At 39.8% G+C, this 72089-nt stretch overlaps 1 protein-coding gene across 3 annotated transcripts; it reads right to left on the bottom strand.

Annotated features, from left to right (window-relative positions):
* Nucleotides 1-28879: 28879 nt before the first annotated feature.
* On the bottom strand, nt 28880-71393 carry SS18 (SS18 subunit of BAF chromatin remodeling complex). Of its 3 annotated transcripts, XM_056331680.1 has the most exons (11): nt 71215-71393; nt 68074-68150; nt 66679-66763; nt 53495-53648; nt 47917-48138; nt 39149-39316; nt 38328-38432; nt 36114-36206; nt 35282-35404; nt 32717-32850; nt 28880-30570 (listed from the first exon to the last, which is right to left on the bottom strand). In XM_056331680.1, exons 1-11 carry the CDS (start codon nt 71281-71283, stop codon nt 30544-30546), a joined length of 1257 nt encoding a protein of 418 aa, XP_056187655.1. In that variant the 5' UTR covers nt 71284-71393; the 3' UTR covers nt 28880-30543. The 3 variants fall into 3 exon arrangements, with proteins under 3 accessions (XP_056187655.1, XP_056187656.1, XP_056187659.1); XM_056331681.1 differs by lacking the exon at nt 36114-36206 and having other exon boundaries at nt 71215-71390; XM_056331684.1 differs by lacking the exons at nt 36114-36206; nt 38328-38432 and having other exon boundaries at nt 71215-71391.
* Nucleotides 71394-72089: the final 696 nt, after the last annotated feature.

Genomic DNA, 72089 nt, shown 5'->3' with positions numbered 1-72089 from the left:
CAATGAGCCGTTTGCTTGAGTAATGAGCATAAAATTGGAGCTGAGGTCAGTAAAAATTATTGCAGGAGAAAGGCTGCAATAACTGAGTCTGTGCAGCACTCCTGTTAGCTCCCTGTCAAAAGACTAAACCTTTCATTCTATAGGTCTCTTTATAACCCCCCCTAGCTTACAATTTTCTCTATAAAACAACCATGGATTTAATTTGGCTTTTAAAGAACAGAAGGAAAGGAAACACCCCGTACCTGATCTGCGTCTGAAAGGTAAAGAGGGAATTTTATATAAAACAGACCAAGTCAGAACTTTTTTATTTTGGTTTTTATTGAGACTCTGATTTTAAATCAGGGAGCATTTCAGAGAATCTCATATTCTGCTGGGTTTTCTTCCCAATGATACGTTTCTAATCCTCAACTTCGCCAGTAGTCAATTGCTTCTTCTGTCCCTTGCTGCCCACCTCTGACTTACTGTCAGTATTTCTGGCTGACTCTATTCACAGCCCTCCCTTGCTAAGCTCGATGTCTGCGCTGAGATTTCTCCCTACAGCCATGAAGCCAAAAGCCTTAATAAAACCTGGAAGCCAAGCAAAGTCAGCTGCGAGAGACTGAATGGGAGAGGCAAAAATACACTGTGTTTACTGAGCACTTATTATGTATTTATAGTGGGAGGCAGCAATAGGCAGAGTGAAAAAACTGACCTGAAAACAGAAGGGAACAACATGAGGGTTGGTTTTCGTTTTGCTTTTTTTTTATGATGCAAAATCTTTTATTCCCGTAAACCGTTATTACGGTGGGCTAGGCAAATGGTTCTTGCTCTTTGTTCTAAAGATTAAACCTTGCCTGTCTTGACTTTTCAGGAGTGTTTGTAACTGACTGCAGAGCCAGTATTATTGTCAAAAGCATGACAGAAACTAAATCTAAAAAAATAAGAGTAACGTACTTCTGGTCAGAAGATTCTAAGCTATTTGTTCTTTTTTCATAATGTCTCTTTACCATACCCAAAATTGATTAGGAGAAAAGAGCTCTGTTATTCGGCATCTAAATTAAAGGCTGATAGATCTGATTGTTCTGAAGTGTTCTCCTTCAGTCAGCCAAGGTGATCTCCAGCAAAAATTAGGGAGATACTTATTCGTGTCCTTACGAATCAAGTGGAATGGAAGAAAAATGTGAAAAACTAGAAATTCATTTTTGTTACTTCATTATGCCTATACTTTACCAACCCCTTTTTTTCCTATATTCCAGGGCATATTCTAGGATGCCACTTGCAGTGTTTTTAGGAAAGGGCACATAAAAACTAGTCAGACCACTTCTGCAAAAATCCTAGAGGGAAATAACACACCCTTCCCCTCATTTTAAGAGTATTAATAATTATAATAATTATTATTTAATAATAATAATAATAATAATAAACAACAACAACAATAATTTGGAACAACCCTACAGCAGAAACACCCAGTGTAAGAAACAGAGGATGCCATGCTCACTTTAAGGATTCATGAAAGAATTCTGCTAAACGCTGGTAGAAATTTGATTTACGCGTCTTTAAAAAAATACACTTTTTATCAGTGATAATGTTTTCCCAGAAGCTGGATGACAAGCCGAATAGGTGGCAGATTTATGTACAGCTAATCTAGCTGTGTAATAAATGTCCGTGCTCAAAAGGTGTATATTAAATAGGGCAGGGATCCAAATGACATACGAAAAAGAGTCTGTATCAAAGAAGGTAGCACAAGCTTTCCCACCAGCCAGCTGCTTTCAGCCCGGTTTCAGGAGGAAATGAAGCTTCTGCAATCAGGCCGTCTGTCAGTCAGTCCTCCCCTAATAATTCTCCAACCAGTTAGCGACTTTCAGACAAATTTGAAAAGAGCGATAGAAGTCTCAAAGATATTAAGTTCCTACAAGTTTCATAAAAGGGAACAGCTGGAGAGAGAAGAAAAACCCTGATTAGTGCCTCGGCAGAGGGGAGGAGAGGCGGCCACCTGTGCTAGCTCTGCTGCCAGTCCCCGGCCTCCTGCCCCCGGCACCTTGGTCCAGCCTCAGCCCTGGCCCAGGGGGCTGGGACCCCCCCACAGCCAGAGTTAGCTGGGAAGTGGTGGGAAGGCAGGCTCTCCTTGCTGGGCTGCCCGTGGAGCTACTTGTTTGCCTCCCCTGTTCACCTGCTCATAAAAGTTGCTATTTCTGAAACTGCAGGGTTTGCTCTTCTTCCCTGGAAGAGCAGAAGGGAGATGAAGGAAAGCCAGTCTGCCTCCCTTTGGAAACACTCTGTGATACTTGTCCTTTTTCTTCCAGTCTTGTTTGGCTCGATTCATTCATCAAATCTCAGCTTCATTATGGAACAGAAATAGCATTGTTCAGTGAATAAAGCGGATTCAACCAAAAAAATCTCTCCTAGCTCTTCTTGCAGTTCTCATTATCCAACTGGAGGTCTATAAAACAAAGTTTACCCCTTGTCTTTTCAAAGCCTCCAGGAAAAACAGCCAAGATGTCTGAAGGAGACATGCAATATGGAGCTAGGGATATTCTGTTAAGGAGTTCATTAATAATTGGTATATAAATAAGAATATCTTCTTGTGGAGGCAGTTTAATCTTAAATTCCTTCCAGGAGGAGCACAGTCTTGAAGAATGCTGAGAACATTTAGGTGTCTTCAATAAAAAAAGCGAAGGGCAGTGTGTAACTTGCTCACTATAGTGGGTTTTATTAAGAAGAGAAAGGGAATTGAAACTGTTTTTTCAGAAGACAGTTATTCAATATGTCTTATGCTAACAGCTTGCTGTTCTAGAGGAAGTCTTTGGAGAGAAGAGTGGAGGCAAGACGACCAAGAGCAGAGGTACCAGCAGCAACAGGCTCTTTACATCTAGCTGACAGTTTTGGCAAAGCAGAATACCAGCTGGGGTTAGATGTCACCATCTATTTATGGGGATTTGCGTATTTATTTATTTCATTTTTGCATTTTGAAGGGGGAGAACCGTGCTGCTTCTCTATTGACTGCAGATGCACTTTTAAAAAAGTCTAGGCAAATTTTAGTACCCGCAACCCAAGCTAACAATTAATAGGAGCTGCGTGCATGAATTCTTATCCTCATTCTCCAGTCAGATTCCACTCCCTTCCCACAAGAAATATGATTGCTGAGTGGTAAGTATTTTCTTTCCGGGGAAAAGAAAAGAAATTGTTTGACCTCCCAGCTGACTGGCATTGCCTGACCTCTCATTGACCTCACTGCAATTGCGTACCCACTGCTCGGAGAAACAAAGCCACCTTTCAAAATAGGCCCACTTAAGCACCGTGCTTGGGGAAGATGATGGAGAAGGGAAGCACTACCTGCTTGGTTTAAGCATTTTAATAACTCGAAAAAACACATGGGCAGGAGAGAAAAAGTTCTGGGAATGCCTTGGGCTAGGTTTTCTCTCCATTGCCAACATCCTTTCTATTGTTCTTCCAGGAATTTCTCATGCTGGTGTTCCAAAAGTGAGATCAAGCCCAAGGAGACTTCTTTAACCGTTGTCCATTGGATCGTTTCCAGAAAGTACAGGGGAAGCTCTGAAGATCAGTACTTAATGTTTTTCATAATGAAGTTTCAAAAATTAGATGCCTTTAGAAAACATCTGGGCAGGTGGGTCACACCGACCAAGCTCTTCAGACAACAAAAGACAAATTCCTTTGGAGCTCCCTTGTTCACCGGAGCTCCGTTAGGATGAATTTAAATGTCTGGATCTTTATGCTTCTTTTCTTCTCTTCTATTAGCAATAAACCGATGCTCCCCAATTGTGTTTTTAAACACCTTTTCCACAGAAGATAATATGGAACAATATGGTCTCACAGTACCTCTGACGTGTTCCCCCACGTCCTCCGTTCACAGCCCCAGGGGCTCTCTTTCGGGTAGCCAGGGACCGAGTGAGACAAATACGCGGGGTGTACAGATGCCCAGGAAAGAGTTTCTATAGCAACAGCAACTACATTAAAGCATTTTGAACTTTCTTCCTACTCATCAGGCGTTAAGGATTCAAGTATCATACAGACTCTGGCAAACGCTATTTCCTTTATAGCAGTCTCTGCCCTGCTCTCATCAAAACCAGTTTTGTATTGAGGGGAATTCTGCTTGGGACGTATAAAAGAAGACATGGCACAACAGCAGTAAATAAGCAGCCGAGGACAATGCTCACCAGCTAGGGGAGGGATGGGCTGGGATGAGTCGGTATATATATATGCCACCTTTAGGAACTCTGGTCCACCTATATTTTGCTTTTAAAAAAACTCATATTACGTGCAAGTGCCTCCTACTGTAGCCTGAGTCTTTGAAGGAGAGCGAGTCTGTGTAACTTAATGTCTTATATTTCATTACCATTGGTTCTTATTTAAATGCTGCCTTGTTCCATCTGCTTAGTAGCTATGCTATGTGTGACGGACTAATAAACACAAAATAATACAAAAATGGGTATTTTATGTGGTATCTTCCTCCTTCAAAATCTTGCAGATGTTTGGGTCCCAGTGATATTTCTTAGAGCATGGAGTTTGCAACTGCTATAATTAAGCAATACAGTACCATTAAGTCACTCGAGAGGAAATTAGGAACTAAACTAGCGCTGTGTGCCCAGGAAGCCAAAATTGTGAGCTGAGATCTTTATTCAGTGCATGCAAGTCTGCCTTTCTCTAGTTTACTTTAAAAGAGGTGTTATTCCTATTATACACCATCAGAAGATGGAAAAAGCGAATTAAATCTGTATTCAATGTTTATTTTACATGTAAATTGGGATCTTAAATTGTGGGAAAAATATGTTTTTGTCAACAGTGCTTTCTGTTTTGGTAGTACTGTATTAGTTTTTAATGGGCAGGAGAAATGTGCCGATTTGGAGGATTTCCAGGGGTTTGGCAGTATTCCACTGCGTCAGTGCTGAGTAAAAAAGATGTTATTCCTTCTTGTTACAATAAGAACTGGGTAAAGGTAATGTCATTTCTCTGAGCCGTCCTGGCAGAGCTCCACCTATAGAGAGGCAGTTAAACCAAAACAACCACAGCGTGAGACAGGGAAATGCTACGTGGTAGGATATGAACTTGCAGTAACCTGTCTGGAACAGTGATACTAATGCTGCTTATACACATCAGCTTCCAACTCAAATAGCCCAGCGGGGTCAGGAGTGCTGTATCTCATGGAGAAGACAACTGTCTCCCAGACAACACCGAAGGATCAGGGCTTGGATAATCCACTGTCACGAGAGCCTCACATCAGAGGACCTGCTAGCTCATATGGAGATTTACAAAGCAGAGGAAAGCTCTTCTGATTGCTTTCTCTGATGTTGATTTTAGAACATGTAAGGTGGTCTATATTCATACAGCTCTGTTTGGGCGCTCGCCTCTGCTTCCTACAGCAGATCTGCATCTCTGCTAGATGACCTTCTTTTTGATTATCCACGATTTACAACCCCACAAGGGCTATTGCCTTGTCTTTGATAGCCTCCAGACAAGTTCTCGACTGGATCCTTGACTTTGAAGCTGTGACCGTCCCCCAAAGAACCACAACATTTGCCTGACTCCAAGAAGTCTTTGTAGACCCTGAACTTGTTCAAAAGTGTTGTCTTTCCTCTCCCCTTTTCTGGTGACATGCTTTTACTCAGCTAGATATAGATATATAGATGTAGAAAGACCAGCAAGATATTGATGTACATTTTCAAACTTACTTCTTGAAGTGATCTTTCTGCTTCTAAATTACCACTTCAACAAATTGTTCTTCTCACTGGTCTTGACATACGTCTCCCCTGATCTTGCACTAGGCTAGAGTTTGGCAGCTTTCACAGATGCAGTAATCCTTTCTTCCAGGCTCACAGACACTAGCCATTTCTTTCTACTTATCTACCTTGATTAAATGAGATTTACATAAAGGGAAGCTCTCTGCTTGCATACAAGCAAATAAATTATTCCACTGTAATCTAAGTGATCCCAGAGCCTCGCTGCACTCTCACAAGGCCACCCATGAATGTGCCAAAAGTAGCCATCAAGGTGCCACCTCCCTGTCACACCACTCCTGAGGTCAGATTTCAGGCTTGGTCTTTCTGGAGTGAGCTATTAATTGCATTGCAGCAGCAACTTCCAGACACCACAAACATCATGCTGTTATGTACACTGCTGTGCAAAAAAAAAAAAAAAAGAAAGAAGAGAGAGTCCTCTGCTGCAGGGCCTGGCAAAGAACTTTTATACACTGGTTGAACCCACAAACTTTTAGAGTAACCAGGTGAATTTTATTCTGCCCTGTTTTTCCTCAGTGGGAAGTGGCACTGCCATTTTGATGTGCTAAGCTGTCATAACGACACCTTCAGTCATATTAATCTTGTCGCTATCATGGTCAGAAAAGTAAGAAGGGGCTTCAGAGAGGGAGGATGAGGACCTGAACCTCTCTCCAAAAGGCAGTCCTACAGGCTCCCTCTGCAGTCATCCAGATGCCATTCACCTTACCCTAAAAGATGCAGATACCTCTGCCCCTGTGCAGGGGAGCACAGCTCTCTCCGTGGTCTTTGGAGGTTCCAGGGGGTGAGCTCAGCTCAGACCTGTGGCTCATCACTAGCTTTACAGAAAGACAAGTCGCACCCTGAACTACTTGACAGCAGGTCTATGGCAGTGCTGGGAATGGGGACACGTTCATTTCTCTAGAAGGAAATAAGTCTTTGTGGGTTATATATAGGGTATGGCAGGATACAAAATACCCCGTTATTTGGTGAAGTCAAATCAATCACACCAGTTACTGGAATGCCAGACACTGCTCAAACAGTTCTGAAAGGCAAGAATGGGCTTTGTCTCATACAAAGTCCCTGCATAATGGGGGGGTGGGGGGGTGAATCCTGTTTGTCAGCTGCTTCCTTGATTATGTTCAATAAGAGTACACAGGGCTGGTTTTATTTTCACTTGGCAATTTCTGTGTTGCTATGACTTCACTAATCTCCAGTCCATAAATCATTTGAGTAAACAACACACCAACAAGCTCAAATCCAGAGGAAATTTCTCCAAGGCAAGTTTTTTTCATCTTTCCGTTTTAAAGGGAGAACTCAGGAGATTCTTCCTACATGGGATGTCACCATGAGAAAAAAACTCCTGACATTCCTGAGGTTTAGCTTTAAAGCATATCATTAAGTGTAGGTATTAAAGTGAATAGAGAATAGCACAGTATGGTCAGATGATTTTTTTTCTATCTCTGAGTTCTGCTCCCTCTTGACCCTTACATGAGGATCCTTCTGTTGACTAGAGGGTCTCTGCTTCTCCTCCCACTTCAAAACCCTTCCTCCTAGCAACAGAAAAACTATCGATGTGTGGAGGCTTTCAAGGCAGCCCATAGCTGTGCTCCCTTGAATGTCAAAAGGGGTTGGTCTCGCAGCTATAAATCAAATGTCATTTTACTTAATAATGTATTTCGTAGCGGTCTGTATCTCGTCTGAGTTGTTTAGTTGCACATCTGTCCTTTGAGTTTTCTCTGTAGCTGCAATCCAGTGCAAATAACCCTGGAATAGGGGAAATGTGCATCAGCTTTATAACACAACTTAAAACGTAAACCCACAGGGAAAAATACTTTATAGGAATCAGAGGCAGAAAAAACAACATGCAGAGATGCACTTATGTGAACAGGTAGTCAGTTGGTCTAAGTCTCTATTGCCTTGTATCTTGCTATTAAGACAGTGCAGAATGAGCTCAAAACACATGGAAAACAATGAAAGATCCAGAAAGTAATATTCACACCATCACCCACTTCAGGCAAACATTAGTAGCCACACAATGTGGAAAGCAAAGACAAATCATGTACCCACAGTTTTGCTCATGAGCTGGGGCTGCATAACAACATACCTGTGGGATACTATCAGAATTCTAAAAGCCTCTTTTGCAGGCTACAAATGAAGATTTTATGTGTCGGGCTTTGGGAACTCCTTGCCTGGACAGAGTAAGGGTGCCATAGGCTGGTTAGACAAGGATGGCACGGGTGCCTTGCAATCATCTTCAGCTGGATGAATTGTACAGTCTGGCTTTATAATCAAAGTACTTTCTTAATAGCTGACCTGCAAATTGACCAGTGAATGACCTGATGTCTAGGGGAACCATGCCTAGGTACAAGTTAGATATCTTGTGCGACGACTGCAAGAGACTTGGTTCCCGTGGCAATTAGTTTACCCACCTGTAAAATGGTGATATTATTTTTCTTGTAGTCAGTAATGAAGAAGCCTAAGGAGTTCCTGGCACATAGTACATTTCCTTTCTGCTGACAGAGATTACATGACTAGACCAGAGTAGGTACATTGTCCTTTACTTTTTTTCTCAGTCCTTTCAGCAGAAAAATACCTTCACGTTACCATGATGTCAGGACAGGCTTTTTCTTTCTGACCACCAGCTTTCCTAATCCTCTTCCATTAAAGGATCTATCCTGAATCTTCCAGCGTGTCATGATTTTCCCTAGCTGTTTATTGCCTCTTCAGTGCCACAGGAGACAGACAGCGAAGCAGTATCTGAGGGGCTTTATTTTCTTCTCGTCTGCCTGCATGCGTGGCTCAGTTTCCTCCGTTCTCTGGCTCTCGGTTCTCTCCAGCGTTGCACAGGGCTCACCGCTCACAGGAGCCATAGGGGCTTTCTGGCCTGTCAGTTTTTGCGAGAGTTTGCTCAGAGATATCCTTGGGAGAGTCTTCACTCCAATAACAGTAAGAAATCCCCAGTACCGAGCAATTTAAAGGATGGCAAGAGTGTGGAGACCTGCAACACAGAAGTCCTGGAACAGAAAAGGAAGCCCCAAGACACAAATCTCTTTTCTGTTCCTGTTAGGCATATTTCCCCTTTGCTTCCACTTTCCTTCTCTCACATGAGATGATCTGCCAGAAAATATTTCTTCAACTATCTTCAAATGTTCATCTTCTTTTTGACTACCCCAAGGGCAAACTCAGTCCCTGTTTTATTATCACCTTTTTCTTTTTCTTTTTTTTTCTTTTGCCATAGAGCCAGCATAGAGCAGTCTCCAAACAAAAGCACTGCTTTTTCATCCAAAGTTGTCAAAGTGCTTTATAAAGGTGAGCAGGCAATGAGGGAACCATCTGCCCAGCGAGGCTAAGTGACCTGCCTGATGCCACACAATGCGATGTAGCAGAGCTCACACTCAGCTTGTGACTCCTCATCTCTGTCCCATCAGGTTATGCTATTAAATCTGTACATTAAGCAAGCACAGACGGGACAGCTAGGTAGGAAGGTGGAGCTGTCCTGGGCAGTTCAGTTCAGAAAGTCCCCTAGAAAAAAATCCAATGGTTCTTCAAGAAGAGAAGTTCTCTTTAACAAACGTAAAACTGTCCAGAATGAGCTGTACATTCTGATTTTTAGAAAGAGAGTACACTGATTTTTTCCCCGCCTTCATGCCATCATCCTGTTTCTCTGAAGACATCTCAGTAGCATCACCTGTTTTCCATACGGGGAGTCTTTATTTGTGAGTACTTCATGCAGCTACACTATGCTATGTGCAACGGTAAAGCAAAAGGAGAAATTAAGTTATCAATGAAAGCGTCAACTGTTATAATTGATTTCTGATGTTCTCTCCCCTTCTGTTTGAAGAGTTTCCCTGCACACTCCTAGTCCTTTTTTTATCTGCCTCCCTCAATCCTCTGTCTCCCTCCCACCAGAAAAACCACAATAAAACCCAGCTCAAATACAAATGAAAATTATTAAGTATCAAAAAAGGTCAGACATATAAATTTGTTTATTTTTTAAAAGTAAGTGGAATATAATTCTTTTTCCCAAAAGTTTTCTACTAGATGGAATTTTATTTCACTGAAAATTTCAGAGCATTACAAGAACTGTTAAAAAACATATATTGATCTGTCGAGGCAACATTTTAAAAAAAGGGAGGGGCGGTGTATATTAAAAAAACAAACAAAAACCAAACAAAAAAACTAAAATCAAAGACAGACCTTTATAATATTTACTTTTCAAGCAAACTACGGTAAATTAATTGTTCAAAGACGATTTTACAACAGAAGATCACAAAATTTGAAAAATATTTGTAGTGAAAATTCTTAATTAAAAAGTCATCCTTTTGATCAGTCAATTAACATGACCGATGACAATGTGTGTAAGTGAAAGGGTTAGTATATGTGTACAAATGAGTCTTAAACATATTGATGCTTACCATTTATACTGCCATTTGTAGTTCGTTTGTGTTTATCTTTTATCTACAGCTGCTTGGAGTGTGCAGGGATTTAATACAGTGAAATGTTCCCAGGACGAAGACGCCTGGTTGTAGTAGGTCACTCACTAGACCCAGAGCCCACTGCTACCAAATGAGTTGCAGCTACTACCCATTGCAGTTGCTCCTAAAATGATTACTGACCTTGAAATTCGTGGAGGCACCCAGAATAAAGAGCGTGGAAGGATGGTGGAGGTGGTGCTACCACCGCAGCGGCACCACCGCCTCCGCCATTCGCTGGGGCTGGGAGCTCCACCTGGGCTTGGGGACAAGGAGGGATGCCCAGGCAGCCAGAGTGGGGCCAAGGGAAGCTGGGACCCCATCCCAGCACCAGGGAGCAGGTCCCAGGGCAGTGAGGGGGAGGGACAACAGAGACTGAAACAGAAAGTGTTGCATTGGACGATTAATTACCAGGTTTTAAAGTAAACCAAGTGTTGTATAATCACCAGCTAATTTAGGTATTTGTGCAGTTGATTGAAAATATGCAAAGAAAGCAGCATTATTTAAAATTATTTTTAAATGTTTGGAATTTATTAGAGTTGACTATGGAAAAGAGATAATTAAGGATTCTAAATATAATTAATGTGCTGAGTTATAAAAAGAACTGTTAGGGGTTTTCCAGCAGTTAGCAAGGTTGACACTGTAATGACAACTTTACATTTATAGATGTTTGCAGTTCACATAAATATGTATTGAAAAACAATTTTACAGTGTGCATAAAGAATATAGCTCCATCTTCATTTTAGAACCCTTATTCATGAGCAAGTATAGCAGAGATGAAGCTATGGTAGAGAAGAAAGTCCAGACTGCTGCATGACATGGATTTCCCTTGTCTTCAGCACCTTCAGAACCTCTGCTTGACCAGGCAAGATAAGGTATTAATTTCTGGATGTGTTAAATGTTGAGTTTTCAAATAAAGTTGATGCACAAACAGTGCAAAGGAAAGAGAGAAGAGTTTGAAAAAATAAAGGCACAGAATTTGTTTAAAAAATGCTCTTTAGAATATTTCTTTTTATAGTCTAATGACTAGGGGTGCAGCCTCTTCACTCTGATTCTCCTGAGAGAATCTAGCTCGTGATTTTTGACCACTTGGGGTTTGCCACCCTAGAGGCAGGGAGGCATCCTCTAGCAAGAGAGGGGCCAGTTTAATGCAGGTCCAAGCGAGACGGCAAGAGTCTTCCTGCAAAGAGGCGAGTCCTGTTTGGTTCTGCGTATGCTCTGTCCCTGCCACTGTAAGAAATATTTGGGTTTCATACCCCTTGCCAAGTTTACCTGTGCATTCAAGCCCCAGCGTACCCTAAGTAGAAAGACAAAACCCTAGGATGTGGAAGAGGTGGTGCTCTGGGAAAGGCCAGTTCATGCTGCAGGGAGTTAATATCAGTCCCAAGGGATCTACAGCAGCCTGGCTGCAAAGTCCCTTTGCAGAGCCAATGCCAGGATATGCTGCACAGGAGCCCATGAAGCCTGGGTGCTGTGGGTGGCTCACACCCAGGGAATCAGCCTGAGGGGTAGTCCAGGCACTCAGACACAGAGGGGAAGGTCATCCAAACTGCATGACGGACTGTATCAAAGCATCATATCAGCCAGGCACCAGACATTATGGACGTTATGGGAAGCTGGGAAGCTCAGCTGAAGGACTGCTGCAGATTTAAACAGCTTTAGGCTGGGCTTCCACATCAGCTGCTGGCAAAACAAACACTTAAAAGATAATCTTAAAAATGCCCAAAGAATTACAAGCATGAAATTTGTATGGAAAGGCAAGACTTCTCTGGCTAGGAGCCTGAGATTTAGCATAAAAGACTTAGGCACTCACTGATTTCCAATAGGTTATAGATGCTTGAATCTCTGTGCCGCCTTTTAAACTGTCACTTAACATCTAAATCTATCAAAACATAGAGTTTGCCATCAGGTACAGCGAGACGTAATTCTTCACCCACCAGGAGGACGAGGCTTGCCAGATTTCTCCTGCACTGTGCCATTTGGTCTTTGTGCTCATCGGTCCTCAGGAAAAGTAAATTCAGACTGTGCAAGGGAAAGCGAAGTGCAGATGGTGAGCCAGAATCTGTAGAAGGAAATTTATTCTTCTCTGAAGGAAAAATGCTAGTATTGCAAATATTGTTTCTGCAAATCAGGTCAGGTAGGTAACAGAAAAATCTTATTTCTGAGCAGACTAGGACTGGATTTCTTTTGGTTTTGTTTGTTTGTGTTTTAAGATCCTTGCTGTTGCCTGATGGGCTGCTGCACCTGGAGAGACTCCCTCACATTTAAGATAACCACTTAGCCTCCCGGAGAACACGAGCAGTCAGGGCGAGACTTGTGTAACCTCAACGAACTGAAATCAATCCCTCCTGTAATGGCTTTCCCAACTCCTTGCTTTTGTTTTTCTTCAAGCCAAGGAGTATGTCTGAAACCAACAGAAGAGGTTACAACACACAGTTCCCCTCCATGGGCATTTCATTACTACCTTTAAAACTGGAACTTACAGTCACCTTTTGAAAGTCAGATTTCCTTTTCTTTGGTGCTTTAGATGTGAATTTGAGGCTGTAACTCTGCATAGGCTTGAAATGAACTTTAGAGTCCTCGGTGCTCTGTGTTCAGTTTGAATGAACACACTCTAATGAGGACAGAAAGTTCTTCAAATTGATGTGTTCCACAGACATCTGAGATTTAAATACTACTACAAGCCATTTATTGCATGAAGCTTCATTGATTATAGGAAATTCAGTGCCTACTGCCTGCTGCCAAGCACTTTTACTCAACTCCCTTCTGCAGGGTATCTTGACTTTGCAGGGGCAGAATGGCACATGAACATCTGACACCCCAGAATGAGTTGAATATTGTGGGCTTTTATTACTAAGCTATGCAAAGGACTCACACACTCCTCTCCAAGATCCTAGAAAAAAATATATGCTGGGTTGTGAGCAAATGTAGACCTGAACCTGGAGAGCTCAGTACTGTCTGCTTTCTCTAGATGTTATTTTCCCCTCAATGCAAACAGGCTCTTAGGTGAAGACCATGCTTACCTGCCGCTCTGCATAGTAGGATACTCACAAAATGAGAACACATCCCTAAAACTTAACTACTGCAAATGGAAGATAATACTGTGGAAAGGAGGAAGATAAAACTCCCAGATATATTTTGCCTGGGCTTAGGGCTTTAATGGGAAGAAGAGACCTTTGGAGTGGTTCGTGATACTCAACCTATTCTCCAGCTGCAGTCCTCATTCTTCTTTACAGTCCCAGTATTCAGCAGTGAAAACCATTTTTTCCAGAGAGTCTCCCCTACTAGAATCTAATGAGATTCTGTTTTGGGGAATAAACCACAGAGATCTAAGGGGTGGCCACCGATCTCAAGAGGCCGGCTCTGAGATTGCTTCTCAGCCACCCAGGGATGTGGCAGGCAGCGCCGCAGCCGCAGCCACAGCCACATGGCCAGGGTGTGAGGCCAGCACAGCAAGCAGCTGCCAGCCCCAGCTGGGACCTCCTTTCACCCTGCCAGCTCCCCGGGACACACGAGCAGCTTGAGGGCTCCACTTCCCTGTGTGCTATCCCATCAGCAGAAAACCAGTGCCCTGCTTTGCTCTCCAGGAGCGGATGGTGCAGGGGGGTTCTCCGGGTGCAGAGCGCTGCTGCCGGTGACATGCTGTGCTCAGCGGCTGCCACCACCCCGAGAGCAAGGCCAGCCGCCCTCCTCAGTGGAGGAGACAGGAGCTCAAAATGCAAACTTCAAACTTCAGGTTCTTCTTTCTCTCACAGGACTGAGGAGGAGCATCTGCACCGAGGGGAGAGCAAATGGGCACTGGCAAGACCCTGCCACCCACCTACATACACACACGGACACTCAACTGCTTTGCTTTCCCAGGTCATAAGCTGGTGGTTGTGCAGGCAGAGGGGGGTCTGAGCACAGGCAGGTCCTCTGTACTCCTCTGGCTTTGCTTTCCATCCTGATCTCAGCTATGGTGTTACCCATTTCCTCTCCTGTGTCTGATCAGACTATAAATAACCCATAAATATCACAGTGCCTCCAACTGGAAACAAAGTAAGCTATTGTACCTCCCTGGAGCAGCTGTTCTCCCCAACCTGCAAACCCCAGCCGGCAGCCCAGCCCCACGCAGCCGCTCGCTCGTTCCCCCCCGCTGGGATGGGGAAGAGAAGCAGAAGAGAAGTGAGAAAACTCATGGGTTGAGATAAAAACAGTCTAATAGGGAAAGCAAAAGCTGTGTGTGCAAGCAAAGCAAAGCAAAGCAAGGAATTCATTCACCACTTCCCACCAGCAGGCAGGCGGCCAGCCATCCCCAGGGAAGCAGGGCTCCAGCATGCGTAAGAGTCACTTGGGAAGACAAATGCCATCGCTCTGAATGTCCCCCCCTTCCTTCTTCTTCCCTCAGCTTTATACGCTGAGCATGGCGCTATATGGTCTGGGACATCCCTCTGGCCAGTTGGGGTCAGCTGTCCCGGCTGTGGTCCCTCCCAGCTCCTGGTGACCCCCAGGCTGCTCGCTGGGGTGGGGTGAGAGGCAGCACAGGCCCTGGCGCTGTGTAACCACCGCTCAGCAGTAACAAAAACATCCCTGTGTTATCGACGTCACTTCCAACACAAACCCAAACCACAGGCCCATACCAGCCACTACGAAGAAAATTAACTCTACCCCAGCCGCAACCAGCAGAGTGATTCACCAGACCGAAATGAAAACCTTGGGAGGTGGAGAGGGGAGCTGCCATGAAACCCAGTGCCACCGAGGAAAGGATGTGACAGCAGGTCACACAGACATCTCTGCACCTTGGATAGGGCCGGGGGTAGCTGAGCGTTGAAATGATAGATGTCCGGGGGCTTCTGAACCTGCCCAGCCCCATCCTAGGTAGGTTCCAGACACATGCCCCTGGCCTCCTAATTAAGGGGGAAGCCACAAGCGAGGCAGTGTCAGTCTCTTGGAAGAAGCTCCCCTCTTCTGCGGTTGTTTCTGTCAAAGGGAATGATTAAGATGACTATAAATGATATTAATGTTGTCCTTAAAAAGTCATAAGGAAATCTGCTGTGAGCCAGGCTGCCGTTCACCCTGGAATTCAGAAACGTGCCTGTTTGTTTCCCAAACACCCATTTGCCGCAGACAAATGGAGAGCAAACGGAAATACATGGTGCCGGATGGCAACTGGAAGAGTGGGAGAGCTGGGAAGCGCTACTGGATCAGCACAGCCAGGGCTCTCCTGTAGCTCCAGCTCCAGCATCGGCATGTGCTAGGCAGCAGCGTGTGACCCCTCAGATCTGTCTTTGTTATGGAGCTGGCGAGGTATGGGAGAGTCGCAACAAAATATTCAGTTTAGAAATGATTTTGTTCCCATATCATATTAGCTGTATTTCCCTTCTGTCATTGCCATTTACAGGGATATTGACATACAAACCAATGTTTGTTTTCTTGAGCTCATTTTCTCTTCCTACCTATTTCCCCTCTGAAATCATGAGGTGAACTATTTGCAGAAACAATATATTTGATAAATAGACTCCTTTTTCCTTTTCACAAATTATCTGGGAACAGACATTGATTTTTTATTACTTTGTTCATTATCTAAAGTATTTGTCAAATTGTTTACAATAATATTCCAAACCATGCATGGCTACCAAGCGGCCTGTCACAGCTATCGTTAACAATTTGACTTAGTCATTTACTTTCTGGAGCTGCATCTTGAATAATTCTTCACGTCATTCCCAAATCCCAAAGACACTGTTAATTTGCTTTGCAGTAGCATCTTCTAGTCCCTGCCATGCATCAAGACGACACTGTGCTAGGTGCTGCATAAACACAGATCAAAAAATTTCTTATTCCAATCCACAGTCTAACTCTAGAAACAGCTGGATATCACCAGAAAAGCCAGAACACAAAAAAAGGCAAGTGTGATGGACACTGGTTTAGCATGTGAGCAGTCAAACAGTTGTCATATATTTTGTAGGTATCACAGCAAAGAAGAGTCTCTCTAAGCAGAGACTGGAAAAACAATGAGGTATTTTACATAAACACCTAAATCATTTTGGTTTATTCATTGACCTGATAGTTATGGTCCCCTATATTACTTAATATTGCTTGAGTTCTTCCCAGACCTCGCAGGCTAGCTGCATGAGCAACTCTGGTATCAACACATCTAGAAAAGCAGTATTTGTAGATATATTTGTGATCTCCATTACCATTTCTTGTAATTGCATTTTCAGAGAGTAAAAGAGATCACAAACACAATCAGAGCAAACATAAGAAAATGTACTTTCTCAGCCTTTAGTTTAAATGACAATTTCCTAAGTTCAGTGAGGAAACATTCTCATTTTAACTGTAGTCTTCCTGCTTGAAAAGGAAAGAGTCTGCATAAAGAGACGAAGACTCCACATATGAAGAATCTTCCCCATAATTTTCCACAAGGAGCTTGCAGCTCTTTAAAACTAATAATCACCATTTCGATATATAAAATCGAGCTTCAGCTGAATCAGGCCAGAGCACATCGTATGTGACTGCTGGGATTATATAATGGGAAAGCTCTCATTGATTTTTATAAAGTGTTGGATCCCAGAGATTTTAAAATTAGGTATGGAGGCTGACCCAGTTTGGGTGGAAAAAGCTTACAGAATCCCAGGGAAGAGCACAGCCCAGGAGAAGTCTCAGGAGGGACAGTTATTTTTAACCTTTCAGACCTGTGCGACAAAGAATGAATTCTGAAAACTCTGTGCAGAAAAGAGGTATTTAGTTTCAAAATTTTAGAATCCTCTACCCCCTCTCCTAGATCTTGACCCTGGTGGAAAACTGGCACAGCAAACTTTTTTCGGATTAAGAAAAAATTTTAGAGTAGACCAAAGCTGCTATTTCACTCATCCCTCCACAAATATGGAAGACAAAAATAAAACATTTTCTAGGATGAGATTTGACTAAAGAATAAAATATGCAAGGCTAGAATACCAAGGCAGAAAGGCTTTTCATTTTAGCTGGAATCCAGAAAGTTAAATTTGTAACCAAACATGGCATACATAAACTGTTGAAACAAAAAGATGGATTTACCCTCAGAATTAATATTTGAAAACTGCTCTAAAATAGGCTGCACTTTTCCAGCGATTAAGTGTGCCTTGTTAGCTGATTCAAACAAAATTTGATCTGGACAAGTATTCTATTGAAACTGTAATTGAATTTTCTTTCAACCTACTGCAGGTTTCAGCCCTTATAAATGTGACGGGACCATCAGCTGAATAGATTTTATTATACGTGCTAGACAGCATTTTCAGATACAAATGTATTTATTTGTAGCGGAGTAATATTAAACGGGCATTTGTGTTTCAAATCAGGTGGGGATGAGATACTTGTTTTGGTACCTGATCTTATCATACCGGTGCATATATTTTTAGATGCTCTGAAACGGGAAGAGGACTGAGTAAACATTATTTTCACAATCTAGTTCTATAGTACCTGCCATTTACGGATTTAAATGCTCACTACTGGTTCGGTCTCATTACATTGTATAAAAGGGCTAGACTAGGGCTTGAACACACTCCCTTTCTGCGATCCCTAGGGAGGGAAAGGTAGGGAAAAGCAAACAACAGAAGAGGCAGAACAAAGACGGATACTTTGGGTCTCATTCCTAGAGACCATTCCAAAACCCTGGCCACAAATAGGATGGGGAGCCAGCCATCAGTGAGGCAGGAGAGTCCAAGCTGGCTAATGACTTGTTGGTCTATGACTTCTGTGGCATCTCCCACAGGCATTTCAAGGCTGCCTTTAATTAGCCAGCGTGGAAATTTTACAGCATGGGACTTTGGAGGAGCTCATGAATCTGGTGGTGTGGCCAGCAAGAGGCAAGAGAATATCTGGAAGTGGAGGTCAGCCCTCGCTAATGCTCTCCAGTCCTGGCCCAGGCTGGGATGCTCCCCCAGCAGCCCTTTGCCCTGCGAATGCTGCCGGCGCAGAGCAGAAGGTTACAGCCCCGGCGGTTTGCTGCTGGCACTCGGGGTGCGGCAGCAGCTCAGCAATAGGTAGCTTTGGGCAACCGTGTCTACGTTAGCTCCTGCTGTTGCTGTCCCTTATTCTCAATGTTCACTGTGTCTGTCAAGTGTCCCAGGACAACACTGCCTGGAACAGTGCTGGGAATTGCTCGGGGGATTTATCTTGTTCTTTTTTTTTTTAAAAAAAAAAAAAAAAAAGTTTCCTTATTTTTCTGCTCAAGCCAGACCAAATTCCAGCTCATGTCCAAGTCTTGGCGCAAATGCAAAGGCAATGCACCATGGTACTGGCAGAAGGTGGCAATGCCTTAAGCTGGTATTGCCAATGAGGACACGGGCAATTTCTCAGATGGAAATCACTGGCCTCACAGCCATATTTTGTTAACAGAGCTGAACGCTTCCCATTCATTGCAAGCTGGCTTTGTTTGAGTCCTCCTTCCCATTTTTACTGGAAGAAAAACAATTCTAAGCCAGTGCCTTAGAAATTAAGGTGTTTTTTTTACATAATCATCTTCCCTAGCTCTTACAAACTTTTCTTTTTTTACCCAAGAATTTTAGCATCGCTACTTTAGCGCAGAAGTCAGAAGTGCAACCCTGTCCTGTTGATCTTCAGCCATATGCTGTTAAGAGACACAACACAAAGCACACAACCACAGAAAGGAGATTGGACAGACTTAATTCTAAGGCAAGAAAGAGTCAGATTTCATTGATCTACAACTTGACATTCAGTTCCTGCAACTGAATAGAAAAAAAGGCATTTATAACCTATTAAAAACCGAAGGATTTTAGTATTTATTTTTTTTCTTGTTGGAGAAATCGGTCTTTCAGAATAGCCTGGGAGTTGAGAATAAAAAAGAACTTTGCTGTGTTTATTTAGAGAACCTAACCCCTTGGAGCCAGCATTTTCACTAATGCATTTTACATTAGTGGGCTGCATCAGGAAATCCTGACTTTTGGTGCCAGGGGTGTAATTAATATCAGATCATGTTTGCAAAATGTTTGTGTTTATGTGGGAATGAGGACTGAGCTCTAACTGGCAGGATTTGAAGTACTCAGCTTCGCTATGGAGATTCAACAGCTTGCTAGAGAGTGGGATGTTGGAATTAAAGTACTAGGTCTTGATGGCTTAGTAGACCTACAGCTGCTGAAGAGAGCTGCAGTCTTTAGAAGTGTGTTCAGAAACCTTTTAGGGAGAGTCTGAAGGGTTGTTCTTAAAAATATGAGGGGATTGGAGATAACATAGAAGTAGTTGTTTTGCTCCTGTGGTCTGAGATGTTCCATGAAGTGCAAAAACACGCATAACATGGTTGTTGTATATCACACACACACACAGTGCTCCCAATTCTCTGTGCTTACTAGCTAGGAAATACCCACAGATGGTACAAAAATATTTTTTCAGCACACCTCAGAAGAAGTACTTGCTTTTGCGTACGCACCAGCTAGCATGGTCTAAAGCAGTAGGTGTGCGTCAATTAAGGAACTCTGAAAAACAGTATCTGTTGAATCTGTGTCTTGCAAGGACTCTGCTGTGCCACCCCAGTGCCCCCCGCCCTAGGAAGGGCAGTTCCCCCTGTGCTTGGCCCCAGCTGCTCAGCAGGCCTGCTTCTTCCTCCAGAGAAAGAGTAACAGCTCTTTTCTCCTTTGTCTCTTCTTCCCCCTGGCTCAAGCAAGGGTGCCTAGGGAATGGGAACTCCCCTTGTGATGGTGATACAGCTTAGTTCCTTAACACAGGCCTGTGTGCAGCTCCAGCTGGGACACCTCCTGAACATCACTAGGTCCTCGGTATCAAAAGGAGAAAAAAACCCACTAAAGATTGGTGGTGCTTAAGAACAGCCTGTTTGGTAGGTAACTTGGCTTCCCACCTCCCTGAAAGCCACAGTTTCTCAGCACCGACTGGGAAACCTGTACTGATGCTTAATAAGGGGCTGAAAAATCACACGGGACCATGGGACCCACTAAATTGTAACATCATGAATTTGCGTAGGCAAAGTTTAAAATGGAAGGATGTTTTCTGAAGTTAAAAAGGAGTAACAGTACAACTGAATAGCAGCAGCAACTGATGTTCAGAATGAGAGTGTTACCTACTGGTTTCCCAGCATCCCTTTCCATGGGATGTGGCAGCTGGCAAGTTCTGCAAGGCCGTTTATTTACTCCCTTCTTGTCAGATCCTTTGCTGGAAGTTCATGACTCCCTCAGCGGTGGTGGGGATTAAAAGTAAAGGTGTAATCTATGTTAGAGCCGATACATGTTTTGTACTATAATGAGCCAATACACTATTACAGATCTTGTGGTCAGCTCACTGTGTTTCATAAATACAATCAATACATGTTATTCCCCTCTGAGATCCACCCATCATCCCTCCATACTCACCTCTTGCCAGTAGTCATTTGGGGATAATTATCTCCACCAAGAGCCTACCTCTAATGTGCCCACTGTCTTTCCTCATGCTATAAATTGGTCTGATACGGGCACTAAGATAACAAATCCAGACTGTATCATTATTATTGCTGTTATTTACTAGTTCCTTGATCCTGAAATAGGGGTAGCAATCTAATAATTTCCTGTAACTATGGTAAAGATATGTGTACCTAATTAATTGTTCCTCATCAGGTATTTTTATAACTGATTACTCCTACCCGAGTCTAGGAGCGATGTCCTAAGCTTGAGTACTCTTCAGCAACACTGTCTACAGCTTTTGTTCTCTGTGAAGTAATGGACCACCTCAGCCTTTTCTACCGTTATGTCTGAATAGTTTTTGTGGCTTGCCTTGATTTTATTTCAATGTGTTCTGCTATTCTTTTAAGATCAGCCCTAGCAATGGGAGAGAGCCTTCTGTGCACTCTTTTGTTTGAAGGCACTGATGAACTCTTGATCCTCTACAGTGGGATAATTTGTATACCTACCCACAGTGTAATTTCTTTAAGGACTTGCCAGCTCTCCTGCACTCCTTTGTAAAATTTTTTCCATTACATGTTTCCTCTTCATTCTCCGAGATTACAGACATGTTTGTTCTGGAAGTCTGTTCATTAGGTTTCCCGAGAAAAAGCGAAGTCCTTGACAAATTTCAACCAAATCTTGCCTAATTTCACTCAGCTCTAAGAGAAATATTCAAGACATTACACTCCTACAAGGGTCACAAAACAACCCAGCTACGAAAGAAATTTGATAAATATGTCAGTTCAGCAAAGGCTGTTGCTGGAGCTCAACTTGTCAAGCATCAGAGAATCCAACCATAGTTATTCTTGACACTACAATGCAAAACTGCGCAACACTGGTTCCGCCCCTCTCCTTCCTATTCTAAAAGTAAACTCTTACCACCTCATGATCTCTTACTTGAGCTGCCTTTAAGCTCTGCATTGAGAGGCGATTCCTCTTCATTGGTGAGAATGAACACAGAAGACCTCTTCCATTTGGCTGCTTTCCCCATGCCTTCTGTATCAAAACTCTCCTAGGAACCTGCCCCACCCGAGACATGCGTGCACAGTTATCATTCCCTATTACCATCGCCTCCTGCATTTCAGATGACAGCTTGGTCAGCCGCAGACCGGCCTGGTGCAACTTAGCCAGATGTAATTTCAGGTCTATAGTAAATTCTCACTACAATGACTGGCATTTGCTCTCTTCCCATTTGTTTTGCCATAAGATTCTCAATTAGCTAAATCTTCCATACTTCAGAGAAGATACTGCCTTATTTGCTGACAAAGCACCTTCTCTCTTCAATTTGTTGTCCTTCTTGAAAGAAGTTCTGTACATGTTAATGTTCAAGCCCTATAAATAAATAAATAGAACCATGTTTCTGTTATGCCAATACAGTCATAACTTTGGTCATACACTTAAGAATCTTTCTGTATAGCCCCATACTTACTGCATTTATATACAGGCATCTGGAGTTTTGAGCATATCAATTCACTATCCTCATTCTTGTTCCTCCTCTAACCTTACAAATTAATACCTCCTTCTATATAATCTCAGGTTCCTGACACTTTCTGTTTCTGGGCACTAACATCTTTGACTGCTAGGGACGGACCTGTGCATTGGGACCTGCATGGACCTGCAGTACTGTGGCCAGCCTTGTCACACTCCCAGCAAATAAACTGCTGAAGTGGAGCAAATTCAGTGGAGGGCCACCGGGATGGAGCACTTGCCCTTTAAGAAGAGGCTGTGGACACAGGGTTTATTCAGCAGAGATTAGATGGTTTTGGAGGTGACCTAACAGCAGCCTCCAAGCACCTACAGGGAGATGAGCAAGAAGACCGAGCCAGGTAATTCATGGCAGCACATGGTTGGAGGACAGGGACAACAGGCATGAGCTGAAGGAAGAGGTTCAGACTTGCTAAAAGAAGGAACTTTTTCACACAGAGGCAAGTCAGGCAGGGGAACGTGATGCCCAGGGATGTTGTACACTCTCCACCCTTGGAGGTTTTCAAGACCTGAATGAAGACATGATCTGATTTCATAACTGGCCCAGCTTTGAGCAGGAGGTTGGACTAGAGACCTTAAGTCCCTTCCAATGTGCATTAGTTTATGATCTGATGTTTTGCCCTCTGAGAATGCCATCAAGGCCATTGGAAAGCATCAAGTTCTCCCCCCCTTCCCCCATGTTGGCACTGGTGTTACAGACCCTTCCTTGTCCTTGCAAGTCTCCTGGGTTACGTTAAGGAAGCCTTTACGCTCGTGGATGTTTCTAAATCTCGCCATCGCTTTCTGTTCCTAGCTTTCTACACCCTCCCTTTACTCAAACATGATTTTTTTGCTTTCAAAGGCTAAATAGCTCTCAGATTCACCAGTGTACAGTATGGTGGATAAATGGACCCTTTACAGCCTCATGACCCTATGCCACAGACTGCTGGCACCACTGCCCAGAACGCACTTAAGGATCTACTCTTCTTGGATATACACTTATCTGGAGAAAAAGGAGTACCAGTCTCTCCTGCTCTCAAGATCTACATGTGCAGAAGACAGTGGGGGAGAGAGGTGTCCCAGCCTGGGCCAGTCAGTACACCTGTGGAAATCCATGAAGCCTCACACAAAAGGAGTAGTAAACTCTTCTTGTTGATGTAGTCACAGATGCCCATACTGCTAGAAATTGAAGACTCAGCACTGGGTGAGGTTCCACATGACCTTATGGATTTTGCCAGGAGAAGGCAGACTTTGTTGTCCATCTTCCTTGCAGTAGACTTCCCCACTCCAAAGTCATTGGCCACTGAGCAACAGCAGGAAGCCTCTTGGGCACCCTCTCCCTCACATGTACTAGTGCTTGGAAGGTGGTGTGCTGTTTTAGAAACTTAGGGAGTGGTTCCCTATAGAGATCTTCACCCCAAAGCCCTGCTTCCAAATGATAAGTATAACGTAAATCCACGAATTCATAGCTGTCTCTTTGGCTCAGAGCCCCTTTGTAGCAATGGAGAAGGTGGTCTCAAACACATATCAAAGGAGGAAATATACATCATCTTATCATCCACATGCACAGTTCCATATATAACTGCTATCTGTTCTCTGTCACAGACATCTTCAGTATCTCCAGCAGCCATTCTACTTTTGCATCTTTGTTAGGATTCCAGGTGAGCCTTGCCTGCTACCCTTCCAGAAGATGGGTATGGTCAAAAGGTGACCTGTCATGGCTCACAAAAACGGAACAGATGATCAACATGGTCCCATGACGAGAAAGAGCAGTGAAGAAGAGAGCTTCTGAATATTCATCCAAATATACAAACTGCACTACTGATGGCATAACATGGGAAAGCCTGTGAGTTACTGAGTCACTGGGCCAAAGTGTTGCAAAGACACAAATAGACAGCAGCCAGCATGACACCCTGCAGCATCCTTGCGCAACAGTTCTCATTGGAAACGTAGGCAGCTCAACGAAGGGTGCTTTGGCCCACTAGCTCACTTGAAAAAAACGATACAAATTGGTCATGCAGACATACTGCCAAGCGTTCATTCAAATGGTGACCAGCTGTCAGTGGTCACTTAAACAGTAATAGGGCAGACTATTAAGAAAACTTAAGTCCGCAGGTCATCTCTATCATGCTTGGCCCACAGACCTCGGGTCTACCACATTTTAAATTCCCAGTCTCTGAACAGTCGAAAGAACTACCGAAGCAGTCAAATTCATTAATCTCCTTCCCCAGAAGAGCGGGGATCACATAAGACTACTGTTTTTCCGCCTGCCTTGTTTGCTGCCAGAGAGCAGGAAAATATGAAGCAATGTGAAATTGAAGGTCAAATAATACAGGCCATACAGAACTAAGCTGCTGAGGTAATAAAGTATCAGGACCGTCTTTATAGCAAGAGCACAGCAACAGCCGTAACAAGCACCAGTGAACACAAGCTCCATTAGACATGTTAGCATGCAGACAAGGTATCTGTAGTGGTTACAGATACCCTAGTACCCACCAAGCATCTATTCACAGTCCTAAAATCACCCACTTGTCATCAGCCAAAAACTTAGCGGTGCAAGAGAAACCTTCATGTCTGCCTCAGTTTTGCTATGTTCTCACCTTTCCTGAGCCTACATAGATACCAAAGCAGGTGATAAGTCTGAAACCAGTGTCAAGCTAGCAAATACTTTGTCATATTTGGATGGGCAGGCTGTCTAGGTTTAAGAAATCAAAAAGGCAGAAGAACCCTTCTTTCCCAACAGTAAGTTTCTAAATAAGATATTTCACGATAGAAGGCAAACATTTTATCCAAGCTGGAAACAGCCTTGGGAGCAAACAGATAGGTGTGGTTATCTAGGTGCTCAAATAAGAAAACTTAGCTCTGAAATGATCTGTATCATCGTGGGAAAGGTGGGGGGGGGAGCTGGGGAGAAAGAGATATACCGATCATTACCCTTTGAGATTGACACCGTATCAGCCTGGCAGGAAACAATCTTCACAAGTACGGCCGTAATCAGTATTTAGATAGAAAATCTCAGAACTGTGGTGCTTGTTTATATTGCAGCCCTACAGAAAGGAAGTCTAAAGCCTCTGGGCTGAGAAAAGCTATGGAAAAATGTAAAAGCGGCAACTTCATACTAGAAGCTAAACGTTCTTCCCTTGATTTGAAGTTTGCTAAAAACCAGGCTGGAGGTACAATTGATGCAACTTAATTTCCTAAAATCAAAATGCGTATTTCTACCAAGCCTGCCCTAGCAAATGGCATTTCTCTACAAAAGTCTCTGTAATGGACCTGTGTCAAGGTGCCAGCCCATTTCTGGCAGCACCAACTGCAGCAGGTGATTAGAATTTATGCTGTGTAAAATTAACTTTTAGATTAAATGAAAATTATGAACCAAAATGCAAAAGCATTTATGTGGCAATTCACCTACGCCATTTGTTTAAAAAGTGTCAAAGCAAGTGAACATAACGCGGTGCTCTGGAGTTCACAGGCTATTAGCTCTGGCTAGTCCAGCAAGCTTCCCTTCTAGCCCCACAGCTTTTCCCCACCAGAAACCCAAAGTGTATATACGTGAAGCCACGGATACACTGAGCTACTTTCATTTCTTAAGACCAAGTGCAGGATAGTATGGAAAAATGAGAAAACACTATCTATAGAAAACTGAGAAAATTCCTGTAAAAATCATCAGATCTCAGGCAGGGAAAATCAAGACATTTTGCTAGATTAGTCAAGAATTTTCCCTGAAAACCTGTGTCACAGGAAGCTTAAGAGAATTGAGCGAAAGCATCCAGCAAGCTTAAAACATAAGTATTTCACTATTCATACCATTTTGGTGATGTATTTTGCTATAGTGGAAAAAAATAATTTTCCAAACATTGCCACTCCAATTCAGATCTACATTTGAGTTTAATTCTGCAACCCAAACCATCAGTCTGCTGCTAATAATGCCGACCTTCACATCTTGCAGAGTGAGGTTGTAAAAGTTATAATAAAAAACCCACTAAATATACTCCCAATATTTACTGTCAAGGCACCAACAGAAATTATCTTGCAAACTCTAGCATGCAGCTTGTTGCATAAAGCTGTGAAGCATGAGGTTTTAAATTCTTTCAAAATAAACTGTTCCATTTGATCTACTATAACCGTGCATGTTCTCATATATATACCCAATTCATTTTCTTCATCCTACTAAGCCCCCGGCTTCAATAATATCTTGAGGATTGAGTTCGCAGTTGTGTATGTTGTAAAAAGCATTTCCTGTTTTAGATTTTAAAGGTGCTGCCTTTAATTTTTATCTTGTCCATATCCTCACAAAAATTACAGTTATACACCCCTGGTTTATACATACTGACTTCTGAAATACAAGAATTCCACTTCCTTCATTTGGTCTCCACCACTTGTTACCCACTTCCCTTTTACCTGAGCTTTTTTTGAGATGGGGGAGACAAGGAAGAACACTGTAATTCAGTGTTGATAAAACTGATCAGTGTTACAGTATTTTGTTAAGCGTTCCGTGCCATTGCTTTCTGAACATTCTGACAGCACTGTGACTTCCGATAACCACTGAACAGAAGTTTTACTGTGCTAGCTGCACTTATTTCTCCTGACAGTTGATTAACTGCATACGAGTAAACTGGCATTATCCTACCCGGCACCTACTCTGTTGTATTCGCAAACATGAGCGATTTCTTAAGTTCTGCTATGTTCCACTGCATTTTCACAAAGTTTTACGTCCTACAGAATGTAAGTAGCACCATTACCACCTCATTTTGCTACTAAAACATCTATTTTTTTTCTCCAATTTATTTGGTGTTAATTAGTGGTCCCAGTAGAGTCCTGGCATAATCATCTCCATTTTTGATATTTAACATTTATTCCTCTTCTCCCTGTGTTTTATCTGACTTCCAGTGCTTCACAATCCCCCTTACTGCATGCTTTACTTTTACAGTAGCAGCTTCTCCAAGAACTTCAGGTTTTGTGAACGTACAAATGAAGATTAACTCCATCAGATTGTGCCAGGATTTTTTACAGTAATTATAGCAGATTAAGGGCCAGGGGGTTTGGGTTTTAGGGGGGTGTGGGGTGTGTGTTTGGTTTTTGGTGGCTTGGTTTGTTTTGTTTAAACAAACATTTATTACACTATTTAAAAAAATATTTTACTTTAACCTTACTGCTTTATCCACCTATCTATTCACTTCAGAAGGTTTGTTTAGGTTCATTTCATAGGATTAACTATAACTTACTGTAATCTAAAATATCTGCAGATACCTTTGTGTAAAATATGCTGTTCAAAATAACTATAATTTCTATCCTGTTTCATCTGCTCTTTTATGAGGATGATGTAGAAGTTAAATTCAGGGTCAGGTTGGATGGGGCTTTGAGGAACCTGATCTAGTGAAAAATGTCCCTTCCAAACCCAGCCTTTCTATGAATTCTACGATTTCACCCTTATGCTTCTATTTTACGATACAGCAACTGTTGCTCATGTAGGAAAATCAGCTACTTTTTAAAAACTTCTTCAGGGCTTCTGGTTGAATTTCACCTAGACTTGCTGATGTAACAATTTTGTAAATTTCAGTCTGATTTGTTTTGTTGTTTTTTTTTTTTTAAATCACATTAAAATGCTTCAGCATCCTGTGAGGTGATAACTGTAGAAGTACAATGATAATTTTGCAGTGAAGTGTTCTTGCCTCTCTAATCAGGAATATTTTGTCAAAAAAAATCAATTAAACATTTAAAACTAATTTTAGGTATGAGAACAAGAGCAGGATTATTTGCAAAAAGATATATTTATCCCGCACTATAAAGTGGCATGTTTGCTTCTTATGCTACAACATTGTGTAGTCAATTTCATTTGAAACAGCGAGTTAGGTTCTCCTGCCTGCCAGTCATTCACAGAGCAGAAAAGGCAATAAAACAGTCTGAAAAGGAAAAGCCAAATATGATGGCAAAACTTACAGCGCTGTAACTAAAAGTCGCTGAATTAATCAAATCCTCCTCTTTACTTTTCAAAGATTTGTATCATTTCTGTTCATATATCTGATCCACAGTGTCAGTCTCTCTCTTAGGTCTTATCTTCTACATATAAAATGCCAAATGTTACACTACTTACTAGTGTCTTATTGGTTTGATTTTATTTAGTAATGAATTACTGAAATGAACCTTGTATCTTGCTATTTCATCCTGGTGCTGTCATGAATTCCTGCTTTCTTTTTTGTTTAGGGAAATATGGTTCTATTTAATATATAATTTTAGTAAAAATACTTTCGCATATTGTTCTGGCATAGTATCAGAGGAATAAGGTAATTTTTGTCACCACCAATTAAAAAGTTTTACGAAACAGGACCGTTATAAAACAATTAAACCTTGCAAATGTAGTAGTCTCTAGGAGGGAAACCCTGGAGGAAATTCTGCTTATTAAAATTGCAATTTTAGTTTCCATTAAAAAGGAGAATAAGACAACAGAAGATGGGCTGGCAAGACAAATTATTTCTTAATGTCAGTTGAGCTTATTTCAAATGAGATAACGTATCTACACCAGGTTGGGTTCAACACATTTTTGCCTCCTCAACTCATTTATCTAATTCAGTCATCTTGATTATAGCCTCATGGACCTTCATTTTCAGAGGAAAAATTTTGTAACAAACAACCTACACAACATGCTGATTACTGAACAGTTAATTCTAATTAACTTGGCTATGGCAAGAGAATTTTGATAAAGTCCTAGAATGCAAATACAGTTTGGTTTGGTTATTCTGGCCAAACTTCTATAAAATAAAAACCCACAGCAGAGTCTCCAGATGAGACATCTGAATGATAGGGATCTAATTTAAAGAAACAAATGAGAAAATTAAAATCACAAATAATTTATTCTTCCGTTAGAATTGATGGAGTACAGTTTTAAATAGCAATGAAGTACACAGTGGTGGAAAATTGGCACAGAACCTACAAGCATTTCATTCATAATAATGTTCTTCATGCTGTATCTGTTCAAACCTTGATATGTATTTTCTATCGACTAAGAAAATTGTTTTCCCTTTCAAAGTGATTAACAATTTGAAAATCTTGCCTTCCATGTATAATGTTATATTATGAACACCAGTTTTTCTCCCCCATCCCCCAGGCCACATACCATCACCAACTGAAGAAGTTAGTATTATTTTACTCCAGGGATAATTTCAAGTTTTGTCCTTTATAAAATTGCCAGGAATTCTTGAACACATATATTCCTGCACAACAGAGTATCTATTTATCTGATACACCATTCCAGGACAGTCTCAAAACCCAATTTTTTTGTGTACTATGCTATTGATCAAGGTGCTGCCTCTATCTCACATGCAACACTGTAAGCATTAATGCAGTTCAAAATTTGGCATTTACCTCACCAACAGGTTTTATATTTGATGTTATAAAACATCTCTTGGTCTCATGTTAACCAATAATAAAAATGGACACACACAAAAAATGCCCCTTCCTAAAGATATTAACTCCCAATTAGGAAAGTTTAGATAGGTTTTATGAAGTCTTCTAGGCTATTTTGATACATAAAAATTATTCAACTAAAGGTTAAAATACACTTATACAATACAGTCCTGTCCTCCATATTCTTTTTCAAGTTCTTTGCATATTCAAGCCAAGTAAAATTAACACTTGTCATTTTCTTTGTTATTGCAATTAAGAGGAATTACAGCTTGCTTATGCAAAGCTGTGACAAAACACTTGAGAAATAAAACCCAAACATTTATCTTGTTACCCAAAAAATGTTGCAGAAAAATTGTCAAACTACGTTAGAAACAATTTTTATAAAACTGCTTCACTCAGAAAAATTGGAAAGCTTAAAAAAATTAATCTTTGCACAAGACTACATTATACTGTCTTAATTATGTTCCCATTTAGATAACTGGGATTTTCATTCTTTGTACATGAACCTACCAGTGATGTATGATGCTCTCCATCTTTTTTCACTGTTGTCTTTACTGTACACCATTTTGAGACTTATACAATCAAGCACTTATCATGCCCCTACCCATTTTTAACAGTAGATTTCTTATCCTGCCCAGTGAGTAGTGTACTGTCTTGCATATTCACCACATGAAAAACATAATATACAAAATATTGCTGCTGTAAAAAGTGTGCATTTCCCCTTTCCCCCTACAAAAAAAAAATCTGTGGAAAAAATATTAAATTCCCATAACCTTCATAAACATACAAAGCTGTTTGCACCTTTCAGTCTGTAACAGTCTATTTGACATACAGTTCTCAACTCACTGCAAATCGTTATGTCACATATTTTCTGTCCAATATTGCCATCTAGAGTAGAGATGTGAAATCAGTTTCTAAGAATCTACAGTCTTTAACATTTAACCCATAAAGACTGTATACCACAAAACAGCCACACAATTTTTTCCAAAAGCTAGATGGAAAGGGAAGTTCTCATCTCAGGAAGATGTCCACAGTGCTGAGGAGACAATATGGCTGCTAATAGAAATTGCCTAGTGGAATGCGAGTACTTTTTCACTGTTGATAATTTCCATACTGACCCTAAAAAAAATTCAAAATATATAATTAGACCACAAGGCATATTTTCATATTTTCCTGTACTAAAAGCTGAAATCAGAAGACCACCCAAATAAACTCTGATGTTAAAAGGTGGAAACAAATAACAATACATTATAAACTAATATAAGTGGTACAGTTTCATCTTACTAAAAATCCTTTGTGTTTTAATGTAAAAGTAAGACTGATGATACAGATTTAAAGCCAGGAACCTCATTTGATCAAAAGAGTATACCTTTATATTCAACAGACTTCCATGAAATTTGCAGAACGCTCAAAAACAAAAGATGGGAATTATTTCCCACCTAAACATTGAAAATTATTTCAAAAAGACAAGGTCACCTAAATTCAAGGTAATTTAGGAAAATTTGCTTTCAGAGACCCCTAAAAATATTCACATATCAAGCATCACAGAATGGACTGACACCTGCATCTCAAACCAAGACACACCCCAGTGAACACTAAGAAGTGTCAATATATCCTATGGGAATCAATTACTTCGTAGATCCAATACTCATTATTATTACCCTTATTGATAATTCTTGATTTCTTTTGACAGAATGTCACGTACTGCAGAGGAGGGCAGAGATGACAGCTACATGCTTACTGTGATCCTTCACCACAGGGCGCACAGCTTACACAAACAAGTGGTGTGCTAGGAAGTGAGCATTCCCCAAACTGCGGCCCTGCCACCATGACACGTTCAGTACCATCACAGTAAGGCATTATTTTACACTCCAGTTTTATGTTGCAATGTCAATTTTTTTCCACTGTATATATAACAATGCATCAGGGCAAAGAGTTTCAGAACAGCTGCCAGATGAGAATTTAAGCAGCGCAATTCCTATGGGAATGGCTAGTATGAATGGTCTTCTATAATTGAGTTTCCCAGTGGAACTTAGATTGCAAAAACTTGAATAGTAGAGCCTACCTGCAGAGAGGGTTATCCACTTTTACTGCAAAGAAAGCTGGAAGAAACTCAGCAAACTAAGATTATGTTTCTTTGACCCTACATTTGCCACAAACAAAGACTTTTCCTGAAACTTATTATTTGCAGGAGAAAGCTATTAGTTCAGTGCATGAACATTTTGTTTATCTGTTAATAATTATAATTACATCTCTAGACGACCACACTGAAAAGAGTTTATTCCTTCTTCCTAGTCTTTTCTAGTTTCTGTAGAAAGGAAGCCAACTGTTCTCCTTTAAAAACGTAGGCAATTACGACTATTCTTACTTCCAAGGAAAAGTTCCTGGAAGTTCAACTGATCTTCTACTGACAGATCAGTATTTTATTTAAACACTAGAACCTCAACTTGATCGTAACCTGTATTTAGTTCATCTCCACTTTATATATGCTAAGGAAAGTAGGCGTATGTTGTAATGAAATTTCTGAACGACTCAATATTGCAAAGATTACATTTTTACATTTAGTATCTTCTACAGGAATAAAACCTCTGCTTTATCCTTTAATTAGAAGACAGGTTTTCTACAGGAGTCTGCCACTACAACTAACACCTGGAGCTTTGGTGGTTCTTAATTGTTTGTTTGTTTTAAACTTAGCAGGTATAGGAAAGAAGCAGGTGATTTTCATGTCACTTCTTTCCCATGTTCAGTGTTCCTTTATACTGCTTTATATGCTCAGAGAAAAATCTATGCAAGAATAGGCTTCATGTCTTTCCACAGAAACTCCACAGAAGAACCTTAGCTGCACACCTGAGGTACTTCTGCAATTGGAAAGAATCTGTGTTTGTGGAAAATCAGTTCAACCATTTTTATTGCAAAACAGTAATGAATGTTCCACCATGAGATTTAGGAACCTCAGCTTTCATATTAGTCATTCGCCATGAGGCTATGAAACAGATCATCTTAATTTTTAAGGTCCAAAAATACTGCCTGGAGGGCCTCACTGTGAAATTGCATTAAAACTTTGCAGACTCAGAAAAGAATGACTAATCACACCTCCAGATAAGTTATTCTGGGTAAATCACCTGGAAATAAAATCCATGAGAATTGTATATACACACCTGAGAAACCATGCCCTCAAATTCATTAGTTTAAACATCCGCAAGAAACCAAGATTATCAAATGGGTGTGTACGAAATCACAACTTTCTCATCAAATGAGATATTACCTGGTCATATCCATAAGGCCTCTGCTGCGGTGGCTGTGGTGGCCCAGGCTGTGTGGGTCTGTATCCCCCATACTGCTGGCCCTGTCCTTGTGGATAATTGGGATACTGAGGTCCTGGACCACTCTGGGAGGGGCCTGGAGATCATTAAAGTGGAAAAGAAACAAAAAAAAAGAAAAAGCAAAAGATTGCTTAAGGTGTTTGGTAGAAGAGAACAGTAAAAGCACTGAATTTTACAATTGAGCAGGGCTAAGGAGAATCACATAATTAGGCACATCCTCCCTCCTACTGTATGCTGCTCCAGAACTTTATAAAGCCAGGAGCAGCCAGATGATCAGCTGCATTTAGCATTTGGACCTTTTGAAGAGACTAGCAGCACCACACTGCCAGAAAGTCAGTTCTCACGCCAGAGCAAGCAATCATAAATGGGATGTCAGGCAAGCAAGTTACATGCATAAAATGTAAGATGTGACTAAATGCTACTGTGGGATGGAGAAAAGCACCCTCTCCTCCATACTTCTCTGGTCATCTTAACTTTCCAAGAAATGGACAGGAAAAAAACAACCAAAAAAAAAGCCCAAACAACCAAAACTTTTGTCTCCAGCTTTTTTTTTTTTTACTGTAAAGGGCAGCAGTTCTTTTGTCAATACAAACTCCGTCACTGTTCACAGGGACTCAGACTCAGCTTGCCTACCATTGGAAGCTGCATGTTACTACCATCAAGCAGTGCAGCCATGCTCCAAAGAAAATTAACCTCATCCCCTCCTACCTTGGGACAGATGGCATACTGTGTATTTCAGTGACATTCCACATGGATCTTTTGCAGCAGATCCATGTTAGCTTTTTCATCACCATGCCTTAAAAACTGGCAGTCCTGAAGAGTTACAAGTCTTCCTAAGCGCTTTCTTTTAAACTAACACTTCACACACACACACACCCAGAAGAAACAAATGTGTTTTAGTAATAATGTGATTCAGTACTAAAATTTTAGCTACAGGCACTGCGCATTAAGATGACATCACCTGGTAACTCCATCAGTAATTCTGGATCTGTAAGACAGTCAAACAGATGACCTGGAGAAGACAAGCTCCATAGGCTATTATCATTCTCCTCAGACCTCAAATCTCCCTGAACTATGTAGTTTCAGCTTTCTACAGAGGAACAAAACCTTAAAGACTGAATAATGACTGGAATGCTGATTTATTTTTGCAAATTAGAAAGCAATTAAATATTAAATCAAGCAAGAATAATACATCCTAAAAAGTGCTGTGTTCACATGACAAATGAAACTTGGTTTTATTTATTCATGGCAATTCTTTATAGTTGAATTCTAAACATTCAGTGACAAATTTTATAAAATAAAAATAGAATTTCAGTATCAATTTCTATTTTTTAGCAGAAATAGAGAAGTATGCTAGTTGGGTTTACAAATTACAGTGAATAAGTTGCTCCAACACATTTCTTCATACCTTTCCTCTAGTATCTCAATCTAAATTTTCCGAATAAGTTAGATCTTATTTCTTTACTTACAAAATTCGTAACAGCAAGCTAGATAGACCTTCACTCTGATCTTCATTCTGTTCCTATGTTATGTTTAGCAGAATATAAGTACGTGAATATTATTTTAGAACTATCAATTTATCCATAACCTCCAACACAAGAAATCTTACTAAATCTCAGTGGATCCTCTTAACACTGTCTGAACATGACTGGATTTAACATGAATCTGGCCTTTACCTACACGGCAAACGAGTCATCCACACACTTCCCAACATACCTACAATGCTGAAAGTTCTAGTGCTTAAACCTGCAACAGAGCTACAAGGTAAAATATATGGATTTCAGAGATTCCTTCTTCTGAGAGAAGTATATACAGCTTTACAATATGCAAGCAAGTAAAACTTAAAAGAGCGGGATTTTCAGTATGCTTTTCTGAAGTTTTCAGAAGTTACACACTACTAATTCAGCTTCCTGTTTGGGAAATTTTCCTTGCACCCAAGGACTGTATTATCTCACTTGCGGCTGAGGACTTCTCATGCTTGCCATACATCAGAAGGTTTGCACTAGTGCAAATCTGTAAGACAAGCTCTCTTGAAAGCTGCATTAACAATGCTTATATTCGTTTCCTTACTGATCGGTACAAGAATTTTTAATTAGACTCATGCATGTTAGATAAAATTTTAAACTAGTTTTTAGAAGATGTCAATCTAAATGGCAACTCCAAGGAAGAAATGGTTCTTTGGCATCTCTGAGCCCGCCCACCTGACCGTATTCACCAAGAGAGGACAGAAAAGAGCAAAGCATTCCCTGGCCTTTAAATCACAGACACTTGTTACAATGTTGTCTAGTCACCTTTGGTTTTCTGTGCCTACCACACTGCCCGACATTGTCAACAGATCTACTTCCCAGAAAAAGTCTGCTATGCTTTCTTGTTTGGGCCCGGTGAAATTGCAGGATACAGCCTTTTTTGTACAAGCCTGGCCATTCAACTCAGTAAAACAGGGATGAAATAACATACAAGGATCTCAGTCTCTTCTGTGATTGCTGTCCGTGTCTTCAGTTTCTTACCATAACCCTGCTGTTGTCCTGGATACCCTTGTTGTCCTGGATACTGCTGCTGTTGTGGTGGATAACCCTGCTGTTGGGGTGGTCCTTGATATGCATCTTGCTGCTGACCATATTGCGAGTTTCCTGTAATATGATTGCAAGAAAGCAAAAACTTAAAGATATCTACTTTATTAATTGTTTTCCTTCTAAGATGCACAGCCAGCAACACAAGAACAAAATGAAAATGCAATATTGATTTCAAAAACTGAACAAAACAGAACTCAAACCAAACAAGGAATTCGGCCAAACAAACTGCAGTTAAAGCCAATTTTGCAAAGTTGAACTGCAGCATTTTCAGCATCTCTGCCAAACGAGCATTACGTTTACTGGAACATCACAGTCATAAGATCATGACTATGCTAAATAAAATAAAAAAAGACAAAATTAAGGACAGCTAGAAGAGCACAGACTAGCTACACAAGATCAGCAAGCTGTTTCCTAACAGCACTATAATTATACAAAATATATACACACACAAAAAAGATATACAACTGAACCAACAAATTTATGTTTAAATAAAAATTTCCATTGAAGTAAAAAAAAAAATCTCTAGAGTGTTTTAGTCATTTTACTATTGTTAGAAATGGCAAATTGTCGTTATATATTTTAGGTGTTTGCAAGAAATTATTCTCAATGCTTCACGTTCCCTGCAATTTTCAAGACAGCCAGCAACTAGTACTCTACAAGAGCTTTGCATGGGTATAAGTTGTGTTGTGCAAGAATTTTTGTTCCCGTTACGGGTGGGGGAGGAAAGGGAATGTATGTGCGTATGTGTGTGAAGGTATATAGATACCTCCTTCGTAGTAATGTTGTGAGGAATCCTCATAAGGCCTATCGTAGCCTTGTTCAGGATACGACGGTTGCTGATAACCGTAATCATTATGACCTACATCAATTCGACAAGAGACAGGAAGAAACGTTAATGGCCTCTGAGTGAAAATCCTAAAAATATTTCATTTCTCAGAAAAATGAAAAAAATTTCAACTGGATATACATGAAAAAGAATTTTCAATTGTATTAGCCAAAGACTTATTAGTATGATTTCCTTTCATACTGAATTAACATGTGACAGGAAAAAAGGCTTAATGCAGTAGTTTTAGCAACACCACAGCAAGGGATGGTCTTAACCTTCTGATAATCCTTGTTGGGGGGGGGGGGGGGGAGGGGGGGGGGAAGTACTTTATATTTCACTCAAAAAAAAAAAGAAAGCATTTAGGCCTTTCACATGTAAATAACTTGAATTAAATTAAGATTGAACAAAGAAAGAAATTATCATACTTTGTCTAACACCTGTTCTGCTGATCTCCAATTCAAAAGCATATGCTAAAAGCAGTGTGAAATACAACAAATAAAACTCAATGAAGTTATAAACCACAGTCTACATTAAATTTCACTTTTAAATGACAGAACAGCAACATTCTGTTTTCTCTACATTACAAACAAACCTTCCTTTTCAAAGACTAAAGGCATCTCTGATTAAGAAACCAGTATATGCAGTAAGCACCCCACCCACTGTTGTTTTTAGAATACATTTTGTCTTACAGATGACCAAAATATATCTTAACAACTTGGTCAAGAAGACAACCCAAAATTTTGTTTCAATTTGAAATTGAATTATACGAAGTATATAAAATTTAGAGCAAAACTTTAATATAAAAATAAGGAAAGAAGAAAACAGTTCTAAAACTTAGCAGTCTTTGCAATTAGTTCTGCAACTGTACCATAGGTTATTAACTGAATCTAGTACAAATACGTCACCTTATATTCTTATATAACTTAAGTCTTATATTTTCTTTATGTTCCGTATAAAAGTAATAATGAAGTAATGATAAAGAATGAATCTTCAGAAGGAATAGGTCTTAGAGAAGTAATATGTGCTACCACAAAGCTATTGATACTAACATCAAATTGCCCTTAGTACAGTAAATTGCCCGTAATCATTTAAAGTTCATGCATGTAACAGAAGTTACACAATGAAAGCTTAGTAACTACAAGTTAATACAACTCATAAAATAACTCTGCACATGTATCTCCAAAAACAACACACATAAGCTTATATAGACGTGGCTTGACATATTTTAAGATCAATTTAATAGAAATTAAAATTCAAAACTACTAACTTGTATACTTTTATTTGCAATGAGTAGTTGCTTTGGCAATTACACAGCTTTGTATAATTTTTTTAAATGTTAACATCTACCACATTCCTTGAACTTCATAAGATACCATTAAGTTGCACACACAGTTATCAGAGTAGTCATGAGTCAGCATCTTTGTTCTCTCAGTCTCTGCTCAGCCTAAAACCAGGTTAATTGCAACTTTTCTAAGTTACAACACAATCCAACAGCCTTCAGCACTCTAAATTCCAAGAGGCAGGACGACAGATTTTCGAAATCTGAAAGTCCCAGACTTGTCTTGAAAGTACTGGGGGGACTTCTAAAGAGGATTCACAATTACAGTCTCCTCAGGGCAGGGACCATTTTACTCCTTTGTAAAAATTAAACTAAAGGCCCATACCATAGCAGCTATAATACATTTGCATGACTTCAAAAAACTAAACACTACATTAACAAATAGAATAATTACAGGAAAACCACATCTTTTTAGCAAGTTTTTGCACTTCAGTAAGATTTTTAATAAAAGGATATTGCCCCCTCTCTTATTTATAATAAAGTTATGACTGTTTTAATTAATCTCAATTATACCAGATAAGCTAAGAAACCCTCCACACTTTTAGATAAACCAATTACAGAACTTCATTTTTAAATACTAGAACTGTTGTTAAGAATTTCAGATGGGAATATTACAAGTTACATGCTTTGAATATGTTGTAAAATTAACTGGTCATACTAACTCGAACTGTAGTAACAATTCTGAATTTGGAAGGTTTTGTAAACATGAGGTATGATGTTACTATTCTTGCCTCATTCCCTAACTTTGGGCATAGGACTACATTAGTATTGGGCAGGTATAGAAAATGGGAAAGTTAACATTTATGAGAGATTACCATCAGGGTAATATTGCTGGTTCATGCCTTCTGGAGGACCTTGTCCACCATGACTGTATTGGTCCCCATAATAGTCTTCCTGGCCTGAGTACTGCTGTGGTGGGCCTGAAAAACCACAACCAGTCAATACGTAAATAACTTGTTTTCTCTGTTATAAAGCCTGCTAATTTCTGATTTTAGTATGAGAAATATTTCTCTAATGTACTCCCCACCCCTATTGTTGCATTTCAGACAACATATGTAATCTGGTTTACTTAAGAAAAAAATTATCTATATATACATACACACAGTTTGGCTGCACTAGACTGAGCACATATATATATATATATCAAACTTCAGTTTTGAGCTCATTTTAGGAACATGTGTTTAACAGACTAAGGTGTTCAAAATAAAGTTATTCTTTTTCTAAAAGGACTGGAAAGAAAAAAGTAAAAAAGAAGCAAGATTGTGGAACATTGTTCCTTTTTTGTAATTGAGCTAATTCAGAACCAAGCAGGTACTCTGTTCCTTTTCTGTTCCTATCACTTAAATATCGAAACAGAATTCTGCATCAGTATATCTGAGATGTGTATTTTTAGATACTTTTTGTCAGAAAGAATTCAAAACAAGAAATACTTGTCTTCATGTTTCATGGTGATACCAGTAATCTGTTGCTGCAAGAATCACCCTTAAAAGGGTAACAAAAAAAAAGAGTCTGCAAACAAAGACTGTGACACCCAATGATTTGCTCAAAAGTTGGTGTACGAAAGAAAGTGATTTAAAAATCATTTTAAAGACTGTTATTTAACATCAACGTTAAGAATACTGAAGTGAAGTCCTACCTTGCTGTGGTGGCCTGTATGGAGGAATCTGTCTCTGACCCATCATGTGATTTCCTTGGTTAACTTGGCCCATCATTCCCATAGGAGGCTGCTGCCCCTGGTAATGCTGGCCACCTGCTTGTGGCATGTTGTATTGCTGGGAGGGAGGCTGCTGGTGCATCATTGGACCTGTTAAAGGAAAAGTAATAACTATGTCTTAGGTAACACATGACTTGTAATTAAATCTTTCCAAAAGAACATGAAAAACCCAACCTTTAAAAATGGACCAAAAAAGGCTCTGTATTTCTAGTGCTCTCATATGGATTTGTTGCTTCTAGACCTATGCAAATGCAGGCAATCAACTACAACTAAATTACAAAAGAACGTGTAATAGTACAATAGAACCCAGCCTTATTTAAGCTGCTTTCTAGATGATTTTTCTTCAGACTACACAGACATCAGTTTATTCATGCACAAAGATAACTGAAACACTTTTACCGGTTTTTTGTTTGTTTTAAAAAGTATCTGTAAAGAAAGTATATATGAAAACCTGGTGGTGAAACCTCGGTAAGTCATAGAAAAATTATTTAACATTGTTAATTCTGGGCATAGTTTTAATATGTAGGTAGTTGTTTCAGGTCCACCAACAAGCCACTTCACTGTTATCACAAAATAAACAATTTTATTTAGCTTGTAAAGACAAACCATGAGTACCAGTGAGTTAGGCTATCTCACAACAGACAGTATGCAAAGGCCCACAGGTATACATGCTCCGCCCACCACTAAACAGTCCCAAGCAGCCTGTAGCAGAAAAATTTTCTTTCATACCACGCTGAACCAAGTTTCTATGAACCAGAGGAAATAACCAGGCAAGGTCAAGTATTGTCCATGTTTTATCAACTGAGAAAAATCTGATTAAGGCTGAACTTGGCGAAATGCAAACTTCAGTAATGAAAACAGACAGTTAAACAACATTCTACTGATACCACACAGCAATGAAAATTGTGATTATGCCATTTCACTGTATGAAATTGTAGGTTAGGCTGATACAGCTATTTAACAAAGAACAGTTTCTTCACTTGCTCTGTAGTGCCACTTCAGAAAAGTTATTCCAGTATTAAAAATATGAGGAGGAAAGAGTTGTTTAAGAAGTTTAGCTCCTTGTTACAACTTATTTTTATAATAACAATAATTCAAATAAGTTAATATATATTGCACACTTTATAATGGTGAAACACTAAGCTTTCTGCCCCTCCCCCCTTTTAATTTATTATACAAACTACAAAGTAGTAACTAGTCTCGCTAGAAAACAAAACAAATCAAAACACTGAACTCACACAGACACTCCCTTATAACCCCATCCCAGGAAAAAAAGCAAAGGATCACCTAGTTTTCTGTATGCCAGATTTTGCCATCGCATTTAGCGTTTTTAAATAACTAGATGCTGGAGCACAAGCAGGAAGTCTTATGTGAAACCACAATACTGGAAAATTACCTAGATACAGTCAACACTGACAATGGATTTATGTACGGAAAGGAATACAAAGACACTTAGATCCTGTCTGTGTGGGGTAACAAGAGAAAGTTAAGCCAAATTAATTAATGGTATGAATTCAAAGTGCGTTAGTTAAATCCCATTAAACCCCTGTGCAGAATTTCTCAGTGAGTAGTGGCCTTAGTTCTGTTAAGCTTCATTTTCCTCTGAAGACAAATATTGGCCACTCTTAAAATGATCCAGTTATACTTCTACCCTTCAGCATGGCACTTTGTGTCCACATTTTAAAGTAAAAAAATTATTTAAATTGAAATACTTTGATTATTTTCCACTTAGCAAAAATAGATTTCACTTTTTGAGCTTCTGAGCAAGTAGGTAATTTAGATTATTCCATTTCACTGCTCCTCTGTTTGGAGATACTGAGAAACAATAGGCAGCCTTAGAAAAAAAAACAAAAACTTGTTGCCGTAATATTCCTAGATCTCAAGAAAGCTTGTTAATTAACAATATTAATATTAGTCACAATACAATGTGATAAAATGTGTTGGGTCCCTATGGTGCAATGTAGAGGTTCGCTGTTTGCTTTTTAAATTAGAACTTCATTAATGCTTTGTAGAACCACAGTACAGGGTAGTGAATTCTCATTGTAACAGGCCCTGTACCGTGTTAATAACAGAGTGCCTGGCTTCCTTCCAGTTTGGTTTGCATCTCTCTTACTAAGAAGATACCTAAAAGAAGAACCATGGACTCTATTGTCTCATTCAACAGAATCATTTTATGCAGTAGTTTTGAGGAGAGAGGGAACTCTGAATTTGTTCTCTTTTGAAAAAAATCAAGCCTACAATAAAGCTACATTTATTCATTATGTAATACTTCATGACATAAAACTAACCTAGCATATCCCTTCACAAGACCCAAGTCAAAAACTTAAGACCATTAGGTCATGATCTAAGACCTTCTAATATTTGTAGCACACTTTTACATCCCACTTAAAATACAGCTCTTGAATGCCCAATCAGGTCACAACAAACTACGTTCAGTGGAAGCCGTGATCTCTTCCAGACGTAGATAAGGCTTCACATACAGAGATTTACAAAGCTGTGCACTGCAAACGAATGCTCACTGCTTTCAAAAATTCTTCTTAGAAACTCATTTTTGATGAAATTCTAGAAGTATTTATTCCAGAGAGGACAAATATCCAGTTTGTAGAGAGTCCAAAATGAGTCCAAGAAAATAGTGTAGAACTATCTCTGTAAATAAGCAAGTACACCAGAAGACTACTGTCTTTCCAAGAAACTATTTTCACTTTGGTAGCGCAAAATTATAAATGTTTCTGTACATTCAGAAGGCAGCCTTCACTCATCAATATACTGGAAGCATTCCTAGGATAAAAATCTGAAGAAAAAGATGCTAAGAAGTAATACTGTAGGTCCTGTGAGGAATGCAGACAATTTTGGTAGTCAAACAGGCATTTGAAAAATGCACGGCGTAGACACAAATCAGTCTTATGCAATAAGTGAATGTATAAAGCAAGTCAGACAACAGGTGCAAACTGAAATGCTCAGTTCAATTTAATTAAAAATAGTCTACATTATCAGGAATATTCAACATTTTCCTCAACTGCTCGTTTCAAAGTTGTCTACACTTACTAAATGAAAAAACCTGTCTCTGCCCTAGCCAGTGCCTCATAAGGACTTGCACACAGGGAAGAAAAGGTACATAGATTTAAGTGAAAACGGGCTGGTACTTGATCTTCTAAGTGCAGTGACCTGGTGGCAGTCTCCTGATAAGAAATGACTTCAGGAAACAGGCCACCTCATCTTCAGACATGCAAGATGAACAGAAAGAAACAGAAATGCAAACTAGAAGCAGTTCTTAGGTAAACCTAACAAATCTGAGACTAGAAGTGCATTGAGGATGAAAGAGCTGCAGAAAAACTTAGCAGTTTAAAAATGTCTCCTCAGCTTTGTCTCTTCTGCTGAAACTCAGATACTGGTGGTGGACAAGAATAACTGCTGACACTGTTGAAACTTCTGAAGAAGCACAGAAGTGAGGAACCCCAAATGAACTGGTGGCTTGGCTGTTCCAATTGAAGAGCTATGGGAGCCTCCTGGGTATAACAAAAAAGCAACACTATACAAGCTACTATCCTTCAGTCTTCAAAAACACATTGGTTTTGCTGTTAAGAAGAGGTCTATTCTTCTGGCATTTCACAATGTGCGCTCGTATCAACAAAGTGATTAGATATCCACATCTACAGTATCAGCAAAGTACATCATGCCAGATTTACCTGTCATTGCGTCCACGGTTACATAAATAACAATATATACCTAGCAATGCAGCAGTTCTCAGTAAAACTTTTTTGGTGTTGTTCTTTATGCTTACAAAAAAAAAAATGTCTGTATTTAAGTGATTGTGATAGCGTCTGCGAGAGCTAGCTGAGGAACTCTACCACAGGGTAATTTTCACTTCCAATTTTCTCAAGATTCTTGACAAAAACTACAATTCAGATGTGCTTGGTCAAGTGAACCAAAATCTTAAAGGTGTTTTAACGTGAAGGCAGTTTAAGCAGTACCTCAAAACACTTTTGAGGATACATTTTTTGCTGCTCCTAATGTATGATTTAGGCTTCAAATAAAAGGTAATAGAAACTTATCCACACTTGCTTACTCCACAAAGTTCTCATCTCAAACTGAACCATAGTTTAAGGTGTCATTTAAGAAAAAAATACATACAAATAAGTCACACAAAAAAATTCCTTAGTTACCAGCATCACCTTTCTTCCCTAGGGTAAAACGTGAAAGAACAAGTACTGTGGCCCTTCTGTATATCTTTGTTTTTTTCCAGATACAACTGCAGTGTCTTCTACAGCTAGACATCCTACAAATCCTGCATAGCATGATAGCACTCCAGAATGTGGAGGCAATTCTGTTTCTCTCTAATAGGTTAGATGTTCAAAAAATTGAGACTGCCTTGCTTTGTCCATGACACCACGGCTACTGTAAACACCTGAGGTATCGAAACGTAACAGCCTCTGCTTACACAGGAATGAACAGATGGCAAGTCATTCACAAAAGGTCCTCAATCTTAGAAATTATTTGATCCTATCTGTCATACCCTGAACATGTTTTTATTTCAGATAACATTGGGTGTTTCTATCTTTATGTTCCTTTATGCAGACAACAAAAGAACAGGAATTCTGCACCTGCCTCATCTCTGCTGTCTCTATGATGTCTTCATATTTGCTTGGAATTGAAAGAGCTCTGAAACGATAATGAAACTTTTGTAAGCTTATATAAACGAAACTGTCATTAAAAAAACCCTCAGCACCAGATTCAACAATTGGTCTTCTGCAAATGATCGAGTCAAAACTATATTCTCATGTAGACTCCACCTGTTAGAAGTAAACTACCTCTCCACCCCCACCCCAAACAACATATAATGCTCATTAAATACAGACTGGGGAGTTTTGTCAACTTCACATCAAGTGCTTCTGGCAAGGGCACAGAATCCTAGCAAAAGGATCTGAGAAACACATTTTCTGAGATGGCCAAGCTGTAAGTTCTTGGTCCTTACTTCTGAAGTATTTGAATTCTACTGCTTATTGTTATTCTCTGACTGTGGAAGATCTGTTCAACATAAATAAGAGGAATTTCCATGGAAGAAAAATCATGCTTACACCTCCCCTCTGAAAAGTAAAAATTTGGCAAGACTTGTAATGTTTCATTCAGCATAAGTAACTTCCCATACAAAAGCAGTAATGCACCCAGAAGAAAGGGGTTTCTTCCACATCCACTCAGCTCCTGCTGCTTCCTATCTTTCCAATAAGGTAGCCAATATTCCTTGCAGATGTCAGAAGCTGCTACAGTACCTTTTTAATTAAGAATAAACTACAGAATCTTCCATTTAAAATACTCTGCTTCCGAAGTCCACAGTTACTAAAATTAGTCTTTTAACTGGACTAACTATATAAACACAACACCATAAAAAATTTGCTTCTCATTTAAAATACTCCTGTTGTTAGTATTTTACAAACTAGTGCAAATCAATAATATGGACAAAGCAGAGACAGAAAGTAAATCCAACAATGAATTCTGTTACTATGCATTTTTTCTTAATTGGCACTTTTCTCTAACACCATCTGCCTCAAAATGTATACATCAAGAAGCCTTGATCAAGATCAAAAGTTAGATCAGAACTTTTCTGCAAGTTATGGTATCCATCTATTACAAAATAGCGCGCTTCTTGCCTTGAAGTACTGGCCTCATTCAGTACACAGTAGACACTATTCACTGAAAAGCTATTTCAATATTTTTTTTCCTCCTGATCATGTGAGAAGCCACACCTAATCAAACACTAAAGACAGAATCATTAATTTACTCGTGGGTTCTCTTATGACGCTCACCTAAAATGTCCAAATCTTCATAATGAATATACTTTCACAACACTCCTGTGGAATCAGATGGTATCATAATCTCACCATCAGATTCATTCCTCTACAGATGGGAAATCCATGCAGGGAAAGATTAAGGTCAAGATCATCTACTAATTTTTAACAGCCAAAACTTGAAATGCTAAGACCTTAGCTTGCAGAATATTCAGCATTATATTTAGCTAGTGCTGTTATTAACTGACAGATACAGCAAGATCTTTCATTCTCAATATGAATCACCCCTTTAAGACAAAGAAACAAAGCATGCTTAGGGGTTCACAAATGTCTCCTGACAAGAATACTGAGGCTCAGAAATTCTGGTTCATTTCTGTTTCTGAATGTCAGCAGAAGCTATCAGTTAAGAAATCTTTCAAGTCATAATCTGTTTATTCCCTTTTTGTTAAACTACATCTCAATGCATCTCCTAGTAGCTCATTATTGTTTATTCACTTAGAAGAGGAGCCTGCAGCATCCATGCTTTGCTGAGACCTCTGCCCAGCCAGACTGGATCTTGGCTCTCACAGATTTCTCCTCCATTCTGTCCCCTGCTGTCCTGTCCTGGAGTCATAAGAGAGTGAAGATACAAATATATTTCCTCTCATTTGTCACCAAATTTCCATAAAAATGTAACAACTAATAGAAGAAAATGGAGGAAATGTATTAAGTAGACCTGACTGGAAATATTCTTAGGTCAAAAACCTGAGCTACCAATATGTAACACACACACACACCTTCAGACTTAAAGACTTCTTCCCCCACAGATATTTAAAATTTGACCAATTTGGGACAATATTTTCATTGAAACAGCAAATAGCACCTTGCTGGCATGACAATTTCAAAGCCTTACTCTAAAGCAAGGGGCACTGCACTCCTACAATTACATATGAAGTGCTCTATTTACTAATGCTTTTGAGAGATACTGAAATATTTTAAAGAATGTAATTCTTCATCCCACCACTGTCAGCAATGGCTCACTACTTCTGTGAAACTTCTGAAACAAAACAAATCAGCCATGAAGCAGACACCTGGAAAGGAAAGTTTTGGCCTAAAGGGTCAAAGTTTGGCAAAATTAGTTACCCAATGTGAAAGATTACTGTGGCCCTAAGTGCAGGCAATGGTACCAGCTCGTGTTCTTAGAGAACTTGCTCTTGTTCTTGAACCTATAATTTGGTTAGATACTGCTTTACTCTTTACTCCCCAAAGCCACTTAAGCATTATTATTTGTACAGAACACAAACCTTTTAAGTATCTTTCTGCCTAACTTCTAATGAGCAATTTTCAAGTTTGACAGAGTACTAAAAATACAGAAGGGAAATATTACAAGGAAGAGTAAAGAACACTACTTTGAGATGGAACAATCACTAGTCCCAAACTGTAAGCCAGTCACACAAAGAAAGACATTTTCTGTAGAGCTACTTAGGGGATAGCTCTCTCAGCAAAAAATATGGTAGCAGTATGTGTAACTCTGCAAACAAAAAGTTTCAACTGACCATGCATAGGACTTGTCCAAAGCATCTCAGGACATTTACAAAGTTACTCCACTGACTATTGCCCAGAATACACAGGTAACTTGCCAGTTCAGATACAGTAAAAAATACTTCTACTTGTGATTGATTCCTCTGCTGTTAAATTTTTTAAAAAGTGCCATTAACAACATGGACAAAGGACTGTGACTTCTCACTTTCACTACCAGTAAGAAAACTGCAGAAACAGCTGTTTTGTCTTGATTTATTTTCAGTCTCTCTTAAGCCTTTTGTCTGTTTTGACCTTTTCTGTGATCTAATAATGAAACTGATTAGTATTACCTGGCCTGTTTGTGCACCCCAGGACCAAGTAGTATCTACATAAAAAAGCAGAGTTCCAGTCTCCAATGAGAGCATACTGCAGTAAGAACCACCTATGCCACTGGAAGTTTATTTTTTCTACAATGTCCAGGGAAAGAGTCTTAGGGGGAAAAAAAACCAAACATGTTCTCCTACAGCATCAGAAAGAGAGATGCTTCAGCTAATATATTCGTAACAGTTCATACGTACTGGGAAAAAAAAACATGCTGTAAACTAGGTAGAAGCATTTTTTAAAAAAAAAAACAGTTCTGCAGTATGTCTTCTAGCAGGTGGTATGTCCACATCCAATGTAGTAGGAGACTTAACAGGTAAGCTGAAAATACTGCTTGCTGACTCATGGAGCACATTCATAAGAATACGCAGTATATAAACAATTCAATAATTTTGTCTGTTGCGACTCTAATGCAATATTTTAATTCTGCAATGTCCTTGTGCTTCAACAAGGACATCAACAGGACACATCATCTGTTTATGCTATGCAAATATCCTAGACACAAAATTAGTTTTGTATTTTACTATATACACAAGGACATCTCCTGAAAACAGTAGGGAGTAGCGGATTAGTTCCTGGAACTGAATTTTATTTCTTTAAGATTAACAGACATTCCACGCTAAAACAGCATGCAGCAGAGAACAAAGATTAATTAGGTATAAAAACCTGAGGGCTACCTGACTACAATTTTTCAGTTTACCCAAGAGACTGAAGAGCAGAAATGTTTTATCAACTTGAGCAATAACAACACTCAGATAGAAGTGTAAAGTCTGAGAAAGATGAACAGTAGTTCAAACTTAACTGATGAAAGCAGATCCACTCCCAATTCTCAGACAATACCTGAAAACAGTTCAATTCTGCAAATAAATAAAAAGTCACCAACATATGGGAGAAAGGAGATGTAGAGTCCTCCAAACATGGATACAAATGCATTTAGAGAAGAAAACCTGTAAGACAAGACCTTTTAAAAAAGTCTGTACCTGAGATGTTTGTTTTTTTACAGAAGCTAACAAGCACCTCACTTACCTTGGTTTGGTTGCATGTTCATGTTCGGTCTGGGACCATAGTTGCCCATAGGCTGTCCCTGGCTCATAGTCATCTGATTCTGTACTGGCATACTCTGTGAGGACGGCACTGAGTGATTATAGCCTCCCATTGACCCATGGCTACTAGAAGGCATGTTCATGGAACTGTTTGTCATATTGAGTTGGTTAGGTCCAGGTCCTTGCATAGGCATGTGGTTAGGTCCTTCAGAAAGAAAAACGGGGAAATGTTCACCGTTAAGTATCATAAAACAAGCAAATTAGTCCTACTGAATTATACAACCAAATAAAAGTTATTCAATACAACCGCACTGAAACAAAGCTAAAAGTTTGCTCATTAATTCCAAACTTAAAAAAAAAAAAGTTAACAGCAAAGTTCAGCTCTACTATGCAATACATTTTCTTTTGTTGAGCACGTGAAGCTACTAAAAGGTGTAAATTATCATATAGCTCATCTTATATCCATATCATATGTGAAACTAGTCTTTTTAGTACTTGCACAACACACCCTGGATTTTACCTGAAATGCACAAGACCAGTTTAACAGCCAGCTTGGTAGCTCTATCACAGCTGCAATTGTTACAATAGCTCTAACATTTCTGTTTATTCAAAAAACTGTACTAGACACTTTTCTGAAAATAACAGTTAATACATTACTGTTTTTTCCCCAGAAGTCAGACAGCATTGACATGGTACAAATATATGTAGACTAAAAATGGCTGAAGGCATATTTAACTTGGCTTGAACATATAATCTAGAGCCAATATGCTGTATTTATAGATTACTAGGGTGGGAGATGATGAGTGGAAGGACAGCCAATAAATTATCAGCTCACCTCTCATGCTTGCAAAGATGCAAACGAAGAGTAGCAACCTGTTCATATACCCATGAGGCCAACATCTCTTCACCCTTTATTTCCCCTCTTCCTGACAACACAGGTTAAAATTGGATTGTTCTCTGAATTATAATCTACTCTCAATGGGTATTTTAAAAAGTGTAAGCATTACAATATCATCTGATCAGTTTACTCATTACTTTAGCTGGCACAAGTGAGCAGATACTATGACTAAAATTAGTAAGAGGTGTGATTGGATATAAATGACTAGTGAAAAAGGTAAATGAAATGCAAGGACTGTGCAAATGACAAGCACCACATGAAGAGTTTACGAAGATATGTACAACAAAATCATGTGACAGAACAGGTCAACCCTAAAAAAAGACAGGTGTTAATATATACCGGGGTCACCAAGAAGATGCCATTGTTGCCAAACATGCCACATTTTTTTGTTAAGCTACAAACCCCTAAAAACCACAGAAAACAGAAGAGGAGCCTAAAAGAAACTATGCCAGTAGAGTTGTAGGAATATAATGGTTTGGTTACATATATACCCAAGCAAAAAAACCAAAAACAACACACAACCCAAAACAAAAAAAAAAACAACAACAAAACAATCACAACCAAAAAAAAAGCCACACCCAAAGAAACCCTGCATGTGCCTTCAGATATAAACAGCTCCCAAGTCCCATCTTGGCTAAAGAAACAACTGCACTAATCTAGGACAGAACAAAGGCATAACTAAGGACAGAGCTCTACACAAGGTCAGAGAGGCAATACCAACTGACCCGCAAACAAAAAGATGCGGAAGAAAAAAGGATAATGATCAAGGAACACAGCTAGTAAAAGCCAACATGAAGAAACAGAGTAAGTTCAAGGATATGTTTATCATCTCATCCTTTTCAAGACACTTTACTGAAATGAACACATCAGCTTATTTTATCAAGCTGAAAAAGGTATCATACATGCAGTTCACTGTTCCTGCAAAAAAGGTGAGCAGAGACTGCATAACAAATACAGGAAAAAAACCCCAAACACTCAGTTAACAGGATTATGATCACAACAGAGAACTATAGATGCCTATACTGTCCCATCTTCAATTCAACACTGCCTAACTCTTTGTCAGTGAGAATGTGGAGACAGCTCAATTCCAGAAAAGTGAGATCATCTCTAGTCATGAGATCAATCACCAGTGTGTTAAGTAAAACTAAGGTGAATCTCCAGACTGTAGTGCCAAGCAACTGCTAGAAGACTACTTTCTTAATTTCTTTTCTAAGAAAAGGAAGGAATACAAAAGGTTAGTACCAGAAAGTCAGGGTCTAGGAGTGGTTTCATCCCTTTCTGTTTAAAGGAAGAAATTTAATAATAGATTTCAGAGAGCTAGCCAAGCACACAGTGGAGTAAGTTTTTAAAACCTGATAATGTAAGAAGCAAAACGGGGAATCCAAAAATCATTGTAAGACAGGAGTTGCAAAAAACAGACCACATTCTTGAAAAGGTTGGTTTAAACTTCATGTCTCGGGTAGCACCAAAACAAGAGAAAGCACTCAAAAAAAACCAGACACAAAGTGTCAGGCATGAATATGTGCCGGACTCAAAATCAGGTAGTTTGATACTGAGAAGCTAGAAGACAAGACCACAGTACCAAAAAACCTTGCAAATGAAAAATAGTAAGAACACGCTTCACAAATTATTTTTTTTATAGTTTACCAGAATATTTTACAGGGTTCTCCTGCACATAAGGACACAACAGTTGGTTTGTTTGTGGTTTTTTTACATATGGATAAATGAAATGGAAAGAACAGAATACAAATGAAAGATGAAATGCCTATCTGCCATTAAAATAACTGCTTTAAATGCTGTACTAATTAGATTATTAGATTTGGTGGTATAATAAAGTTAGTGGAATAAGTATCTATCTTCACTATAAACAGAACTCCTTTTTCCTCTTAACCACTTATAGATAGTATCTTAGCTCTGAGAAGCTGTAAGCCAGCCTAAGTGCATCTGAGACTACACTTGCAGGAAGGAAAGATGACTTTGAGAGAACTTGCTGGTAATACACAAGCACTTGTTATTCAGAAAGGTCACCTACCAGTGCCAGGACAAAGGTCAAAGAACCCTACAGCTAGTCTCACCTTTTGCCTTTTTACATATGGTAAAACAAGTTCAAGAAATCAGGAAGACAAGTTGCCACCAGCACACCCAGTTCATATCCTTCCAAATCCAGAACCACCCTTTACTTTGCATCACATGAATTCCCAGTCAATGTAACTCTCCAGTCAGTAATTTTTTCAGGTAAAAACCATTATCTGTCACAGGTACAGATAACATTCAATTCCACCATAGGCTGAAAGAGGTCTGTCATGACTGTCTTCCGCAGTAAGAGAACAGAGACACTTGTTTGTCAGGGGATGCAATTAAGGGTCTCAGCAGCACCTGAGATCCTTTACTAACCAAGAACACAAGTACAAGAAAAATCACCCTTTGCCCTTCAGGTAACATGACAGCTCTATGGCAGAAGTTTAAAACAACTCACGCTCTGACCATCACTAGGCAGTTATTTTAATACTCCCATCAACCCTTCCACCCATACTCTGGCCTGTGCAAGTCCCTACTCAGATAAAGCCTTCCAGAAATTCTTAGCTGCTATTTTTGAGCCTGGATTTTACTTCTTCCAGGTTGGTCAATTCCAGATTGTCAACCCTGGATTCTCTGCACATTACTAACTTTATTCTTTTTGGACAGCTCATCTCTTCAGATACTTAAGGTTTTGTATCTGTCTTCTATTACAAAGCACCTATGTAACTTAGGGAATAAGTGCTGTATAAACAGAAAGCAAATGCATACGCTGTAGAAATTATTACAAGTACATGTCTATGAAATACAGAAAGGCTCATATACAGGCAAACTAGCAAACACTTCAAAAAATATCATTCAACTATCCACTTAACAAGATGATTCTGCTCCTCCTTTTCCAACACCTAACTACAGAAGGATTTTAGCATGCCTTTCTGATATTAGAGATGCCCTCATCCCAATCTGTTTATCTTTACATCCTCAGAGACAACCTTAAACAGAGAAGGAAAGGAACAGACATTCGAAAAATGGAGTATGTTGGAAAAAAGGCTAAATTAAAGCTTAGCTGGAAACTGTATTTAAGTATCTGTTGAGGTGAATACCAAAACAAACCTATTTACCTTTCATGTATTTTCATAAGAGCTCTTTTCTTATTCTATCTAATTACAAAATATGTATGTTTAAGGAGTGACTTTTCTCTCCCATGGCTCGGCAGTGAAGTTATTATGCTCACATTGTGACTCAGTAATCCTTCTCCTTGGAAAAGATCATTATAATAACAATAATATGATTACACTAGAGGGTCAAAAAGACTGATTTGAGAGGCAGTGCTAGTCTCCCTGGGAGCTGATGAATCTTAAATGGATACAAGGACTCCACAACCAGAATAGCTCTGCCCTGCTTAGGGAGCAGCATATTTGCTCCTTCCACTCCAAATGCAGACCATGACCAACATGTATGATGAAACTAACTTCTTCTCTAGGTCTTTCATTACACTTCTTACACATGGCCTCTGGAGGCTATTCAGCTATTATTCTCAGAAAAAACCATCACTATCAGGTCCATTTTATCAAGATCTGCACAGAAATTACGGACTACAGCAAGCATTGTATTTTTTACTTCATATTAAGTCTCACATAGCTATTTAATGTGTTTGCCGTCATGGAGCTTGTGACCACCAAGAGATGAGTTTTCAAAGACCTTTTGACAGCAGTTTTCTTTCTTGGAAGAATCAATACCTTGAAGAGCTTTCGTATGAAAGGTTCCTCCATACAAAAAAAAAAAATGAAGGGGTCCTGAACAAAGGCAATCCTGGGAATGCAATTTTAAGCTGAAAACCAATTCACATGAAATAGGCAGTATGACTTTATGAGTGGAAATTCCGGAAAACAGCCTCTATATAAAGAAGCAAGCTTTTCCAGGGCCTACTCCATTCTGATCTGACTGCTAAAGGGAATAGTTACCTCAAAGCCAGTACCGGTAGATACAAGGTGGAATTTTTATCATCTTGTTTCACTGCTTTGCAATAAAAAGAAAAGTGCTTGGGAAGTCAGAAACAAAACAGTATGGCATAAAAACTGACTTAAAATTTACACCTAGAACAATAAACTGGAGGCCATTTCTTCACAAATCCCTTACGATTCAACACATCTTCAATAATAAAGAACACAGGATTAGCAGAAGCTGGATGACTCTGTATAAAAGCAACTTTTAAAAAAAAAAATTTACCCACATTCGAAACACACTCTTTAAGATGTATCTATTTTACTATTATCTAATTATTTAGCTACAATGATTTCACATTATCTTTTTATGGAAGGATTTGTGTTCACTCAGCCACAGGCCAATACCTTTTCCCAATAAGCTTTCTAAAGCCAGCTGTACTGCACAGTTTCAAACAGACTAAATTTAGCCAGTTCTGTTCATCAGAGGAATGCTGTGTGTCAGCTACATCAAAGCCCAAGGGCAGCCTGATAAACACTGAATACAGGTCACGTAGCTCTGTAGCTAACAAACTCTAAGAGAGCTTGTACTCGGGGGCATTCAAAGCAGTTTTGTCATCAACAATCTAGTATCCCTTGAGCCCCCATGTCGTTTCAGTTGCCAGGCAACGCTGGTGTTAATGTCTTAGAGGAGAAAAACTTACCAGGCATCTGGCCGTTCATCTGGTTCTGCATGTGTGGTGCAGGAGGGCCCCCACCTACCATACCATCTGAAGACATGTTGTGTGAGCGTGGAGGTGGGGGAGGGCCGCTCTGACTCATCCCTCCCGGACCCATAGGCATATTCTGTGTGGGTGGCTGAAAGGAGACAGTTTAGTCAAACATGAGAAGCAGTTAGTCTGACAAATATATTATATGTACATATGGTACAGCAGTTGCCTATATTGTTCAGCATGGTATGAAAGAAAGCACTGAAATGCATTTCTTGCTCGTTCCGATACGTTTAATCCCTCCCAATATTAATTTTGGCAAAAGATTGAATTATTTCAATCCATTTTACATTAACTATGACATGCAGACAACACCACAGCACCTTCAAGCACCGCTTTAAAATAAACAAAAATACAAATCAATGCCTCATTAAAAAATTACATCTGAACAGTTTATGATTGCTGGAGTCACTCCCTCCTACAGACTCAAAAGCTTTCCTTCAAAGCAACATTTGTCGAGCAGAAAAATAACTCTTCTTTGTAACTGTCTCACATGAACAATTTGTTGCTGTTAACAGACCTTGCACCAGGACACCACAGGTACAACATGAGATTAAAGCCTCTGAATGCTCACAGACTAGCAAAAATTTGCACCTGGGTGTGGTAAAACGTTTGCGACCTCTTCCCCTCTCTCCCCCCAAGCACTGAAGGCCTAGTTCGTAATTTCATGCCAAACACCCCCTACAGACTGGAAGCACATTAGTGCTGGCCTCCAAAGGTCCAGAGACAGCTGCCTAGAAAGGATGTTTTTGGCAAATTTCCTAATGAAATTGTGAGGAAAATAACTGAATAACCTTGAGAGTTCAGAGAGGGAGAGCAAGAAAAACAATAAACACAAGGGGGAATTTTTCTACTCACAGCAATGTAAGGAGATGCAGAAATAGCTAGTAGCCAGCTTTGTTTTACTACCAAAAAACACCTGCAAGACTGTACGATCCTCCTCACACACCTCAGCTTATTCAGGGGAATAAAAAAAAAAATCATCTCTGAGTGTGAACACCTAAGTCTCTGGCTTTTGAGGACCCTCTAAAACACCGTAACTATCCACGCAAAACCCCTTCTGTGAGACAATTGTGTGTATATTTTTCAACATTTCTCTTCATAGAAAGGGTCTGCACCCTTGGTTCTAAGTTCCCATCTAGCCCAGCCCCCCTTATACCACCTACACATACTCATCAGGAGGTTCACAAGACAAGACATAATACAATCATTTGGAAAGCATTACGCTTTTCTACTGTAAGGCAGGACCCCTTCTTGGCCTTGGAGATATCAACATCAGGGTGACACAGAGACACCCGTATTCACTTGCCAGAGGTAGGGTAAGAACAGTACTAATTTATTTTCTCAATGTTTCTTCAAATACCTCAAGCAGTTATTTTTCCCTGCAACATTTTTAAGATGTCCTCAAGAAATCAGTGAAGGCTTTTTTTCAGCAGGAGAAAAGGAAGATGAAGGAACATACAAGCAAGTAGGCTACTTCTCTTACTAAATTCCTTTTATTCCTCCACAATGAAGAAAATGACGTTTTATAAGTAAGTTTCTTCCTCATCCTATAGCAGAAGTGGCAGAAAGCAGAAAAGGTAAGAGTGAAGGCAGTTCCACTCCCTGAACAGTGTGAGCAAAATGCTGCACCATTTTGTTTCATCTTCCTCAACCAGCGAGCAACCAAAGGAAGGCCACTTCAATCTCTGCCTTCCTTTCACCTTCAAAAGCTCACTGTCATCCTACTTTTGCACCTAACAAGTTATCTAAAACTGCTATATGGAGAAACAAACCAAAAAAGAAATCGGAGACTTCTTAATTTTTATTTAGCAAGTATGTTTTGGAATAGCAGCAAAACCAACATACTTGGTACCTCCACATGAGCAGCTAGAGCTCAGAACGTAACAGCCCCCCTCAGCAGAGAGCAAAGCCAAAAACCATCCAAGTTGGAATATTTTCAGAATTTAAATGAACTTCTTAGATTTCAAGTATAAATCATTAGTAAATCAAATGTTCCCACAACATGCTGATAATGAAAAATACTATAAAGTACTAAAAAAAATATTAGATCATACCTAGGTTTCAGCTATCCTGCAGCTGTTACTGCACAAACGTGGGCATGCCCTTACACACGTAACGATGGATGAACAAACATCCGAAGTTTATTTGGGACAAAACTATATATTCCAACTCTGAAATTTATTCTGGAAGTTTTCAAAACAGCTGTTGTTTAACATTAAGACAAACACCACAGTGATCCAAAACCAGATTTGAGAGCACAAGTGTTCAAGGAATACAGAGAAAAAAAAAAAAAAAAAAAGAAGGATTACAGAATTCTCATTGGATATAAAAACCTCCAAGAGACTTCACAAACCAAAGGGAATTGGGAGAACTGAAAGAGTAATTAAAAACAACCAAAGAGGTACTACTGGGAAGTAGTTTATCAAGAGGACCTTCTGGATATGGAAACAGCCCAAAGACCTGTATGAACCCATTTCAGATTCTTGAAAATAATGCAAGTCAGTCCAAGCTGCTAAAAAATTCAGTCTTTCATTAAAAGAAACTACCCCTAAGATGACTAGAAGTTAAGCGAACACTGTACCTCTTTTTATAAAAAAGTAGCAGGACCAATTCTAGGAATCATAAACCTGTGAGCCTTGATCCCCAAGCTACAAGTAAACTGATGAAAATAATTAACAGAATTATAAAATGCCAAGGATGATAAAAATAAAGATGAGTTAGTAAAGTGTCAATATATGGAAGTCATCTCTTTCTAATCTATTAGAAAATTTCAAAAATGTGTTAAAACCACTTAGCTGCATATTTAATACAAGAGTTGTTGAGGTGTACACATTTTCACGGATCAGAAACTGCCCTTAGTAAAGAAATAAGTAATAACCTGACAGGAAGTTCAAAGAATAAAGAAAGATAGTAGAGGTCCCCTGAAAATATTTGTTAGTAAACGTCAACATCTGAAGATGTTGCAAAACTAATTACTGAAGACTGTGGATGAAAGAAGAAGTAGAATGGTGCCAGGTGAAATTCAACATGGATAGATACAGGGCAATTACACTGAATTTTGGACAACTCTTCAGAAAAGGGAAATTCCTATTGTAACTAATTCAGGAAAAAAAAATTGACCGCTCCCACACAGTTTGGTGGAAAAAAAAAAATTAAAAAATACATAAAACCTATTAATAACACCTGTGTTCACTTTCTGATTATCTTCAGTACTTGATGTACCAGAATTGAGGTATAATATGCACCAAAAAAAGGCCATGGCATTTGTGTTAATGATACAAGTTCAGTTTGAGGAAAGCAATCACAGAAGGATACCGTAGAAGCAGAAGGATTCCAAAGACAGGCGATCAGTGATGAAAGATTTGAGTGTTATCACTTGAACAAGTTGAAAGGAAAGAATAAGAGGACATGGCAGAAATATAATTTAATGTACGATACATACAAAAAGTAGATCATTCAATTTATGGTTTAACAACAACGAAAATCCCAGAAGAGTGAATAAATTGAGGAATAACATTAAACATACAAGACACCACATAAATCACATAAACCTGAGGAATTCATCAATACGAGACACTAGAACAAAGTTTAAGTAAAATTCAGAGACAATTACACATACATACATGCAATTGAAACTGTTATATTATAAAGGATATTTTAAATGTGTGTTACAAGCCTTCATGTCAGGATCATAAACCAACCACTACCTGACAGTATTAAAAAGAAAAAAGAGTCTCCTGCAGATATAATTATTGCCCAATGAAATTCCTCCAGAATATTTTTCTACTGGCCACAGACAGAAGAAAACAAGAAAAAGATTGTTTTAAAATGGCAACTTCTCTATTTCTATCAGAATCATCCAGGCTTTCACAGGTGAAACTTCTCTTACATCTTTTTTTAATTTAAAAAAATTTATATAAAAAAATCAACAAACCAAACTAAAAACGAAACCCCACTGGGCCACTTAATCTTTTTTGTTCTTTTACAGAGGTTAACAATATTGACTATGGCCAGTAATATGCACTACGCATGATAAAGACCTTTCGAAATACAGAATGACCATGCAGTATTCAAAAGCCAAATACTAAAAGAAAAAAAAAAAGATAAAGAAACTCCATGACATCCAAATGTAGTTAGGTTAACAGAACCAAAGGAAAGGCTGCTTCCCCCCTTTTGCTAGATAAGTCACAGAAAAGAAAGAAATTAAAATCACTGCTCATTTTATTCCAATTATAAGGTAGAAAGTGTTAAATATTTTACTATCAGTAAAAAGTCCATTAAAGAAATGGAAAATGTTAAGACAGAGCTTCACTTGCTAAACACTAATTTTTGGCTCACTTCCCCAAACACACAGATTACAATTTATAGCTGCTATGAGCATTTAAAATTTATCAGAGCATGAAAATAAACAAACTATAAGCTATTTTGTCCAACTCTAGAAATCCGAACTGGAAGAAGACTGAAACTGATTGCAGTTGTAACCAAAGAGCCCACTAAATTTTAACTGACAACTTTCAGAAAAAAAAAAATCCTGCTAAACCCAAAATTTATTTGAAAGCATACACTTAAAACAATAGACAAACTGCATTATTTTTTAGAGGGTTTTCTTTGAAACAGTAATTTGGATCAAATGTAAGACAGCAAACAACAAAAGATGCCATGGTGGAATTGTACACTTTCATCTATCATCTCTTCCCTGCCCTGTCATATTTTTCTTACCATCAACAGCAAGTTGAAAGATCTGTTTATGGAACATTTATTGTTATAAAAACTGAGGTGGAATACCAACTCAATCATCAACAAAATGAAAGAGACAGAAAATACTGTTAAACACATGAAAACACAGTATTGCTAATCAATACAAATAGCAATAGATATTTACTGTAGACTATTAAAAATACAATTTTCTTTAAATTCTCTCAGAGTAACAATTAGAAGCTATGTGGAACACAAACATAGAGCTTCTCTTAGAAAGATCAGAAGGCTTTTAACTCAGTATTTAATCAATTATCTTTGTTTTCAGTTCTCAAATATAATTTTCTGCAAAGCAAAATATCCCATCCCAGGAGGTACCCTGCCCTGCTAATATCACATCGCTAATAGCACAGCACCTGTCCCAGTCTCAGAGAGCAGTACTCTGCTGATAGCTGGTGATGGCACCTGCAGAGTACTTACTGAGGTGTCAGACTGGGAAATAAGATCATAAGGGAACACGTTTTTGAGATTTGAAAGAAGAGAGGTTTATTTAATTGGGTTACAACTTTTCTTCTACAAGGTGCAGGGTATTCTAGCACTGAGAGTATCTTAAATGAAAAAAATAAAGAACCTACATAAAGTCTCAGCAAGAGTAATATTTGGGAGTAGAGAAGATTTTTATGTGAAAAGCATTTACAAGCATGTCTAAATAGTGAAGTTAATTACAAATCTCATTGTTCTCTCACTGTTGGGAGTACCAGTTGTTACACTAGCAGTAAGGAATTCTAAATTTAGAATGGCAACCAGTTTCTAAATCTCGACTTACATCAGTATCTTCAAAAGTCTGAGAAACTCTGACTTCACATTTGAACAAAATGTTAAAATAGTGCATAATACTTGAACGCTTTTTTGAAAGAGGAAATTGGAATATTTAGTTGTTTCAAACTGCATATATCGCCGTATTAAAAATACTTCACTGTAAAAATACCTTTTAGCATCATTTTAACAACCAGAAAATTTCACCCTAAAATACTTAATGTCCACATAGCAATAGCTCTTCTAATACTTAAAAAATAGTTACACAGAACTCTCAATGCACCTAGAAATCATTTAAATCAAAAGTTAAATAATCTGATACAAATTCAGATGATTTTATTTTGAATGACTAGGAATACATTAACTGCAGATATTACCTTGGGGAACACCAAGCTATAGAAACTAGACAACTTCAGAGGTAGTCCATAACTCCCTCATAAAACGCAGTTTGTGTCTGTCCTCAAAAGCATGAGCTTTCTGTTCACAGCTGTTTACCTCCTACCTCTTTGGCTTTTAAGATGGTTTAATGTCTGGTCCAGTATTTACAGGTTTTGCGTGCACTTAGCAACCCAAGAGAAAAGTTTTATCTCTAATCCAGCTAGGCAGCCTTATCTAAACTCAATTAAAGCAAAAGAATCCCGCAGAACCCTGAGAGCATTTCACTGGGGAAACAGCAAAACCATACAGGCTGAAGGACCCGGCATCTACATTACCAGACTGCCTGGTACAGCTCTCAGCGAACTGCCTAGGGTCGAAATAGGTATTTATTGTGCAGATACTGTATTACAGAGAAGCAAATCACATCTTCAAGTATGAAAGAATTATACTTTAGAGCATAGTCCTAATTCAAACTGGCTGCTATTTTGACTAATTTCTAAATCAGCCACAAATAAGTAGGTTTTTTTTGTGTACAGTGCACTAGCTCCCCATGTGGACACACCTGATTAGCAATACATGCAAAGTAGCTTACGGAAGTTAAAGTGATCCTCTTATTTAAAGTGGAGTACACTACTGGTCCGTAAACTCACTCCAACATGCTAACAACTTAAATTCCTATATTCAGGGTGAGGAGGTGGGGTGTTGTTTTGGTTCGAGTGGGATTGGGGGTGTTGAGTTTGGTTTTTGGATTGGTTGTTTTTTTTGTGGAATTTCTGGCTGAGTAAAGGTGCCTCCAGCAGCTCTCCACTTCCCAACAGTACCCCCTTTCAGTTGTGCTAACACAGCCATTTACATAGCCCTGCAGTTAATCTGAACTAATCCAGAATGAAAATATTCCCCATTCCACCTAATTAATCTGGACTGATTCTCCCAACTGTTTCATCATACAGTAACTTTAAAACATCACACAACAGAACTGCAGCTGATGAGAGTACAGCTCTGGTTATGTCAGCATAATCATTACTATCCAAGGGAAATCTTGTCAAACAACTGCCAAACTTCTTTCCAACTTTTAAAAGCCTCTCTGGAGCAAAGCAAACAACCTGGAAAAGCAATTTTTATTATGAAACCATAGCATACATGGATAAATTGATGCTACACAACCTGAAAGTTCTTTTAAAAAGGCAGCACACACTCAATTTTCTTTTGCTAAAGCGGGATGACACTGTTAGCCCCAAAAGAAACGTATCGATGCAAGGACTGCTGTTGTTACAAAGATTCAACAAATAGGCTAGGGGAGAAGCAACCCACAAAACTTAAATCATTGCAAATCTGGTTGCTTTGCCTTTAAGTCTTCTAAAAAGCTTGTACTACTGACAATTTTACAGTATTTCCTCCCCATAATGAGTAGTTTTTCAGCTTCCTGATATAGGCAATGAATATGCTTTTTCATGCTCCACCCAAAAAAACCCCCATAAAAATCTGAGTAGCTATTCATAAAACTAGCTCTCTTCTGGTTAATATCCCGTAACCACATTTTTACGTACAATGAACATGTAGACAGTTTATTCACTGAGAGATCAGAAGTCAAGTATCGCGAAAAGCCTCAAAGAAAGAAAACAGATACAGATGATCACATGCTGGCCTTGGAGCAAAAGACAATTAAGTGATACAGGCACACTAGACCTCTCTGTAAGCACTTACACAGCTAGATCATAATGCATTGCTTTTATGACTGGTTATTGCAGTCATACCTAAGAACTAGGCTACTGAACAGCAATAAAGAATTAAATCTCATCTCAAACAGATCCATAATACTGTACAACTTCAGGAGAAGTCTTATTTCCCATTTTGTTCAAAGTGCTGAGTCTCTGAGATCGCCAACAGTGGTAACACTGAATTCTTAAGAGTAATATGGTACTACAACATGAACCTAGATGTCCCACACTCCCTGCTCTTTAATGACAAAGCCTAACTAACTAGGGGCTAGAGACTATTACCAAAGGAGGCTTACCCCATGGGTTTCTTGCTCACAAAACACAGGAAATATTTTTCACTATGCAGAATCAACACAACAAATACAAAAGGTAGAGTACAAAGGGTTGGAGGAAGGAATAATATCAGAAATTATGTAGTTCAGGGAGGATATAAGCACAAATAGATTACCTTTTTTCAGTTATGGATTTGCACTAACTTGACAGTTTCTAGTAACAGTACAGGGATGTGAAGCTTAATTTCTTTTACCCATCTCAACCACTGTGGCTCTACTTGCCTCTCATTTAAAGAGCAGCAGGCAAGTTCCTTGGAGTGTACTTGCATATAGTAGGTATAAATGCAACATCTTTCCTCCCTTTCTCAAAACATCTGCTACCTAATGTTTCTCTTTGTAAAACTTTTTAGAAATCGTGATATTTGAAAACTGTTCAACAAACATTTAATTGGAGCAATTATTCTTCAAAATCCAAGCTCCACTTGTGACTAATAGCTCACTTGCCTCTTGACAGGAAACACTCAACCATTCTTCTGCTGTTTTCTATTAGTTCAGTTTACAAATAGCTGAACTTGAATTTGGCATGAACCTGTGTTCTGAAAGGCTAATGCAGAATAATATCTGCTTTAAAACTAATTTAATCAACACACTAACATTCAATATACAGAATTAAGCCAGAGGTTTAAAGACCGATGCCAGCTGTGATCAGCAGCAAAGCAGATAACATGAACAGACTTTCTCCTATACTACCACAGGTATCAGACTTTGCCAGGCATTTGGTACATAACTGGGTAAGAATTTTATTAACTTAGGATTCCTCTTATCTTCAGTAAAAGGAATTTTATTTGCAAATTTTACTTTAAGCTATTAAAGCTGAGCCATGTTTTTCTTATCTGGATTCCATTTTGGTTCTTTTTCAAGAAAACCAATATCAAGATAATTCAATTTACATACATATTTCAGACAACTTATGTTCAAAATTAAGGCTACTAAAATCAGAGTACACTGTTCAGTTCATAAGACTCTGAATTGTTTCTACAAACTAATCACATTCCAAGTGCATTAGAACGATAGATTGAACATTATCCCTTTGAAAAATACTGAAGTGTATCTAAGACCCTATGAGACTTTCCACCGATTGATTAAAACCATTCTTGCATTGAAGACTCCTATTTAGCCACCCCAACTCCACAACTTAAAAAAACCACCCCAAAACAAAACAAAAAAAACCCTTTCTCCCAGTAAGGACAAGAAAAGTTTTAGTTGCGTGCTAGTAATAATGTTTAATGGTTCTGGCTCTTGAAGCAGTTTCTTTGGAAGTAACCAGCATTTCAGTGTTTGTTGATGTTGGGTGTTCATAAAAAGGCAATCGCCACTTTACATAGACGTGGTTTGTAATTAAAATGGCACGAACTCTGTGCTAGTCTGTGTGACAAGTTTGGGAACAGCATATATTAAGGGATTTCACAAGTCCTACAAAAAAGCAATAGTTTTGAGAGAAGTATCTCACGCAAGGAAAAAAATCACTTTTAATTAATAAACTTATTAATAACCTTTTCAATATTACAAACTTAAGAAAATTTAATGCAATGTGTACATTTTTCTACAATTCAGATACAGTAAGTTTTCTTGGAAGTCACTTCCAAGAAACATACAGAGTTTAGCTTGCTACCGGAAGAAACTGGCACTTTCAATATAAAAGCAAACTGGTACATTATAGAAGTGAGTAATAATCACTAGCATTAATTTTCGTCACCTTTTTGAAATGCACACTGAAAACAAGTGCTCTGCATGCTGGCAGAAGGCAAGTTGCATTATGTAATAAAAAATCTGGGAAAAACACATCACTTTTTCTGTGTTTAAGAAAAAGAAAACAAATGTTCCAGACCTTAGTATTTGCCTGTTACAAAACTAGTGCCAAAATGGTAACACTGCAGTGCAGGACGAAAAAGTTGCCCTCTACTTCTCCCAACAGTGATAGTTATGGGTTGTTTTCTGATAAATACATAGCAAAATTAAGACATACAGGGGAAGGAAAATGTCCCAGTAGAAAAGGGGGGGTGAGTTATATTCAGTAGTTTGCAATGACTTTTTAATGCCACTAAAACACTATCTCTCAGAAAAAAAAACAAATAAACGAAAGTCTGGGAGGAAAAGATAGCTGTTCTGTACTTTGAGATTTACCGTGTTAGAAACACAAGCACACAATACTTCACTACTAGTTTTTTGGAGGTTCTCTTGGAAGTCCCAGTAACAAACTTTACTTGCATCTTACCTCAAGTTCAAGGCAACTAATACTTTGCTCTTGCCTCTCTCAAAAGCAGCACCAATGAAAATCAAAAGAATGCAACAGTGTTGTGTTCCTCACTGTACAAGCCCTTTTTGGGAAGCTAGCTTATCCCATATGGTGGTAGTAAACAGACAAACAGACTTTCAATTGCTGTTCAAGAAAGAGTACCTGTCATATCTGGAAAAAGGCAGCAAAAAGCCACATCGACTTCACACGTGGACTTAGCCGCCACTCTCATCCAGCTGGAAAGACACTTCAAAATAGCCCTGCCCTTAATAATGCTGCTGTTCACGTGACTGAGAAAAGACTGGTTGACTCAAGGCCATTAACCTTGCACTTCTTTTGTCTTCTGTGAAGGAAGGTGTCTTACTCCAGAAATCATACTTTAATACTCTATACACTCCTCAGTAACAGGACCTTTGTTAAGACACTGGAGTTTCCAAGTCTCATTAGTTCTCTTCGCCCGCACCTTGCAATGTTTGCTTCATCTTTTCCTTACTTTCAGGTCCCCTTTATAGTGCAGAGAAATGCTTCTACGCTGTTGGTTCACTATACTTTTTTTTAGTATGAGATTTATCTTGTTCTCTGCAGGTAATACCATACTTTCAGAAAGGATGTGCAGTCATTTGATTAGAACAGCACATTGTACGAGATGTGGACAGAGGCACAAAAGGTGACTACAAGCATTTTTCCCCAACATGAAGCACTAAATCTCAGGAGTATTGTGAGAGGATACATCAAAGTTATTATGAGGTTCAAGTCATTTTAGGTTATACCAAGAACTACAATGAACCTGATCATTTAGCTCTTTTTTTCAGTGTGAATGCTATCTTAACAGCAGTATTTTTTTTTCAGCCTCATTTTATCACATAACTATTACTTGTTATGAAGTGCTTTAATTTGTGACATTTCTCAAGAGTATAATTACCCAGTTAAAATAAAAACAAGGTAAAATTTAAACAAAAAAGAAGCTATCCAGATTCAAGCCCTCCTAAGTTATGTGGGAAACTACTGCAATGGTAGTATCATAATTGGTGTAATTTACTATTACAATTAATAGATGTTTGCATACACAGTATCTTGCTCCATATTTAACTGTTGCCACCCACAACCCTTGAATTTACCAGGTCTGTTCAACAGCTGACACCAAAGCATGGTGAACAGAAACATAATACTTCCAAGTCAACTTGAGCCTCCTCAGTTCTTAAACAGAAAGCCAGTAAAGGAAGTCTGAAGTAGTTTATCTTGCACTGAAAAAAGCAGTAGGTCATGTTTCCAAATTATTCTGGCTAGAATTTGTTAGGAAAACAGAATTTGAAGAATCTTTTTCTAAAAACCACAATAAAAAGTAATTTTATCTGATTGAAGATTTGCCTGAAATCTGGTAACACAAAGATTTTACTTGGTAGGTCAGCTTTGATACCTACACTTAGGTAAGACTGAACACCTAAATTTCATCTTTTATATTATTTTTTAAGAAAAAACAAGGTTACCTTTTTATTCCCCACCTCAGTTGCCCAAAGGGGACTCCCTCCTCACCCGCAAACAAAACCACAGTATGCCATGTTCTCACTACTGTGGAATATTGCTTACATTCAAGATCAGAAACGCACTCCAGTCCCGATCTGAAAGTCTTTCCCAACCCTATCTCCCTTTTAACAAGAGAATGTCACCACGTTCAACTTTAAGAACGGGGCTTTTCACCAGGGTCTAGGATAAGGCCAAATTCATCTCCAGTTGTCATCAGAACCAGGATATGAATTAAGCCTCCAAAAACGTATTAGTTGAGTAATACACACAGTTCTCTTAAAGGTTCCTCTCCCTCTCCCTCCCCCTCAGCTACAAGAATGGATTTATAAAAAGAGAAGCTCTACAGGCACAACAGGTTGGACATAATGAAGCACTGCTTCTATAGTCCTCTAGATACCAACTTGAAAGGATGCTTTGCTAGTAGTAATGATTGGAGAACTCTTCTCCAGAGACCAAAGAAAAAGTAATTCAATTTCAGTTGGTGAAAACTAGTATCTAGGAATGGCTGTTTTATGGACATTCTTCTTAGCTTCATATTACAGAAATTAATCAAGACTGTATCAATTCAAGAAAATCTTATTACCAAAAAACAAAGAACTTCCTAGTGTTACTCACAATGAACTCCCCAAGATTTCTGATTAACAGAAAAAGCAAACAGACAGCAGGCTATTTTTAACATTTGTTGTATCTTTCCTTACTGCTCCATAAACAACAGAAAAGGGGGGAAAATTTGAGGCATCTTCTAAAATACAGAATTCAGGAATACAGGTTCAGAAAACTCCCAGATTTTTTAAAAGATAGCTATTATTACCCAAGAAATGCAGTATTTCAAGTTAAGCCTGTGCAACCTTATTTCTTGCCTATTATTATTATTATACACCTTAAAAAAGGGTGCTTTCCAATACAGACGAGAGGAAGAGAATGAGACTCAGATAAAGCACAGAAAAGCAGGCAAAGATTTATCCAACTTCATTCCAGAAGCAAAAGAATGGATGATATTCCAGAAAAAAAAATTAACAAGTTTTAAATCTCCCACACTCCCACCTTTCACTAACAAGAGGAAAAACAGAGTACTGCTGTAGCAGCTAAGAGCCACACCACTAGAGATCTCAGCTGAGAACAAAAAAATAAATCTAAGATTATCTATGAGGCAGGCCAGATGATCTGTACAGTGCACATTTAATTCAGAATAACAGTTTTTAGTTAGACAAGTCAGATTTTGAGCAAAACCTAAGCAGTGAGATTACTCCAAATACAGCATGAACAGACACTGCATCATGTATTCACCATACAGTACATCAGAGTCTAAATGTTTGGTTGTTACCTCAAACACTTGTTTGGTTCTGGGGGTTTTTCCCCCCCCTACAGAAACCCAAATGACATCTATTCCCTATTTTTCCACTATTTGCTACTTACTGCTGGTAGTAGGGACTGCATGTTCTGGTTGGAGTCAGCTATTGTGGCTAGGTAAACCAAGTTCGTATGCAGCATCTGCTGGTATCTATCAAGATAAACAAAAGCGAAACAGATCTTCAGTCACAAATACAGTAACATCACAATTCAGTTTAATTCTACACATGTAAAGAAAGTTACTTATGTAAAACAAGATTCAAGAGGCTTAGAAGAGTGCCATTATTAGGAATCCTAAGCCTTTTCCCCCTCACACTTACCTATTACCCAATCTTTCCCCATGTGTCCATCAAATCTGTGCCTTTATCTTCTGTACAACTTCTGTCTTGCTACGACAAATCTAAAGCTGCGCAACACTGTTCTCCCCTATTTCACTTCCTGCCCCAAAAGACATACAGAGCATGTGTGGCTGGCTGGTGTAATTTCCATCACAAACACTAGGGAAAGAGAGCTCCTTCTATTGTGTCCCCAAATACAAAATACCATAAATACATGTGAATTGTGACCCAAAACAGTGTAAACATTTAACCAAGACCCTGAGCTTTGGAAGTTTGCTATGGAATGGTTTGTCTGATACAGAACCACATTCCAGAGTCTCAACACCTAGCCCACAGTCACAAAGATAACCTTGAAAGCAGGAACAGATTATGAATACATAACTACAGGCTTGTAAAGAGCTTAATAGAGTAACTATCCTACCATAAATGCATACCCTAAAGCAAGAATACCTGCTATTTTTGACCCTCCTCCCCCTCCCATACTACCAGCTCTCTTAGCAAGGGACTTGAGCCATACTGTGATGTCCCATCTGCCACGTGACTCCGTATTTGTCTGGTTACAAGTGTACCATGATCATCACATGCCAGAAAAGAGTAACGAGAAGATAATACTCCTTAATACTTCACTCCTTCCACAGTTCTTGGATCACTCTGATCACTCTTCAGAGACCCCACCAGACAGGAAGTCCACATGGGATATTCTGGCAAGCCAAACTTTTAGAACAAGCCTGTTTGTTCCTGGGCAAGTGGCAAGCAGATAGTTTTCAAACATGCTGTCAGAAAGAAGAAAGGTCCACTCCTACATGATTTTGAAAGGTGTGAGAAGAAAACTACCTCTTTCCCAAGGTATAATCATGATGCAGAGGAAAAAATGTTGGTTATACAGTCTCTATTTTTACAAGTGTCATCATCATGGTATCACCTTACAGTAGGCAAGTTGTACCATTTCAGTGACAGAAGTGATAGTCATATGGCAAAGAAAAAAAACCATAAACTGTAAGTGCAGTATCTGTAGCAACACTTTTCTGTTCTTCACAGCACAGTTCTCCTACAAGGTAAGCTAAACCAGGTGCTCTAGATGGAAATTCACCCAGTCCACAGTAGATTTGGATTAATGTCTTACTGAGAGCATTCAGACGTCTTTCCTTTGTTCTGATAGTCCATTATACACTGAATAAGATGGTTATTTTCATCCAGCATCTGAAACGATAAAGAAGTTTGGAGTAAGTTTCATGTTCTCTGTGGAAAGAAACTGAAGGTAAGTTTGAGTCTTGCTCCTCTTCTCAGAGTTTTTAAAAAACAACAACAAAAGAGTGGCAGTATTCCAGAAGGTTCTACTTTAACCAGTTATTCACGGAACATTCTTCTGCTCCCGTTTCCCCCCTCCAACTAGTTTTACAGCTTTCTGTTTAAGGGTTTCATATCACTATTAAAGCCACATTCATGAAGCCTCCCAAATACCTACGCTTGTTCTGCGCCAAGGTCTTAGGAAGTTTTGAAAGTTTTGCATTTCTTCATTTGATCTCTACCAAAAATTTTACTTAAAAATTTATGACCCAAGTTTCCCTTCCCCTTCTAAAGCCTGCAACTATTCATAAATTTAATAGTAAAAGGCATTGAGATTGTTATTGATAGAAGCTAAGCTTACCAGACAGGTTTGTTTTAAGGAAATGCACTGGAAAGCTAGGCCATATTTACATCAAGAACCTCTAATTAAACTGCATTTTATAAATATTCTGTATAACGGGCAAAATAGATATGTCAATTAATATTCCGACAAAAGAGGAAGTAGCCTTAAAATCACAGGGAAAAGCACATTTCATGGCTTTCTACAAAATGCTCACAAATTCAAGGTGTTCCAAACTCCATAAACAGGAAAAAAAATAAAGCCTGGTTTCCTTGAGCTGCATATCCCCCACACTTGTGTTTTTTTAACCACTCTTCCAACACTCTGATCACACAGGAGGCAGCAGAACCACAGCTAACCTGAGCTACCAGCAAAGTTACCCAAGTCAACTGAACTAAATGGAAAATTTGCTGCCAAATGGAAAATTCTGCATTGATTTACCTCTCTTCTTCCTCTCAGTGGAAAACTAGTTTAGATCCCTTTACCCAGCTGCTGAATTTCACAAAACTAATAGGATCTTAACCACCTCTGAAACAGGCTCTTTCCTTCTTCCACATATGGCTGAGACTAGCAACAATGTTCATCATGCTTCTACAAAGAAAGCACCAACCTTGTCATTGCATCACCTTCATTTCCCTAGGAATCCAAACTAAAATTCTAAAGAGGAGTGGGGGGGAAAGCAGTGACTTTTTTTTTATTATTATTTTAGTCTGACTAATCCGTCTCTACTGTGAAAAGGGTATAGAACCAGGAACAGCACACAGTCCACTCATGACTCCTATCCATGGCCAAGCAGCCAAGTCTTCCTGAAGTCAAACCAGTAATTCACCAGAACTGACTAGAACAATCCCTGAGCAATTATTTTGGCTGAAACTACTGGATCTGGAAACACTGTCACTAAGCACTAAACAGAAGCAGAACTGCAGTATTCTGAGTTACTGTCTTAGCCACAGAAACTAGGCAGAACTGTAGGTGCGTGCTCTGAAAAGGATCACAAACACACTGCTACACAAACACATTTCACACGTATTGACATGAAGTTGTATAAAAATCACAGTGGCCATTTTCACCAGAAACACATAAGAAAAAATGAACTAATACCTTTGATACCAAAGTCTAATACAGCACTTGCATAGGAAGCCTTGAATCAAGGTTCTCCTCAGAATGTCTCCCACCTTCCAAAGGAAGGCAGCAGACACTTCAGGCTTAGCAGACAGGTGGACCTTGAAACTGGTAATTACATGGTTACATTCTTCACTGTAACCATGCAAGCTGGACCTCTGGGGGGTGGGAGGAAAGGAACGCTATGGGCAAGAGAAAAGCAAAGAAGGAGGAATACCACTGTCCCCTAAACAGGGCTGCAGGTGATGGTTTATATAAATTTGATTGAGCAGCTACTGATAGAAAACTGAAACAGTTCTTTGAACAAGTTATAAACACCTACCATCAAAAGAGAATTTGGTTTCCAGGTGGATGAAGACACCTCCAGGGCTTCTGACAGCTTACATACGCTACAAAGGATTCTTCAGCTTTAACTACACTAGGATTTTGCCAGCACACCCCCACCAAATTAACGGCTTGTCTATATATAGCACTAGAAAAGTTTAATTGTCTGCATTCTCCATATGTACCCCCGTGACCTGAAGTCTCCACTGATTAACTTTAGGCAGCTTTCCACCCAGTGGGTATGTATTTTTCCACCTACACTTCTCAAGCACTGACTTCTGCTGCAGTACCCCATAGGTCTCCATTACAACTTTGGGGCTCTGCAACACCTACCTTGTTGAGATGCATTCTCTACTAAATCAGATTAGCTGTATCTACCCAAAAGGCTTCTAGACACGGAGCCTGAAATCTGTTTTGACTCATGGCTATTTACCCTCATAACAGTGCAAATCTTCAGTTAAGTTTTTAAACACCAGCAAGTTACCAATGAACCTGAACATGCACCTTTGCTTCTGCCGTTGATAATCAGAAATCCTACATACGCTTTTCTTGGGATTGCTTCAGCGAGTCAACTTGCTCCCTCCCACAACAGCTTAAATGGAGTCGTCCGGAGCAGCTGTCATTGGCTCCGACCATAACGTTCTACTTTAAAAACATTTCAGGTTTAGGGGGGGAGCCTTACCACTTGGCCGACCGAGCCTGGGAGCTGTAGTCGCCGCTTACCCTGCGGAGGCAGGGCCCCACATACAGGGTTTAGCGAGAACCCGACTCAAGCCCGACTTTCAGGCACCCCTCACAGCACGGAGTTACTCGTCTCCTCCGTCTCCCCGCGGGGCCAGGCCGAGTCCTTGGGGGTTAATTCACGGCCGCGGCCCCGGGAGCGCTCAGTGCAGCCGGGGCGAGGGGAGCCCTGGGACACTGGCCGCCCCCACCCCCGCGGCCCGACGCGAACGGCGCTGCCCGGCCCCGGGACCCCCGAACAACTGCCGAAGTGCAGAGAGGCAGCTCCCTGCCGGCCGCCCTCGCCAGGCCGTGTCCCGAGCGCGACGAGCGCGACCCGGCCGCACCCCCCCGCCAGGGCCTGGGCCCTCCGGGGCGCCGCCACCCCTTCCCCGCGCGGCCCGACGGCAGGAAACAGCTGCAGCCCCCGGGGCCGGGCCCGGACCCTCCTCCCTCTCCTCTCCCCCTCACCTTCTGGATGGCGGCCGGCGTGATCTCGCCCTTCCCCCGCTGCCTCGGGGCCGCGAACGCCACCGACATGTCGGGCCGCTACCAGGAGGGTCCGCCCCCACCGCCCGCTCACGCGCCCCGCGGAACCAGCAGCGGCGGGAGGCAGCAGCGATCCGGGAAGAACGTTGCGCGCGGGGGGCGGGGACGGGTGCCCTGCGGGACGGCCCATCCCCGTCCCGCCGGGGAAGGGTTAAGGAGAACCGGCGGCTCCTCCCCCTTTCCCGCGGTGCGGGGGAGCCCCGATGAGGCCGCGGCCGCTTCCCACCGCTCCGCCAAAACAACGGGACCGAGAGTCGGCGCTGCGCCGTTTGAACACGACCTTCCCTTATCACGCGTCCTTCTCGGCGACCCCTTTCCCTTCGCGGCGTTGGTACGTTCCTGCCCAACGCGCCTCAGAGCCGGACGGGCAGCGAAGTGGTACGGCCGGCGGGGGGATGGGAGCGCTGTGGTGCGCACGTTACGGGGGACGCGCTCTGGCTGTGCCGCGCGGCGCTCTCTCCTCCCCCCTCTGCTCACTGCCGCAGTTGGTTGCAGCCGGGCAGCGCGCTCCGGCGGGTGCGCAGGGCGGGGGGAGGCACCTCCGCGAAGCGCCGGGAGGGCCCGGCGGCGGCCTGCGCTCCCCCGGCGGGGCCGCGGGGGTTCGGCGTGGCAACACGGGGCTTGTCCGTGAGGGGAGCTGGCGGTGGCGGGCCCGCTGCAAACCGTCGTGATGCTTTCGCCGTCTGCGGTGCCGCGCTGCCAGCGCCGGCAGGTGGGCGGAAAGACGGCGTGAGGAAAAAAAGCTGAAGGGGAGCGGCCGTCCGACCCCCGCTGGTGGCGTGGGGCGGCTCTGCCGG

This window comes from Falco biarmicus, chromosome 3 (assembly GCF_023638135.1).
Source record: "Falco biarmicus isolate bFalBia1 chromosome 3, bFalBia1.pri, whole genome shotgun sequence".
NCBI classification, from domain to species: Eukaryota; Metazoa; Chordata; class Aves; order Falconiformes; family Falconidae; genus Falco; species Falco biarmicus.
Note: the sequence above shows the minus strand (reverse complement) of the source record. Positions and strands in the feature narration are given on the sequence as shown.

Excerpts from the sequence above, each read along its gene's own strand:
- SS18 (XM_056331680.1), bottom strand. The coding sequence starts at position 71,283 with ATGTCGGTGGCGTTCGCGGCCCCGAGGCAGCGGGGGAAGGGCGAGATC. Across the intron at positions 53,649-66,678 it reads TGCAGTCCCTACTACCAGCA|CCACCCACACAGAATATGCC; the intron begins GTAAGTAGCAAA and ends GTCTCCTTTCAG. Across the intron at positions 48,139-53,494 it reads GATGAACGGCCAGATGCCTG|GACCTAACCACATGCCTATG; the intron begins GTAAGTTTTTCT and ends TTCTTTCTGAAG.